At 45.7% G+C, this 70,184-nt stretch overlaps 6 protein-coding genes across 7 annotated transcripts in view; all 6 read left to right on the forward strand.

The window, feature by feature from the left end:
* HOXD13 (homeobox D13) overlaps positions 1-1,292 on the forward strand; it is a 2,649-nt gene extending 1,357 nt beyond the window's left edge. Inside the window, exon 2 of the mRNA XM_066638280.1 lies at positions 1,042-1,292. Within this exon, the coding sequence (XP_066494377.1) occupies positions 1,042-1,292 (251 nt within the window). The remainder of the gene's footprint in view (positions 1-1,041) is intronic.
* Positions 1,293-12,840: 11,548 nt separating this feature from the next.
* Positions 12,841-14,318, forward strand: HOXD12 (homeobox D12). Its single transcript, XM_066610351.1, has 2 exons — positions 12,841-13,429; positions 14,080-14,318. The coding sequence occupies exons 1-2, from the start codon at positions 12,841-12,843 to the stop codon at positions 14,316-14,318; spliced, it is 828 nt and encodes a 275-aa protein (XP_066466448.1).
* An 8,011-nt stretch (positions 14,319-22,329) lies between these two features.
* On the forward strand, positions 22,330-24,017 carry HOXD11 (homeobox D11). Its single transcript, XM_066637156.1, has 2 exons — positions 22,330-22,960; positions 23,782-24,017. The coding sequence occupies exons 1-2, from the start codon at positions 22,330-22,332 to the stop codon at positions 24,015-24,017; spliced, it is 867 nt and encodes a 288-aa protein (XP_066493253.1).
* An 8,900-nt stretch (positions 24,018-32,917) lies between these two features.
* On the forward strand, positions 32,918-35,566 carry HOXD10 (homeobox D10). Its single transcript, XM_066634955.1, has 2 exons — positions 32,918-33,748; positions 35,289-35,566. Exons 1-2 carry the CDS (start codon positions 32,968-32,970, stop codon positions 35,564-35,566), a joined length of 1,059 nt encoding a protein of 352 aa, XP_066491052.1. The 5' UTR covers positions 32,918-32,967.
* Positions 35,567-40,219: 4,653 nt separating this feature from the next.
* On the forward strand, positions 40,220-41,713 carry HOXD9 (homeobox D9). The gene is made up of 2 exons (XM_066634862.1): positions 40,220-41,045; positions 41,472-41,713. Exons 1-2 carry the CDS (start codon positions 40,220-40,222, stop codon positions 41,711-41,713), a joined length of 1,068 nt encoding a protein of 355 aa, XP_066490959.1.
* Positions 41,714-49,581: 7,868 nt separating this feature from the next.
* HOXD8 (homeobox D8) lies at positions 49,582-51,619 on the forward strand. 2 transcript variants are annotated; one of them, XM_066634874.1, is made up of 3 exons: positions 49,582-49,719; positions 49,777-50,134; positions 51,321-51,619. In XM_066634874.1, the coding sequence occupies exons 1-3, from the start codon at positions 49,582-49,584 to the stop codon at positions 51,617-51,619; spliced, it is 795 nt and encodes a 264-aa protein (XP_066490971.1). The 2 variants fall into 2 exon arrangements, with proteins under 2 accessions (XP_066490971.1, XP_066490980.1); XM_066634883.1 differs by having other exon boundaries at positions 49,582-49,692; positions 49,981-50,134.
* The last annotated feature ends 18,565 nt before the right edge of the window (positions 51,620-70,184 follow it).

The following is a 70,184-nucleotide window of genomic DNA, read 5'->3' on the forward strand; positions in this document are numbered from 1 at the left end:
TTAATTTTGCAGCTTTAGGCAAGCTGCAATCCTAACAGTGCTTTCGAGACCGGAAGTTTTACTGAACTCAGTGGGGCTTACTTCCCAGTAAGCATTTTTTTACATCCGGCTATTGTCTGTACCCAGGTTCGCTCGAAATCCTTGGGACTGACTTCTACACAATGGAGAAAAAGGTTCCCCCCCCCCCATTCCGTTGAGATGGCGTCATTCAGACAGGAACACCCCAGACCTAAAACTCATTTCTTTGGAGGTCAACTCCAGGGATTTCATTTAAATTTATTGCCGGGGAAGGTAATAAATCCCTTTGCTTGGCGGTAAGTCCCACTGAAATACATGCAGAGGTGACCAGGAGGTTCTGAAGTGGATATCCTGATCCTTGGTGTGCTTACTTAGAAATAGCCCGCTCGTTGTTCGCAGGAGCTTAGGGTCCAATCCTATCTAATTTTCCAGTGCCGGTGCTGCTGTGCCAATCTACCATGCACTGCTTCCTGTGTGGGAGAGGCATCTTGGAGGCCTCCCCAAGGTATGGGAACATTTGTTCCCTTACCTTGGGGCTGCACTGCGGCTGCCCCAGTACTGGGAAGTCGGATAGGATTGGGCCCTTACTCCTGAGAAAGTCCGCCTGGCAGCACTGCGGCAAATTAGACCTGTTGAAATAATCAGCGAGGAAGTGGGCTGAGGATCGAGTTGCCGGCCATAATGAAGGCAGGCCCCTCCGAGGCTTGGTGTGATCGTTTTATGATCCTTCGCTGTTCAGAACTCCTCCCGGAGCGCCCGTGCGGAATGTCCCAGATCGCCTCTCCTGAGCCCCCACGCAGGCAGACGCAGGCAACACGCTCTTGAGAAGACACGCAAGAGCCGTTTTCCCGTTCACGGGTCTTACTTTCCCTTTCCACACTGGGCGAAGGAGTGTGGATCTCCTCGTTTTTGCAGGGGCCAGGGGCAAAAGAGCCCGCTCTTAGTCTGCTCCCAGTAGTTAGAGCTGGAGAGCCTGTGCTACTGACATGCTAACATGCTCGACTCGTGTGTCTTCTCTCGCAGGGGACGTTGCACTTAACCCGCCCGACATGTGTGTCTACCGGCGTGGGAGGAAGAAGCGAGTGCCTTACACCAAGCTGCAGCTGAAGGAACTGGAGAGCGAGTACGCCATCAACAAGTTCATCAACAAGGACAAGAGGCGGAGGATATCTGCGGCCACCAACCTCTCGGAAAGACAGGTCACCATCTGGTTTCAGAATCGCAGGGTCAAGGACAAGAAAATAGTCTCCAAGCTGAAGGACAATGTCTCCTGATCCGGGCCCTCCCTCCCCCCAAGGGCTGGGAATAGACCTGGCAGGCGACCCACTCTTGTCTCAAAGGACTGTTGGAAAGACTTGAAATATATTTAAGGTTTCGCCAGCCTCCGGGTGGCGGACTGTTGTGAAGCGCTTTTAGCAAAGGTTCGCCTTATCTTCTCGGAGTTCTTGGAATGCTGCAGGTCTTAACCCCCCCCCTTTAAAGCCCCCTCTTTCATTTGTATTTCGGTAGGTTCTGTTGTTTTGTTTTATTCTGCTCTCCCCCCCCCCCCAGGCCAGTATACTGTGGAGCAATTAGCAATCGTGGACCTCTTAAAACTATAAACTTGTGTCCAAGAATATCCAGGTGCTAAAACGAGCGGTTGTGACCTAGAGATCTTGTTGCTCGATGGGTCGGCTCCTGAATTTGACAGTGGAGCCGAAGACTGTCGCTTGTCCGAGAGAGCTGGGAGGATGGCGTCATGGCCGAGTAGGATGACGTCATGGCCGAGCATGATTTTTGTCTCCAAGGTAAACGAAAGTTGGCTTGCAACGAACCTCTGACTGTAATGTGAAATACTCGGAAGGACTGCACTCCTCCACCCCCACCCCCCAACTAATTGCACGGAGCCTCACCACCTCCTAACTCAGCGTGTCCTGATGTTGAGGCCTGCCCCTCCAGCCTGAACGCTGTCACTTGGAAGTAAACTCTACATAAACGAGTAGGACTTACTTTCAAGTAAGATAATTCGGGTGGTTGTCATCTTGCATGTAGCTTTTCTTTTTCTTCATTCTTAATTCGGATTGAGAGTGGCGGGGGGGGGAGTATTAGGTTGCCCACATCCCACGCTTCTCGAGGTGTTGATCCAATGATTCATGTACAGTGGAATAGATTCCTAGTCACTAAAGAAATTACAGGCAGGATCTGGCCAGAGAGAATGCTCTGCAGTCTGATCCTATGCATGTTTACTCAGTATAAGTTCTCCTGAGTTCAGTGTGCATTACTCCCAAGTAAGTGTACGTGTACATATGATTGCAGCTTAGCTCCTACTTGACTCCCTACTATTTTTTTTAATTATTCACTGGTTTTCCAACATTAAACATTTCAAGTAAATATAAACCAAAATATTTTTCTCTTCTCAGTCATCCCACTCTTTAAGTAGTACTTTTGAGCTCTATGATTTTATGAAGTAACCTCCCTTCCCATTCCACTATAAAAAGTACTTCATTTTGGCTGGATCATGCCTGCCATTGTTTTTGGTTTGGTTTGTTTTTTTGTGTGCTGTTGCACTACAGTAGGCAAAGTAAGCTTCACAGTTGGGTGTATTAATAAGCTCTTTTCTAATAATTGTTGTAAGCAATGGCACTTAACGCTAACCTAAGTCAGCAACCTACCAAGAAAAACCACCGTGGCCTGGAGTTCCAGAGGTTTAAACCGACGGTGCCTATATGTTTAGTTGTATAAATGTGTGTATAAATTGATGTGTATTTTTATATAAATATTGGACGCCATATTGTTTTTCTGTTTGTCTTCACCATGATCACAAATGCTTCCATTAGCCTTCCTGCATTGGATAACTTCTGCTCCTGGGAGTGAAAGTTATTTATCTAGCATGTAAGTGACGAAATGAAAACGGGTGTTAGTGAAAGATGCAATAAATGCCCCCCCCCAAAAAAAAATCTACATTGATTAGACCCACAACTTTGGTGTTTTATTTTCACTTGTTTCTATAATTTTAGTGTGCACAATTATCTTGAACAGTGATATTAGATGATGGAAAACTGTGTCCCAGAGGCGGGCAACGTTACAGCACATTTAACAGAGAGTCCTGTGGCATTTAAAAGGCTAAATACCATTTTAGTGGTGTAAACTTTCCTGGGCCTTAGATGCCTTTTTGAACAGATGCAAAATATCTGTTGTGTATTAAGCTGAACCGAGTTTGTACATAGTAGTTACTTTGATCGCAGGTCTCCTCCCTACTTGCAGTGGGTAGTACAAGGCAGGCCTTCCTCTTTCCTTCTTGTCACTCCAAGTGCCTGGTGCTGTGTGTGGTACTTCTCCAAATTGCTTTCTTAAGGCACTGCGTTTTGCTGAGGAAGATCCAGAGGGGCATGATCCAGTTCAAGTGCGTTACTTTCAGTTTCAGTGAGAGTACAGTGCCTGTCTTCAGGCTGAGGCTCTGCTGCCCACTGACCCTGGAGAAAGTGTCCTTGAATTCTCTGGAACTAAACAATCCATGGGACTTAGAAGTGCTTTCCTTTGGCAAGATGTTGGTCTGCTTTCTTTTTCATATTATGTTCATTATTTTCATCCCCAAAAATGTTCTGCCAGGCAGACTGCCACTCCCTGCAGCCTCCAACTAACTGCCTTCCCGCCCTCTTCTTCAGCTTTCCTTTTATGACCACTTGGTAACAGACTTGACCTGGAAAACTGTTAATTATTTCTGCCATACAACAATCTCCAATAAAAAATGATTTCTTTCAAATACCAAAAGTGCCAGAAAATCGAATCTGTTCTTGTACATTCAGAGCCACTTTTTTTTTGGTATTGTACTCAGGAAGTCTGTTTTATTAAAAGTTATAAAAAGTTATGGAAGTACTAGATTAAAAGTTTGTCAATTGTCCAATGTGCATACAATCTAAAACCATTGCTACACTGGCAGCTGCAAAGCCCTGCAGTCTTCTTGGCCTGCCACACTTACATTGGAATGTATATTAGTGCAATCAGGTACCTGAAGCACTTTGATATTAAAGTTCCAGTGCCCTGTTCATGAATTTCCCCAGGAGTCCACCAGGCCTTTTCACTTGTACATTGAATTATGGGGCCTTTGATCATTGGCAAATATGTGTATTTTAGTTCTCTTTTTTAAATATCCTTGGATGTGATGGACCTGCAAGCTGGTATCCAGCGCTGTATTTAATACTGTATCTGGTCCAAGTTTTGAAAAAAGCTATAAGTCATTCTTAATTGGCCTCCTCTTTCTTTTCTCCAAATCCCTTTCCTCAATTTAAACGCACACATACCCATATTTATTGAAAAGCTTGATTTCTGAATAGTCTTCATGGGGGAAAAAATGATAATGGTAATGATAAGAATAATAAGAATCTGCATGAAGGCACAGGCATGTACAAGGCCTGAAACATACTTCTTAGGCCCAAATTCTAACCAACTTTCCTGCACTGACATAGCTGTGCCAGTGGGGTATGGTGGCATGTGTTACATCCTGCAGTTGGGTGGCAGTCACGGAGGCCTTCTCAAGGTAAGGGAATGTTTGTTCCTTTAAATGCATTGTTGTTACCTCAGTACTGGAAAGTTAGTTAAAATTGTGCCCATAGATAGATAGATAGATAGATAGATAGATAGATAGATAGATAGATAGATAGATAGATAGATAGATAGATAGATAGATAGATAGATAGATAGATAGATAGATAGATCTCCTTCAAATTTCCAAAGACAGAGAAGGAAGGAGGAAGTATCTAATTATGAGTGTTAAAATAATATAATAAATACATTATTCTGTTTATTGCTATGAATATATCCATGTATATTATAACAAATGCTTCAGCAACACATAATGGAAAGCACAATGCAGATGACATAGGGCACTGCTAAGATTCAATGATATACCCAAACCTCTTGGATTAAAATAAGAAATTCATAGTTTGGCTAGATTGCATCTATGTTAAGAGGTATAGAGTGGGTATTACTAACCCACTAACACTCACCATAGAAGTCCTGGTGAGTGTTAGTAAAAGTAAGAGTGGAGAGGTTGTTTTTTTTTTCCTCTTTTGGGGGATTAGCACTCTAGGGGCCCAATCCTATCCAAGTTTGCAGCGCCAATGCAGGAACTAAACTGAATTTAACAGACCCTTTTTTGGCATAGATAAAAAGAACAGGATGTACACTGCTGTAATGGAGGAGCAATTAAGGAGGCCTCCTCAAGGTAAGGGAAAATTTGTTGCATTGTAAGGTAAGAGCTGTATGGTGGCTACATTGGTGCTGGAAGATTAGATAGGACTGGGCCCTAAACCCCCAGGATTTTCTAATATTTTCACATAAAAAACAAACAGCAAAAAACACACAGTTTTATTCCTGTTTTGCTCTCATTTTTATCCAGAGCTCTTTTGTCCTAAACCAGGTTTTCTTCTTGTATCCAATCACAATTATGTGGAAGAAAGTTCCACTGATGTAAGTGGAAACCACTTCCAAGTCCTTTGCTGGTGTTAAAAGTATTTTCCCCCCTTTCCCCCTTACTCGGGTATGTTTATTACTGAAATCCGAACTGCAACTGCGAACACAGAAATAAACCTCGGCATCACCCTACAGCAGTTGCTGGGACGACTCCAGAGTAAACAGACTGAAGAGTTGCAACCTTTCTTGCACATATTCCTTTGTAATACTGGTTAGGGACTGAACTTTAAACTGGCTGTTAGATCAACAGTGTCCAATTGTCTCGCTTTGTCTTTACTTGTAAATGAAGCGGAAGTGCAGGGGAAGGGGAGAACGCAAGGGCTAAATATGCCAGCGAAAAGTGAAACACTCCTTCTAGGCTGAAAAGGTGCACAGCCTCCACTGAGCCTTAGAACTATAATCCATAATCTACTGACTCCGGGACAATTTCAATTTCTTTCACTTGAATAGGTCTACTCTAGGATCAAACGTGGACGACCACCCTAGAGTGCAATTCAGGGTCATGAAGACCTAATCAGACCAGGATGACCAGTTGTCTCTTTTTTTTCCAGGATATGCCCTCTTTTTTAGCCTCGTGTCCTGGAAAAGAACTTAAATGCCCTTTTTCCTGTGAGTGGGTCACTGCAGGCAGCAAATTGCTTTCTTGTAATTAATAAATTATATGTAATATAGTTTTAAATTTAATAATATAGTGTTTAAATTAACCACATGAAATCAATATACAAGTGTTTTTAGCTTTTATTTTGTCATGTTCTACATTTTTCTTCAATGTCCTACATTTGGGGGTGCCTTGTCCTCTTTTGTGGTTGTGACATCTGGTCAGCCTGAACTGGAGCAAGATACTTCTTAAACCCACCACCTTTCCTTGGTTATTTGATTTTCTATGTCAATCATAGAAATTTTTGGTTGAAAAGTGGCTATATGAATATCCTTAATAAATAATATTTTACCTCATATTGGACACTGACACAGTTTCTAGGTAAGTGAAAGCTGTTGATCATTTAGATTATGGTTTTGATTAAGACTAGAAGGGAGGGCCTTTAGCGCCTCACCAAAAATGCTTTTGAAAAGGCCCGGTTGTTTTCATGTACACCATGAGCGTGGTAATCTATGTAATCAATGGGCGACGGTAATAAGCGGTGACAGAGTGGCATAAAGAGGGCCATGGCACGACTATGCTCGACTTTTGCCAGCGCTTGTGCGTGGCCGCTCAATATGTGGAACAATACTGCCCTCTGCTGGACGAACCTTGGCATTGCGGAGAAGCGTTTTCCGTCTCAGCATTCTAGAAACGTATTGGCAGTCAAAGCCATTCATTTAGTGAAGAACGTTCATGTTATACAGTAATTCAAATGAAATGCCAGTATAGTGAAAGGAGAGAAAGGGATCCTATCCTTGGTCAAGTTCTTGAAAACCGTTTTAGATCAGGTAGATTATCCTTTATCAGGAAATCCCAAATCCAGAGTTTTCCTATATCCAGACATTTTTGTCTAGGACTTTTGTTTATAACTTTCTGTAGTGTGAATGCTAGAAGGTCTTGTGCTCGTTCCCACATAGAGTGCAGGTACAGGTTGTAAGTTCTATTCTCTGCTCTGTGGTGTGTACCTGCTGTCCAAGAGATCAGCAGACACCCATAGAAGTAAAGGTGAAAAGAGCAAGATGAAGCATTTCTCATTATATTTATGCAATTATTCTAAAATCCAGACACCTTCCCGTCCCAAGCGCTCCAGATAAGGGATCCCCAAGGTGTAAAACCAGCTCATAGTATTTCTTTTTAAAAGTCTTTTATTTTTAAAAGTAAGCCCCACTGTGATAGATAGGGCTTTTAGGCTGAACCCTATGCACCGTTACCTGGAAGCAAGTTCCACTGCATTCTACAGGAGTAGCTTCTGAGTAGACTTGCATAGGACTGTGCTGTCAGGCTCCATCATTGGAAATGTCTATTTGGGAGCATTACTTACAATAGTATATGGTCTGACCATCAACCTTAATAACGTTTGTCTTCATTAGAAAATTGGACTTTCCCACACAGGTGGCAGTTCAGATTTGTGTGTTTTACTGAATGTTTCACTAATAGAAATGGCCACAAAGTTCTTCAAAGAGCCACTTCTTGCTTACTCACTTTGAGATGGTTAACCTCACATTTATGGAAACATTATGAATATAAGGTTCTATAGTCTCACAGAAATACTGGAAAGAGTAAGGGCCCAATCCTATCCAGTTTTCCAGTGCTGGTGCAGTTGTGCCAGTGGGGAGGGCGCTGCATCCTGAGGTGGAGGGGTAGTCACTGGGGCCTTCTTAAGGCATGGGACCATGTGTTCCCTTACCACGGAACTGGAAAGTGGGATAGGATTGGGCCCTGTGGCTTCAATTCTATTCACACTTACCTGGCCCATTGACTATAATGGGATTTATTTCTAAGTGGATATGCATAGGATTGGGCCATGTGACACTTTTCTTTCTGGTAGTGTTGTGGACAGGCCATTATTGTGTGTATCGAAAATTATGTTAAAGAAGATGTACCAAGCTATCTTTTCATAAGTCAGGCCACTGTCCTGTCTAGTTCAGTATCAATCTTCACTGAGGAGCAGCAGCTGTTAGACAATGATCTTTTACCACCCTATCTGGAGTACCAAGAGCTGAACTGAAGATCTTCTCCATGCAGAACTCTACCACTGCACTGCAAACTCATACCCTGAAGATATGCATTGTATACAAAGATGTATTTGAGGGAGGAAGGATATAGAATACACATATCAAATGCTTTGTTGGGAAGTGGAATATAAATGTTTTACAATACAAAATTGTTTATCTTGCTCCCTGTTCCCTTTAATCTACCCATTGTCTATCAACTAAATCAGGATTTTAAAACTAGCTTGGAAATCCGCCACATTAATTTTAGTGAAAATTAAACCTTTCTAGGGCCTCTAACCAGTCTGTTTCCCATTGCAGCTTAATTGTGAAATCCTAGGGAGAAAGTGTCACTGAACTCTCAGATAATATGCTTAGGATTTTGTTGCCCATCTATAAACCTAAATACAATGACTGGTGCAATTCAAATAAGTATGATTTATTTCCAGGTATTAGGTAGAACCGAAATTAGCCTTAAATAAACACACACACCAAATAAAACAATTGGAATCACATCTGACTGGCAAAGTGGTCCGCTATCAAGCGCTTGGGCTGTCGTTTTGCACTTCTCTGGCACAGAAACCACGCTTGTGCTGTCTGCTGCTGTATTCTCTGTCATTTTGCAAAACTAAACTGTCCTCAGACTGTTCTCAGTATCGCCATGACTTCTCCGCAAGAAAGTATCTATATCCAAATCTATATCTGTCTATATCTGTTCAGAAGCAGCTAGGTGGAAGTTGGAAGGACCCTAAGAACCTGATCTCACAGACATCTTCATTGTGTATAAGTGTATATTCTCTCTCTCTCACACACACACACACACACACACACACAGAGAGAGAGAGAGAGAGAGAGAGAGAGAGAGAGAGAGAGAAAGAGAGAGAGAGAGATTAACACATACAAGCAAATACCTTGGCAGACACCATAATAGGTACTACCAGCACTATACATTTTCCTGCTCCTCAGTCGTGGAATTAATTGGTTCCACGGTAATTAAGCAGAATGGCCGATCGAGGGAACGATCCAACCAAAGGCAAGCTCTTTGAAGTCCTTCATTGATTTCAATGGGAGCAGTGTCAGGATTCATGCACCGCTCTTTCTCTGAAACAGCTGGGCTCAAAATGTAGTTGAACTGAGGCCAGCATACATTACAAACTCCTAGGCCTAAAGGTGGACTGAAGAATCACCGTTAATTAATCTGATCTAGCCTTTTATACTTTACAGCGCAACGCATGTCTACTCAGACGTAAGTCCCATTGCGTTCAGTGGGATTTGCACCCAGGAAAGTGTGCATAGGATTGTAGCCTTGAACTACGCCTCCGTGCCCCCCGCTCCTGCGTATATTTTTATTTCCACAGTTTCATGGTTAAGCACCACCGATCAGTTCCTGTTTGAGAAGGCATCTTAAATGCGTTGCAAGTGTCCATAAACACCTCGGAGCAGGAAATCGCTTTAATGTGAACGCGTTCAGGCTGCTCTCCTCTGCCCATCGCCTTTACTTCTAAGAAAGCCCCATTGATTGTCGTGAGATTGACTCCCAAATACGCAAGAGGCGTATGCAAGCCATCAGGCAGCATAACTCCTGGATATAAATCTTTAGGCGAGTGTGTGCATTCGCAGGAAAGCGTGGAGAATGTTAAAACGTTAGGTGTGTGTGTGTGTAGACACACTGAGAAACACGCACGCACGCACGCGCACTCGCGTCTCCCACACCATATATTTTCTATTTCAGAGGACCGCGGAGCCATTTCTTTCCACTCCCAGCGAGACAGCCGTCCCCGGCCATTCGGCGAGACGTGCTGGAGGAAGGCAGAGAGGCCGAGTTAATCAAGGAGACTCAATTGGTAGACATAAGTCAAACCATAAAAATTAAAGGTAGTGGCGAGCAATATCCTCCGGCGGTGCCTGTGTGGTCTGGTGTGGTCTGCAGGATCATGTGGGAAATGATGATTGAAAGTTTCTTGCAAGGCCAGGAGGACTCTTAGCTTTGTTTTGTTGCGGCTTGAAAGGGAAGAAGAAAAGGAGGGGGAGGAAGCCTCGCTATTAAAATGAGAAGATTTTCATTAGAGGCTGTGCTGGTGATCTCCGCCTAGAGATAAAACACTAGAAAGGGGGGGGGGGGGAAGAAACTACAAGTTACAAGGAAATCACATGAAGGATTCAGTCCCGTTCCCGTCCCCCCCCCCGTCCCCCCACCATATGATCTGGCATCTTACAAACACCAGCTCCGCACCAGATTAGAGACGGGGCTGCACGTTCTCAGCGTTCCAAATGCTTCAATTAGACGCAGGGAATCGATTAATCTTGGATTAAGCCGACTAGAAACCGAGCTGGAAGCCCCCCCCAAACGCCTATTGCACAGGATCTCGATTGACTGGCGTGCTTCAGGCTGCAATCCCATGCACACTTTCCTGGGAGGAAGCCCCATTGAACTCAGTAGGGTAGTAGACATGCTGGGATATGCTAGTAGACACTGAGTAGACATGCATAGGATTGGGCTGCCAGTTCTTGGAAACCAATGGGCACTCTTCTTCTGATCCCAGTTTATTTTGTTGGTGCCCCCCTCCTCCCACGGGGCACAGTATGGATGCCTTAAATAACTGTTTGCTGCTTTTTAATGATGCCCCAGACATGTTGAGTAGGGTCTGCTGCGGCTGGTCTGTATTCAGGCAGTCCTCATCACGCATCCTGAGCCTAAATTCGAACAGTTGAGGCTTCAGTCTAGGTGGTTCCAGCGATCTCAGCCTCGCTGTATTGGATCTCTCTGGTAGGGTTTTCCCTTCTTTTCCATCGTATCGAAGGGAAACGAGTTTTGGACCAGGTGTTTCAAAGTCTTGTTGCTAATTTAGTTTACATGAGAACTGACTCGTTGCAAAGGCCCTACAACGCATTTAAGATGCCTTTAGAAACATAACATTTATCCTTGGAGAAAGTGCTTATTGTGCTATTATGATCTGCGTTTTAAAATATCTGTTTTAGACGTCTAATTAGTAAGAGTGTTAATGGGCACCGCCTTGGTAAATGGCCTTTAGTGGTGCGGTCCATACAATTGTTAAACCAATTGTGAGTTTTGTATGGACTGTAAGGGGGGGGGGAAGAGATTTTTTCAAGACCCAATCAATAAGATGCACCTCTCCCCTTTAATTGGTGTTGCTGGAAGCCTACTCCCAAAGTAAGGTAAGTCCGAAGGACCTTCTTGCTTCCCCACAGAACAAAAACACTTGACCTTCCACCAGAGAAAGGGCGATTGCCCTGCAAATGAACACGGCTCAGCCGTCATTCCTGAAGGCTCGCGATGGCCCCTGTTATCCGTGTCCCGTCCATTTGCTGAACCACGGAGAGCCTCTTCCTTTTCCTTGTGACCAATTCGCCTTTAAGAGAAGTAAACCTCCTTCATTACGGAAATGGTCTCACCCACAATACTGTATTGTCAAAACTTGTTCAGTCATTCTGCGTGTGATCTTCAGCGGGTTCTGATTTGCGGGTATGTTCTAGTGAAACTTGAGCAGATATCACTACTCAGTATACAGGAACTCCCTCCCCAAACCTGTGTACAGTCTTCAGAAAGATATTCTTCTGCTTTCAAAGCAATTTTAGACTCAAAGTAAGCCCTGTGCTTGTGGCAGGGATAGTCAGGATTGTCATCTCAGGGGGCTTGTGAAGAAAACCGTTCTCAACTAAAAGCAGGATTGGTTTGCAAAGAATGACGCTCGCTCAGGGTTGTATACAATTTTAAATAGAAATTCTGCAGTAACAAGGTGGAAATTACAGCGCAGTTTGGGAGGAACCTTCATGTCCCATCAGAATATAAGGAAATTTCTAGAAATGGTAAAAAAATATTTACTCCTCCTTAGGAAAAAGTGTGGGAGGATGTTGGAGGGAAATAAACAGGGCTTACTAGAAGTAGCTATTTAGATGGATGGCATTTGTGATTTATAATATATAATTGTAACATTAGTTGTCTGCAAAACTTGTAAAGGCACATGCTATACCTTCCACATAAGAACTCCTACAACTATATTTCTCCTGGCATACGTTATGCTTTCTATGTAGTAAACTTTGCACCCATTATTAATTACCGTTACACGCTGGGAAACCAGCGCGTTTGAGGCCTGAGCAATTTCAAGTTCAAATCCTCAGCAGTTGGAGAGACGGCCATTCATTCCGCCTGCTGCCCCTTCACAACACACGCAGGCGGACCATGGGGGTATAGATCGTGCAATCATCCCTTGGCCTTGGGTGAGTGAGCCGCACTCAGGTCGTGGGCGGACGGGTGGGCCAAGAGATCCGCGGGTTTATACACGGAGTTGCCACGAACTCTTGGAAGAATCCAGGATAATGAGGGAGGCCATGATGGAGGCAGAAAAGGGGAGCCAATCTTCATCGAGTTGGACGGGGGGGGAGCAGGAAACGGCGCGGTTGTGCAGGCTTAAACGGGGGGGGGAAGGGGCGGGGGTCTCCTAAAAATTTGCCACGAGGGCCTTCCCCGTCCAGTTGCCCCCTCGGTGTTCCCTGACTGGAGGCAGACCTTCCCCCCCCCCAGCTCTTCCCCCACGTGCTCGATGGCTCTTCAGGTTTCTTCCAGAAGTTCTCTCCACTTCTTTGCAAAGGGGGCTCAGTGGCTGGAGGCGGGCAGAGCTGGGAACTCCGGCTCACTCTGAGGGACCCCCGTCCAATCGCTTCAGGCTTCGGGGCTTACCCCTGGTTGTCCTTCGATGCCGCAGTGAGGGCCGGCTGGAGATGTGCGATCGCAGCCTCTGCCGGTCGGGCTGCGTGGGCTCCCTCTTGAACCTGCCCTCTGCCACCGCAGACTCCTTCTACTTCCCCAGCTTGCGGGCCGCGAATGGGGGCCATCAGCTGGCGGCTTCCCTGCCCTACCCGAGGAGCTCTCTCGCCTGGAGCTGCGCCAGTTCGTGCCCAGCTCAGCCGGCCGGCCACGCATTCAGCACCTCCCCGCAGCCTCCCCCGTACCTCGCTGCGGCCACCGGCCCCCTTCCCCTGAACCTGAATTCCAGCAGCAGCAGCAAAGCCTCCTCCTCGGACGGCCCCCATAAGTACTACGTTCCCGAAGGCGCTTCCAAGCAGGACGAGAGAGGCAGGCAGAGCCGGGAGACCACCGCCCTGGCCAGCCACCCCGGAGAGACGCCGAGTCCGGCCAAGGTGCTCAAGGGCGAACCCAGAAGTTGGCAGGGCGCACCCGCCGCTCTGGGGAACACGGATTCCTGCGCCTCGGGCTTGAAAGGGGACCGCCAGCACGCCGTCAACTTGAACCTGACACTGCCGCCCGCAGCTGCCGCTCAGCCCAGCCTCAGACCTTCCCTGCAGGACGGTACGCCGCCTTCACTGCTATGCGCCCTGACGCGCAGACCCAGCCAACACAGCCCCCGCGCCCGCTTATGCCCCGCCACAGAGACACCCAGCTCCAGCTCCTTTCCTCCTCAGTCAGGTTGCAGTCCTCAGTTCAGCAGACCTGCCGGGAAGGAAGCAGTCCTGGGGCGCTCTTGCAGGGCGGTTTGTACTAAGCCCCCTCGGTTTCCTGGAAATTAGGTCTCCGAACTGGAGCCCCACAGCCCAGTCAAGTAGGCTTACTTACTTTACTCGGAAGTAAGCCCAGCTGAGTTCAGTGGGACTTACAGCCCAAGCCTATGCATGTCTACTCAGAAGTAAGTTCCATTATAGTCAATGGGGCTTACTCCTAGGTAAGTGTGGGTAGGATTGCAGCCTTACTCCCCAGGAAGCGTGCCTAGGACTGCAGCTTTAGAGTTGAAGCAGACATAACAACGCCGCCCAATTTCAGTGTTCCTATGAGCTACTTTCATCTAGAGGGGTGCCTCTAATTTCCTAAGGAAGGCCCTCCCAAAATGCGGCTCCTTCCTTCGCTGCAGGCGTGCCTGTGAGGGGCTGCAGCCACCCATGTCACAGAGACGGCTTTGTCAAAACAACAACAACAAAACCCAACTCTCGACGTGTCTGTTGCAGGTTTGCCTTGGTGTCCCACCCAAGGAAGGTCGAGGAAGAAACGGAAGCCTTACACCAAACAACAGATCGCAGAACTGGAGAGCGAGTTCCTGCTTAACGAGTTTATTAACCGGCAGAAGAGGAAAGAGCTCTCGCACAGACTGAATCTGAGCGACCAGCAGGTGAAGATCTGGTTCCAGAACCGAAGGATGAAGAAGAAGCGGGTGGTGATGCGCGAGCAGGCGCTCTCCCTCTACTAAGGAGAGAGACCCCGCCCGCCTCGCTGACTCGTCTTCCCAGTTAATCATGAACTTGCTATCTCTGGGCTGCGGGAAGGATCCCAGAAGAAAACAGGGAAATGCGGTGGGGAGCTCCGGAAGGGATGCAGTCCAGACGATCAGATTTCCCCTTCGAGCTTCGTCAATTGGCAAAAGTCCTTTTTCTTGGCCGAAGGGGAAAAATAATAGTAAAGGAAGTGTGTCATGTCAGTTGCCGCCCCCCCCTTTGCTCGTTATCGTCCTCTCTTCCCCTTCCAAGCTTAGTCTGAAGGAGAAAAGACTCAGAGACGCTATGCACGTCATCGAACTGCACAGGAACGTGCTCTTGTCACAGGGGGTAGAAACGACTGTGACAATGATTTGTTGGGTGATGTCCAGGGAGAGAGGCAGGTAATCCCTGTTGGTCTCCTTACTTTTGTAAGGCTTCTGGTTTTTCGATGGCTTTGTTTTGCTTTTAGGTTCCCTTCTTTTTTTAAAAAAAAATCGTTGTTTTTAAGAAAATGAGGTTTCATAAATAAAGTCTTTTATCTTAAACTAGCAATCGATTTTTACAACAAATCGTGAACAGCGAAGGAAAGCGAGACTTCTTCATTGCAGCAAGGACACGTGACTGTAGCTTAGCCTTAGTTTTCCTCAGTTGCTTCTCGAGGCAGCCAAGATATGACCCCTCCCCGTTTATCTTTAATCGTTCGAAGAAACCTCCTTTCCAGGGCTCTGGGTTATAAGGGGAGAGAGAGAGAGAGAGAGAAAGATTTTTAGCAGAGGATGGGAGTAGATGGGAAAGATTGTTTCCAAGAGGGAGGTTTGAGAATAGCAAGAATCTGTTCCCGTCCAAACCGCTACTTGTTTACTCGTAAGTCGAAGATGTGAAAGCCGGAGTTTTATCTTTCAGATCCCTCGATTCCTCTCTAGAATATGATCTGTGAAACAATCGATGTTCTGTCTCTGGCGCAGACATCAGTGGAACTTCCACATGAATGGTTCGGACTTGGGAAACGGGAGGATTGCGAAGAGGGGGGCAAGTGAAGGCCGGTTTTCCTAGTGAAATCCTTCCAGGCGTCTCTTTGCCCCTCGCTCACCACGAATATCTGCGAGGACAGCCTTGGGCCGCGCACATTGTCCCGGAGTTTCACACTGCCTGCTGGGTTCACACAGAAGTATCTTCTGGACCTGTGTGAATGTGGGGTGTGTTTTGTATGTAGGCTCCAGTAGACAGACTCCCTCCTCTGTCCCAGCTCTGGCCAAGCACCTTGGCCCTGGAGACAGAAGCAACCCTGGGAGAAGGAGACATTTTGCTCCCAGTCCAAAGTGCAAATGCTGCTTCTCTTTCTTCAGCAGGAGAATCCAGCCGCCCCTATTGTCTGGCGTCTGTTCGTTCAGTCTTCCACTGGACAGTCCGCACACCCCACCCCTGACAAAAACACGGACTCGAGTCTCCTTTGCTTCCCCCCCCCGTCTGCCACAGATTGGGCCCGCCATTTGTCTGCCTGCAAACCCGCTTCCAGCTCTGCCCTTGGCTGAGTGACTCCTTCTGCCCTGCCCTGCCCAGCCTTCCCTCCGCGTCCAGCTTGACTTTGGCCTTGCTCAGAACCTCCACGCGAAAGAAAGGAAGGCGAGCACAAAGGAACCCAGGACGCGTCTCCCGCGGAACCTCCCGCCGTCTCCCCCAAGAGTCCCCAACTCCGTCCTCATCCCACCCCCACCCTCGCCTTCAGCACAAGCGGCCAGGGATCAAGTCCAGGCGGACACGGATGTGTCTTGACCCGCACATCCAGCCAGGCTTCTTGGGCTTGTTATTCAGGCTCATTCCATGACACTGTCAATAAGGGCTTAATTTTCCAAAGGGAAAGAACGATCGAGATCATTTTGCATGTCAAACAGATCAAATTCAAAAGACTCACTAAGGCTCCAATCCTATCCACACTTTCCTGGGAGTGAAACACAATGGGACTTGCTTTTGAGTAGACGCTCATAGGCTTGTGCAGTAAGTAAGGAAAGCACTCCAAGGCCTCTGTGTGTTTTCTGTGTCCCTCCCCTTTCCCTTCTGTAAAATCAAACAGTACATGTGGTCGAGAATTACTCTGAGCCTTCAGTTTTCAAGATGCCTCCACTCTGAAAATGGGGCAATTGAGGGCATAAGACTGGAAGTGGAGGGAAACAAATGGCAAATTCTGCTTTAACTCTTCATCTTGAATGTCCTTGGAAACCTCCCTTTTAGATCAATACTGCATAGCAACTCTGGTCAAAATGTTTCTCGCAACATGGTTTTGAAACTCATTCATTTATCCATAGTATAAGAGATAATAATAATAATAATAATAATAATAATAATAATAATAATAATAATAATAATAATAATACATGAAAATATTCATCTCCCATTTTTTCCAATATTGAATTATACAAGGAATGTACAGTTTGTTACCTAACAAAATTTTTATATACCATTATCCAATTTTTAATATACCATTATACCATTTATTTATATATGATAAATTCTCTTTATTTTTATCAAAAAGGAATTTGGGATTTCCAGTTGTAAGCAATCACCTTCCTAAAAAGCTCCTCAAAAGATGCACCATCCTAAAGGCTCCTAAAAACTCCTCTCTGCTTTTCTTGCTGTCCCTAAAATATATATGAGTTACAGTTTTCTTTTTCAAAGCTAAGGCCAAACCAATCAGCAAAGAGAAGTATACTAGTTTTGTTTCCATTCCATATTAATAATTTTTCCTGTTTCTAACAAGATACAACAGAATTTCTCTGATCAAAGGAATAATTAAGAAAATGAAATGGAAATAAAGTTTAAAAAGTTAGCCAGGATTTATGAAAACAAATAATACAGAATAGAAAACTACAAAACCCATACCCCAGTCTCTTTCAGTTTATGATTCTCTTCTATTATAAATAGACCAGTTTCTCTCTTGAATAAAATGTCTCATCAAAAGTGAATTTACCAAATGGAAAAGGCCTTTTTTCTCTTTTTTCTTACTGTTCTCCTGGTTTCTTTTGTTGAATTTAGATTTGGTGGCTTTGTAATTTTGCATCAAGTCTGCCAAAATGTAGAAAGGGTGATGCATTATTTATTAGGTTTGATTGCTTGCTCTGCAATTGTGAATTATTGTGGATCTGCACTGTTTATTATTATACAATGAAATGAAATGATATGAAATAAGGAAGGTAAGAAAGGAGAGGAAGCAGGGAGTGAGAGAGAAGGTGAGAAAGATTAGAGGAGCGGGCCTATCTATTGTGTACTTGTACTACCGTGGATTTGTTTTAAAAATAAATGTTGCTAGCTGGATACTGTTTACCTCTTCAGATGGTTGTGGATGTTAAGGCAAGCGCACAATTCACCTCACAGAAGTAGGTGAATTACTTCACACCTTCCACATTTGTTCGGGATGGCTGTGCTGCGGCAAACTCATGTCTTGGCTGCGCTAGATACGTCATCATATTTGGGCTTATATTTGTGATTGGAGTTAGATCAATTATGATATATAATAAGGGGTCGCTTAGAGATGATGGATGGATGGATGGACAGGCTAGCTTTACCACTGCATGCAGAACAATTGCCATGCCATGTTACCAAGAGAAACAATGTCACAACGAAGCTTACCAATGGATCCAGGTGTAAGCCTGCAATACTCTGCATATGAATTTGTATATGCGCACATCTTTACCGATCCGTGGATGCAATGCCTCTGTCGCAATCCACTGGGAAATGTTCCAGGGTCGATACCAGGTTGGTACCCAGTCTCCATCACAAGTATGTTTATTTGGAAGCAAATGCCTCCTCTGAATCCATTTGGAAATCACGCCTGAATAACCGTGTTTGGTAGCGAGGTTTGATACCGCATGGTTTATCTCCATATGTCTGCAGTGTCTATAGGCATGGAGAAGCCTGTATCAATCTCTTCCCTCTGTTACTCTAGGTATGTGAAGAAACTTGCATGTAATGTGTAATGATTACATACAGTTACATTGTAATCCGATGTTGCTGCAGATGACTCGTATTCAGGGCTGGAGCCAAAGATTCCTTTCTCTCTCTCTCTCTCTCTCTCTCTCTCTCTCTCTCTCTGTGTGTGTGTGTGTGTGTAATTTGCCTTCTCTAGCGCTTGCTCACACACACACACACACACACACACACACACGCACGCAAAAGCACGCCCAGGCATGATTGTGTGCCTTCATTAGTGACACATACGTGCACATACATCTTCCTCCTGGAGTCAATCTCAGACCCGCATCTTGCTGGCGATGGGGACGGGTCCTTCGCTCTGATAGGCTAAGCCTGAGCGCTTTTGCACTGCCTGGGAGTTTGATAAGGCAGGGGAACGTCCCTCTCTGATTGTTTTAAATGGCTGTGGGCGCTTTTGTGTTTCCTAAAAGAGCATAAATAATTAAAGTTTGGCAGGCAGGAAAAGCTTCCTTGCAGAACTGTCGTGGCAATAAATGAAATGACTCAGGAATCGCTTCTCCAGTCAGTTTTTACGAGAGCTGCCAGACAGTGTCTGTTCACGTTCTCCAGATACTAGGGGCGCCATAACAAAGTTAAGGTCAAGTTAGTGTCTTATCTTGGGTGGCACAAAAATACCGCACCTTCTCCAGGCGGACCAGGCGTATTTTTTTCCTCCTCTTAATTTTACGTGGCTTGCCCCAGTTTTCCACGGAGGCTTTTTGGAGATGTCATTGGGACTGGACTACTGGCTTGGACCAAGAGGCAACGACTGCAGACCCTGCAAGACGCCGAACGGTAAAGACCTCCTATGAAACCGTGTATTGCTGGATATACTTGATATGGGCTGGACTGGGCTATATGTGTGTTGCATGGGTCGCGGCCATTGATTGAGAAGCCCAAGTTCTAGAATGCTTCTCCTCAGGGTAGACATGCCTGAGTAACCCAAGAAGCCCAGATTTCTCTCTTTTTGCAAGTAAACCTCTTTTGTGTTATGTATGATAAACCATTTCAGAATGTAAGGTCTGGTCTTCTGTAAGGATTGCGGAAAGATTTTTGTTCCCCGCTCGGCTTGCTCGCAAAGGGTCAGCGTGTCCTTGAACTTGAAATGATGGAAACTAGTTGACTCCGACCCAAATCTGTAATGGATTGAAGGGGGAATCTACTATGAAGAGGTAGCTAGCTGGTCATTCGCATTCTGTGGATTTCCTGTGGTGTGGTCGCTGGGAAGGGGCGAGAGAAGGAAAGACTCCAGTTGAGATTGTCTGTCCATTGCGAGGCTGGTCTGGAGAAGTCTTGATGGCACCATCCAAGCGGATGTCTTGCCTTGTTCCACTGCTAGAGGAGAGGTAGGAGCCATTTTAGTTGAGCAGTCAACACTGGGGTGGGAGGGAGTTCGTCAGTTGCAGCAAAAGCCAAAATCAGGCACCAGCATTCCAAAGAAAGGAGGTGCCATCAGATTTGGTTAATTGTCGAGCGCTGTTAGGGCGGCTACTATTGCGGTCTGATGCGTTGATGTGAGCCTGTGTGTAGCGTTGATGGCGCCATTCAGACAAGGCAGGGCAAATGTAATCAGATACTTTAAGGGGGTCTGGATAGCAGCATTTGGGCACATTGGCTTGTTTTTTCCTTTCGAAACTGGGGAAAACAGCTCCGATTTGGGAGTTGGTCGGTTCTACAAGATTTAAAGGCGAAGGAATTTTGCAGGCAACATTGCACCAACTTCCTGCCTTCTTAGAGCTGAATGCAAAATACGCATAAGGCAGTAGCCACTGCGGGTGTCAATCAAGGCGCATCCCGTGTTCTGAACACTGAGTCCTTATTGGGTTGATTCTGATAGCAAATTATTCCCCCCTTTTTTGTATATTTCCATATCCTTTCTTTTTCTAGAATATCATATAACATGTACCGCTCGACGCACCTCTGCAGATTAATGCAATTCATCATAGATAACCTGATGCATAGATAGCCTCCTCTAAATCCCATTGACTGCAATGAGAGTTTTAAAGCAGTCTTAAAACTGTGCAGGATTGCAGCTTTATGGTTTCAATCTTGGATCACGCTTGCTAAGGGTTTTCCATGATGGCCGTTACAAGATTGCGGAGTGGCTTGTTTTGTGAGTGTGTTTGCTTCTCCTTTGCTTTTTTTTTTCATATATGTGGCCCTGAAATTCAAGTTCTTTTTTCTTTTTTCTCCCTCTAGTTCAAGGTTAATAAAGAGATGAAAAATTATGTTATCACTATATTGGCTGTTCAGGTTTGTTGTATTACTATAGGAGCAGTGGGGGGGGGGAGAGAAACTTGGATTTCCAGCTTGTGGTCCTCAGAAAATGACCGTGTTTGTGTTTCCATCACGGAGTAGAAGGAACTACTGTGGTTAAACTTGACATTGTACTATAGTGGGGGGAAACTGATCAGATCTCCCTGGGTCGCTTCAACTTAGCAAATCGCCAAATCGAACTGATCTCTGTCCTTTCTTGGGTTTTCTGTGTATGGATCATATATGTTGATTTTCTTATTTGTATTCTATGCGCCTCTGGTGTGCTTATTTGTAGAACAAGGCAAGCCATTCCAAGCACACATCAGTGACATGAAGGTGGCGTGTGTGGTTGTCCTTGTGATTTTCAAAGAATTTGCAAATATTGTGTCTTTTCTCCTTGGCGCTCTTTCAAATGACATTGACTATCACTCGCACCTGAACCTTTGTGTGTTGTGTGGATTGATCGGGTCTTCTGCTTGGGGGAAAAGAATTGCTATTCTTGAATTAAGCCCGCCCCTCGCCAAAATGTCTGATCTAGTATTTTGCCTCTCCAAATGAGCTCATAAAGAACCTCCATTTGGTGAAGCCAGAAACTGCATATAATCCCCACCCATATCCCCCCTCCCACCGTCATATATAAAGACAGGTTGAGTGTCTGTATCTAGGAAGGGAGAGCAAATCAGGTTATGGAACAGGAATCTCTGAAGTTGGATCACAGCATTTATTTTTTTAAAAAACAAAGCAGATCTTAGATATAAGGGAGCAAATGGTTTCCAGTGCTAGGATATGGGGAAAGGTCCCCATTTTTGCTTCAGGAGCCCTTGTCAGTTCGTCCTCGTCTGTCTGTCTGTCTCAACAAGCCACTACTATATATGCGCTTCCTAACAAGGAGAGAGTCGGCTGTGGGCTTGAGAGGTGCGGCGGGGGCGTGGGTTGACGTGGAGAATTCAGCTCCCTAATAACACCTTCCTGGCCCTTAAGGCTTCCTGACTGCATTTCCGGTGTTTGCTTGCTTTAAAAAAAATATAAATGGCAAGAGAAAGACATGTTGAGAAAGATGGACTAGTCCTTGTTGGGTCTCAAAAGTGATGGTGACCCAGGAGTGCTGCTTATGTGGGTGTGTGTGACCGGGACGATTTGCCTTGGATAATTGCAGCTGGGCTGCGTGTTGGCGGCAGCGTGTGCAGGAATCTGAGCAGAGATGGTACTCCCAGGTGACTCGCCGACCTACCTATAGCTCATCATCATCATCATCATCATCTCCCCTGGTTGGGAAAGGGGCGAAAAAAGGAGGAGGGGAAGAGAGGAGGCGGGAGCGCTGGCTGGAAAAGGTCCTATTTGTCCAAACGTGTGCCTGGGGTGTGTGTGTGTGTGTGTGAGAGAGAGAGAGAGAGAGAGAGAGAGAGAGAGAGAGAGAGAGCGCGCGCAACTGGGAGGCTCTTTGGAGGAGATCTGGGAGAGAACCTTTGGCGAAGGCAGGCAGGCAGGGGGCTGATATAGATATAAGGACATTTCTTCATCGCCTCCGTCACGTGACATAATTACCACTCGAATCAATCAAGATGAATCGCACGTCAGCAGCAGCGGCGGCGGCGGCGGCAGCAGCACACGGTGGGAATTTTTCCCCCTTCCGAGTCGCTGCTCCTGCCCAAAGCCTCTCGTGCAGATAGATGGGGCTTCTCGGGCTCTGCTGCTGCTGCTGCCCGCTCGCGGTCGCCCACAGGCAGCGGCAGCAGCTGCAGCGGCGGGGCTGGGGCTGGTGCTGGTGCTGGAGGAGAAGACATGAGTGACTTCGACGACTGCGGCAGCCACGGGGCCTCCAGCATGTATCTGCCCGGGTGCGCAGCCGCCGCCTACTACGAGTTCCCCAGCAAGTCCCCGTTCCTGCCCCCGTCGCCCTCCTGCCCAGTGAGCTTCCCCTACGCCTCCAGCCTGCACCCCCACGTGCAACCCGTGCGCGAGGTGGCCGCCTTCAGGGACTGCGGGGGCGGCGGAGGCAAGTGGCCCTACCGCGGCAGCTACGCGCCCGGCTACTACGAGGAGGTGATGCACGGCAGGGACTTTCTCCAGCCGGCCGGCCGCAGGACCACCGACGTGCTCTTCAAGGCGGACGCCGTGTGCGGCGCCCACCACGGGGCCGCCGCCGCCGCCGCCAACTTCTACAGCGCGGTGGGCAGGAACGGGATCCTCCCGCAGGGCTTCGACCAGTTCTACGAGGCGGCCCAGAGCGGGGGCACCCCCTACCCGGAGCAGGCGGGCCCGGACGGGCCGGAGAAGGGAGACCTCAAGGCCCCCCCGAGCAGCGCCACTGCAGGCAAGACCTCGCCCCTGCCCGGCCAGGAGAAGAAGGGCGAGGGGGGCGCGGAGGATGCCCCTGCGGGCGAGGCCGGGCCGGAGAAGAGCGGCGGCGCAGGTAAGAAGCGCCCGCAGCGGGAGGAGTTGGGACTCCCGCCCTGCCAGGTGGTGGTTTCTTGGCAAGGGGAAAAGAGCCAAGAAACGGAGGGGGTGGCCAAGGAGGAAGAGCGCGCCAGCTCCAGCGAGCACCGGGCCACCACTTTGTCAAGCTCGCCTTTTTATGTGAGATTTTATAAGCATCCAAAGGGGCTTTTATACATCCTATAAGGTTTCCTTCACCGCTGTAAAGCGTGTTTACGATAGGAAACCCATTGAGGTGGGCTTCAAGGTATTCTTGGAGGGGGGCATCTTAATTGCGATAGGACGATTGATTGGGAGGCTGAGGACTCGCTTCCGTTTGGAGAGGCATTCCAAGGTTTCTTTGATTTTAATTCATTTTATGTTTAATTCTTTTAAAATCCTCACTTCGCAAAATTAGGATTTTTTTTTTTTGCCTGGGTGAGGTTGATGGGATGACTTTAGGCAGAGATGCGATTACGGCCAAACTGCTAGGGTGAGGACCATTTAGGGGCTTTTTTGGACATTTCCATTCAAAATACCTGGCTGTGACTTCTTGCTGGAAATGGGATGGGTGCCTGTTTTAATGTCAAGTTGGGTGGTGACCAGGATGGTGATGATTTTCTTTTCATCCATTTGAGCAAAGTTTTCTAGAGTGAGGCGGAAACTCTCTGGGATGTTCTTGGGAATCAGTTGGCCTTCCAGGCAACGAGGTGGACTCAAGTGCCCCTATTTCTGTACCTCTTCTGGAAAGGGTGGTCCTGGGTCTGTTTCCGCCAGTTTCTTCTCCTGCTTCTTTGCCTTCTTCTTCTGAATTTTCAGTGGTTCCCCAGCGATCTCGGAAAAAGAGATGCCCTTACACCAAGTACCAGATCAGAGAACTGGAACGAGAGTTTTTCTTCAACGTGTACATAAACAAAGAGAAAAGACTTCAGTTGTCCAGGATGCTGAACCTCACAGATCGACAAGTTAAAATATGGTTCCAAAATCGAAGGATGAAAGAAAAGAAACTGAACAGAGATCGGCTGCAGTACTTCACGGGGAATCCCCTGTTTTGAGAGAACAGACGGGGAGGGGGGAATGAGGAGAGTTCTCCCTTTCTGTCCAACCTGCTATGTAAGTGCAGACATCATGAGGTTTACATGACATCCACCCTGCGGACATAACAAGTTCAGTCTTTCATGTTCAACAACTCTGGTTCCTTCCAACAGCGCTGGTCTACAGGAGATGTCGGGGACTTGGCGGAGCAGAATCCTCCTAAGGGCATAGAGGGTAAATGCAACAGTCCATTCTAACTTTTTTTTTTAACTGTCTCTACGGCTTCGCTTTCCCCTTTCCCTTTATTCATGGTTGAGACCAGAGGACTTCAAATGTATATGGTAGTTTAAAAAGGAGTGCGGAAAAACAACTGAGTCCCGGCCCCCACTCATCCCTCTTGATTCCAACTTAGCATATACTTTTCTCTCTCTGTTTTGTTGAAAAGGTGGTAAAGTGCACTCAAGATATATCTGTTTACCCATAGATATATCTCTGTTTTTATTGCCACATAAAAGCATGGGACGCTGTCTTGTTCATGTGAATAAATGGTTCCTAGTAAAGATGGCGTGGTATCTTCTGTGTGGATTATCTGCATGCCATCTCTGAAGAATCATGGCTTCAACCTTGCTATTGCCCAGTGAAATTAACTAATAGCCAAATGGTCCAGCCCCAGTTAGACTTTTTCAGTGACTGCTTAGTTTGGGTCTCTTAACTGGAATTCTCCCTGAATAGGAGTAACTTTTATTTCAGATCCCTTCCCATTTAGGGCAGGTTCAATATGGCTGCCTCCAGACCATTTAATCTGAGATCTTCCTACAATTTCCTTGATTGGATCAGTACAATCCATCCAAAATGAAGCCAGTTCTAGACCCATTGATTCAGGCTGGGGACTGAACTATGTGTTTCAATCCATCCCCTTGTAAATGAGGATTGATCCTTGACTTTGTCTGGCTTGACAAAGTCCTTGACTGCAGTCCTTGACTGCTAAAAATATTCTGATCTGATTTCCAGGGCATAAACACAGGAGAGAAATTCCTTCTAGTCTGAAGTTGGCATGCATGGAAAACCAGGTGGAGGACTTTCAATAAGTTCCTATAAGAGAGAACTTTTTCCAAAACTGGAACTGTTAAGGGCAGATGGGCAGAATGAGGCTAAGGAAAGCAGGGGTTTGAAGTGACATTTCTTTCTGTTCCATATTAAGAAATGTTGCTTCATTTCAAATAGATTAAATATATATATATACACACACATAAACAGTCCAGTGGAAGAAAAGTAATTAGCCATGTGAAGTGAGAGCCAAACCAAGCTGCCAACTCTTTCTTTATTTCCAGAAGTTTTTGGTGGAGGTCCTTTCCTCCACTTTATGTTGCCATGACCTGGCTAAGCTGTTTACAAAACCTTGAACTGTCTAGACAACACCATAAAAGCTCCGGGTCTAAATAGCTTAATTGGGTTATATTATACACCTTCTGTTGGGTGAAAAAGAGATTTCCGCAAGTGCAATAAAGGAGACCCAGCAAGAGAAGGTTTTGACTTCTTTAAAAATGAAGCAGTCTCATTCCTTGCGCATCCATTAAAGGCCAAAGTGGAGAGGTTATAAAGAAGGGGAAAGATACAAAATAAACCTGAAGCCAAGGGACTGTAGGTAGGCATGGCCAAAAATTTAAAATTTGAAACTGTTAAGCAAGAAAAACATAAGTGTATGCCTTTGAACTTCCAAAATGTCAAGGTCATCACCTTTAACCTTTCTGAATAATTAGGAGCCTTAGAGGTGCCTCTCCTGTTTTGCACCGCCACCCACTCTCCCTGCTTCTTTTTGCCTGTATTCCACTTCCCTGCTGTCCCCTCCCCTCTCTTTCTATCTCCATCACATGTATACACCCCCTGCACACACACACACCACACACGCATTCACACACACACAAACACACTTCTTACTGCATAGCAATCCAACAAATCCATCACATAGTCCTTAGACTGCAGGGTTCTCCTTATGACTGTATCCCTTTTATAAATACTTAACTGATTTACAGAATATTTCTTTCAGTCCATTATGTTATTTATTTTTATGAAGTCTTTTCTCTATTTCCCCTTAATATCATCTCTTTTTAAGATTATTATTATTATTATGGTCTTTGTTCTCTCCCCCTCCCCTGCCCCGTAATGTATAAAATACCAAATTTTGCAAAAGTGATTTTCCTCTAATCTAATTTGGTGACTTAAATTGTATCTATCAAGTGTAATATTTAAAAGAAAGAAGGAAGGGACACAATGCGAACCCACTAATATAAATGTGAATTTCCATGGATTGCACCAAAAACTCCATTTCTAGACAGAATCTTGTTTATATTCTATAGGAAGTCCAAATAATGTAAGTTCTTGCCTTAAGACAACTGAAAAAAATGTTAAGAATAAGATATCAAACTCTCCAAGACATTAAACAATCTTGTTAAAAAAGGAAGTGGTTTCCTTATCAGAGATCTGCCATATTTTTATTGATTCCATCTCCCCCAATTGCATCTCTCCTTCAATCATGAAGGCACCTCAAGCGCTCATACAAAAAAAAAAATCAATCCAAATTCTCCCGCTGTAACTATTTTTATTTCTATTTCTGTATTATTTAACTTTTGTTTAAAGAACAGAGTAATACCTTAATAATACAAGCCAAGACAGAAGGTATTTTTTGAGGTTTAAAAAAAATCTCTTGCGCTGTGCTGCTAAATTCCACAAGAGGGCGCGCTAATATCCTGGAATGCATAATTGTCTTGATGTTCAAGTGTATTTTTCCCTTACTAATCCTGCAACTAATAAAATATCTAATATATAAGCAAGGATAAGATTTGAGGGCTGGGGAAATGAGAAAATAAAGCATAAACAAGATTTATTAAACAAGTAACTTATAGCCATGATATGGTAGAGACATATTCCATTTTAAAAGAATATTTGGGATCATAGTCTTTTACAATATGGTGCACAGGAATTTGTAATTTTTTTAACTCCTCTTTTTTTTAGGAGGGGAGCAGTTCATCTCCTGAATTTACACAATAGAAAGTAAAGCTAATTGTTCCTTTTTTAAGTGCAATCATAATACCCAGCGAATGCTAATGTCATCAGAGGCAGCTCATATTTAGGGCAAGGAGCTTCATAAGGGACTTGAATGCAGACGGGTAGCACAGTTTTAGAAAATGCGCTCTTTCAATTAATGGCAAAATGGGTGGTTGATGATTTGAAGGTGGCTTTTTTTGAAAGACACCCATGTGTACTAGGGAGAAAAGTCAGTATTTTTACATGAACACCTTCCTGTCACCTTGACCTGCTAGTAAGAAAGTAAATTTCAGTCTTTGAGAAAGAATAGAGAAGGAGAGAATATCATTTTAAAGGACCCCTAAAATATTAAAAGCAAAAATGGAAACAAAGAAGGTGATGAGAGACAATCTCCCCCCCCCCCCCACTCTCTCTCCACTGATTTAGAAAATCATAGTCCTTTCTTAGGTGCACTTTCAAGTAAAAACACCAAAGATCAAAGGAGATTTTTCTCAGCTTTTCGCCCCTATGGAATAAACACTGATAATTAGGCAATATGTGATCCAATATATGAGACACATTCAAAGTCATCCCAGTGAAATGAGCGTCGGGGACATTGTTTTCCAGAGAATTGGGTGGGCTTTTTCTCCCCTCCTTTAGAAGTTCATTGTTACTGCAGCTACCTAGGATAGACTTTCTGTCTGGAAAACATAGAAGGGTACCCAAGAAAAGATTCAAGAGCTTGGAAGATAAAGAAAATGATCTCTTGCCAGTACAATTTTTTTTAAAAAGGAAAGGAATAAAGGACAGTATCATATGAATTTATTTTGAGGAAGAATAATGTAGAAAAAGCATTCTGGCTTGGTTTCTGTTTTCCTTTTAAATTAACGCACGCACGTTTAGAAGACCTCGCATGATGGTGAAAGTGGACACGTTAGATTCCCCCCCTTTCCTTTCCATCTATATTAAGACCTTGTTCAAATAATGTATCGTTGTGGTTGGAGCTATACATTTATTATATATGCTCATTAAATTAGTTGAATATTTAAGACCTCGGCTTTGTCCTTTTTGGAACTTTCACATACATGTGATGGTTCTGGGGAGAGTTGCTGGATCCGCCATGACATCCTTCTCAGAATAAAACCCGAGAATCGCCTAGAGAAATGCACATGCACGTATCCAGGTAATTCTCAAATTTTATTCTGACAAGGGAGAGTTAAAATGGCCCTGAAAATGTTTGCATGAAAAGTTTGCATCAGAATCTACGAAATTTGCTCTATGAAAGCTGATCTTGTATTAATACTAGTGTGAAAATCTGTTAGTAGGTCCATATTTTAAATAGATGGGACCTAACAGGGCTATCCTGGTGTCAATTATACGCTAACAAAGGTTTCTAGTGGATAGAGGGTGTGAAAGGCATGCTTTAAGGCTATCGGTTTGGCCAGAGTCTTCTTATAAAAGGCTGTAGAATCTGAAATTGAACGAGCGTGTAAAAAGGACCTCTTGATAAACAAGGGACAAAATGTGAACTCTCTGAAGGGAATTTCGTTTAAGATATGCATTCATGGATACACACCCAATATAGAAGTATCTGCATAAAGGGGGAAGACAGTTGGTTCAGATATCCTATACATAGAGGTGTTTGTTTCCAGCGAGTAGGATAAGATTACAGCCTAAGGACCCAATCCTATCCAACTTTCCAGTGCTGATGCAGCCTCAATGCAGCCCCAAGGTAAAGGGACAAATGTTCCCTTAACTTGAGGAGACCTCTATGACTGCCCCACCACCACAGGATGCAGTGCATACCCCACTGGCACAGCAGCATCAGTGCTGGAAAGCTGGATAGGATCCGGCCCTTAGGCTTACTGAACACAATGGGCTTACTTCTGAGTAAGGCAGACAGCACCAGTTTTCAAACACCTCTACCTATAACATAATTGGGCATAATTAACAATAGTTTAATGATGTACTATTATTATTATTATTATTATTATTATTATTATTATTATTATTATTATTATTATTATTATTATTATTATTATTATTATTAACAGTATTTATATACCGCCTTTCAATTGATATATATTTTTTAAAACATGAGAATATTTGGGGGCATTGCCACTCTTCTGCATAAGGAGATGAGGCACAAAAGGTAGAATCATTTAATTGCTGATATTTTAAGGGAGAACAAAATCATCATGTTGGTACACCATAAGTGAATCAGAGGAATTATGAAATCAAGAAAATCTTGTAAACCTTGCGGAGACACAATGCTTAAATGGTGGGACTAGCTGGGTTTCCATGATACCCATCTATGTCTCAAAAATGCCAGGTTTCGGAGTAATATTCGGTGAGCAAATTATCTTTTTTTTCCAGTTGGGTGTTAACAGCTGCAAAATATCTTCCCCACCCCATTTCTGGGTAACTTCCCCCCTCTTCTTAACAATGAGAAGGAAATACAACAAATTGAAGTAAGAATAGAAAATGGAAGGAGATTTTAAAAAGTATTTAATACACATACATGCAAGTCCCAATCACAGAAATGTGGAATAAAGATGAAAGGGAGAAAAATCAAACTTTACAGTAACTACTTTCCTTTCAGATTTTATCTTCTATTATTTATTAAGACAGAATAGGGTGGTGTCACCATATATTTTATTGCAAAAAGTAATCGAGTTATAAATGGAGCTTTTGGGGGGTTTTCAGCCCCTTTGGAGAAAAAATATGGGATTGTAAAGAGGAAAACCTTTGCATTAATGTAGATTGTATATCTCATTTATGGCACAATATTGATTTATTTATTAATGCTAATTACTACAGTTCCATCTTAATATGATTTAAAACTGAAGTGGCATTAAACACACAAGGTCTCAGTAACCCATTTCCCAAAGAGATGTTTATTCAACCTCTAGATATGTCAAACAAATTTTTAATTTGTGTTTTCATTTTTTACCCAGTCCTTTACATTTAAATTTTTTACCCAGTCCCATGTTAGATCAGACTCTGTTTTAAAAATAGAAATTAGGAGTAGGTAACGAGTGGGTTCCTTAGCATTACCCAGACCTATGTTTTGTCTGACAAAAAAATTGAAGAACATGGGTTGAGATTTTAATAGCTGCCAACTACCAAAACATTCCACCTAAGCTGAGGTTACAGAGTCGGTTCATTAAACAGTGCAGAGCCTTGGAATGGGAAGGAGAAGATCTACGGTTTATTGTTTTAATGTTACCAGACATGTAACAAAATGCAATGAAATCAACCTGGAAGGATGTTACTGTTGGGGACACTTCTAGGCTATGTCTTCGAGTGTAAATAAGGATTCTGAAAGGGCATCTGATGGGGGCTCAGATCCTTGATGAGATTTCATGGTTAAGTCTTCAACTACAGAACAGGAAAATACTATTGCATTGCTTTAAACTCCGTGGGTTGTCTGGCATCTTGTGGGGGGGGGGGGAGGAAATTGCAGGAAACCCATAAAAGAAGCCGGCCCTCAATGAGGGTCCATCATGACCTCCACTTCTGTTTGTTCCCAACCACAGACAAAATCTTAGCAATGGCTCTGATAATGATCTTAAATAGGAGGGACACACACGCAGTAATCTTCACCCAGAGGCAGGCAAACACATCCTACCTTCCTGTAGTGTCCCTTGGTTCTAAGCCCACATCTCAGACAAGGGCAAGGGTGTCAGCACCATTTAAATAAGGTTTCTGGAAAATCTGAGGTGGGTGTACGAGATGTAGCTCATCTTTTGAAGGTTAGCTTGCAACTCTCTGGCACCACAGAAGCTGGCGACTGCAGCCCTAAAAGGCTCTTACCCTGACAATGATGTTGTATTTGAGCAGCTGCGATAAGCTTTTCAAAGGTCTGTCTCATGGCCACAGCAAGATTTTTAAAGCAGGGTATTGTTTTCAGGGGAAAAGGGTAGGAAAAGGAGAGGGGAACCCCCTCCAGAAGTGCCCCAGATATGGCGTGAAAAAGTAAGACAGTTAGGTTGGCGAAGCAGAAGTCTTTTCGAAGAGAGAGGGTCGGCTGGGAATGCGATTTAAAAGGTCCTTGAACGGATTTGTTGTGGTTTTATTTAAAGCGGGGAGGGAGAGAGAGAAACATCTCCAGGCCCCAAATAAATAGGTGAACCTGAAAGTAGCATTTAGCCCCCCCCCCCCCAGAATAAGGATGCCTAAAATTTCTTAATCACAAATAAGACTTGACAACAACGGATTCCCCTGAACTGTTGGTTTAAAAAAAACAAAGAAGGTAATTGTTTCATGACCATGTGTCTTTTAATAAGAGTAAGTAGTACTGATGCAAACACAGGAAGGGAGAGAAAGAAAAGAACACCAAGAGGACCGGAAATATTTTGAGATGAAATATCTAGGTTTCACATAGGATGTGATATAGCTGATTTCTGTGTCCAGTAACTGGAGGGAGTTGGATTCAGATATTTTATCACAGTTCAGATATGTAAACTTGGGTCTTGTTCAGTTGTGACCGATCTGGCGGATTCTGTTTTGTGTGTGTTTGTGTTTTTAAAAGTTGAAGAGGTAAGAAGCAGGTAGGATTTTGCAGCCTCTGTTTGCATGGGCAAAATAATTTTGTGCACAAGAGAAAGGGCTTTTTGATTTTTAAAAAAATAAATAAATTTAAGGAATCTAGCGTAACTATAAAACTGAACTTATGACAAAAGTCTCGCTTTTAATATTTGACAATCTGTATTAAAACAAAAATTGACCTTCTTGGTTAGTAGAGAAGAAAAAAAATCAATAGTATAATTTTCAATAATTCATAACACGAACACCATTATGCTAAATCTTAACTATTAATCTTATCCTTTACAAAGTCTCGATTGATTTGTTAATAAAATATCTTTTCTTGTGTGGCAACAGAGGGTATAACTCTTGAAAAAGCTTCAGAAGCAAGAAAATTACCAAGTGGCCCAAGAATGTAGATGAGAATTGTATTGATTGCCCTGATTCTTCTTAATCTGTATTAATAAATTCCACAACCTTTTGTACCTTCCACTTGTCAGGAACCAATGCTTTTACAAAATCCATAAAAGGAAAAAAAACATTTTTCTTTGTGTACTCCCCAAATTATGGCCACCCTCAGAGAACACCTACAGATCCGACAGGGTCAACTGTGACCCCTCAAACTTTGGGGGGGGGGACGACACGACTGAGGTAGGATGCTGTTTCTGGACATCATAATACTTAAGAGTTTTCTTAAGGAGTGAAAGGAAGTTGTGGGGGAGGGGGGGAGAAGAGAAGGGTGCGTTTTCCCTGGAATAAACTTTAGAGATAGTTCCTCTGAGGGCACAGTTGCTATTAGTTGATGAAACTGAAGAGGCTCTGGGGAGGCCAGATGGGGTGGGGAACAAACACATTCATAATCATGCTAATATTTATCAACTGGAACATTGAAGAACGCCTCAGTGTATGGCTGCATGTCCCTGAGCCCTCTCTTCCTCTCTATTTAGCCCACTAAGGATTGTACCTGCCTTTTTGGAGGGAAGGGAGAAGGGCTGCTGCCGGGATCGGGCTGAATTCAGACAGCACCTCGCGTGCAGAAGGGGGCAGAGGGGGGATCGGGATCATTCCTGGCTTTCAATCAGCGCAGTGCGCCAGGGCTGGCTTTTGAGGAAGAAGGGGGGGAAGAAGCCCCGGGAAGGCTGCTGCCCCCGGTGAGGCTACTGGTGGAGAAGCCGGGGAGCGCGCGCACTTTCCCGCGGACGTTCTAGATGTCGCTGTTGACCACCTTTCGCCGCAGCCAGGAGTGTCCCGGGGAGCACGTGACTGGCAGGGAGGTAGCGGCTCAAGGCCATTTTCAAATCTCATTGGCTTGGCTGTCATGTGGTTGAGCAGAGGCATCCACAATTACACAGGGAATGTTTTCGTAGAGATGTCAGCCTACAAAGGACACAATCTCTCTTCTTCAAATTCCTCCCCAAAATGTCCTTTCCCAACAGCTCTCCTGCCGCCAATACTTTTTTAGTCGATTCCTTGATCAGTGCCTGCAGAAGCGATAGTTTTTATTCCAACAGCAGCACCAGCATGTACATGCCACCCAGCACAGACATTGGGACTTATGGGATGCAAACCTGTGGACTGCTACCGTCTCTGGCCAAAAGAGAAGTGAACCATCAAAATATGGGTATGAATGTACATCCGTATATACCTCAAGTAGACAATTGGACAGACCCGAACAGGTCCTGCCGAATAGAGCAACCTGTTACTCAGCAAGTTCCCACTTGCTCCTTCACCACCAATATCAAGGAGGAGAGCAATTGCTGCATGTACTCGGAGAAGAGATCAAAGCTCGTCTCTGCTTCCGACGTCCCTTCCTACCAGAGGCTGGTCTCTGACTCCTGTCCCATCGAGAACCCCGAGGTCCCCGTCCCAGGATACTTCAGGCTGAGCCAAACCTACGCCACGGGCAAAACCCAAGAGTACAATAATAGCCCCGAGACGAGTTCCACAGTCATGTTACAGCTCAACCCTCGCGGAGCCTCCAAACCGCAGATCGCAGTGCAACTTCCGATGGAGAAGAAAATGAATGAAAATCCCAACAGCACCAGCAGCAGCAGCAGCAGCAGCAGCCACCACCCGGACAACTCCGCCAAAGTCTCTCAAGTGGAAAGTCCCGAGCCCAAGTCCGCCCTGCAGGACGAGAGGAGTTGCCTGGCCGAGGGGTCTGTGTCCAGCCCAGAAACCCAGGAGAAGGAAAGCAAAGGTCGGTATGATGGCAAAGCTGGGAATCCTAAAAAGTGGCGGCGGGCTCACTGGGCACGCCAGCCTCATAAACCACAGGAGCTCAAGTGGAAGCGCAGCCATAGCTGCTCAGCAGAAAGGCTCTCTCTCTCTCTCTCTCTCTCTCTCTCTCTCTCTCTCTCTCTCTCTCTCTCTCTCTCTGTCTCTCACTGTGTGTGTGTGTGTGTGTCTCTCTTTTCCTCTTTCTGATGCTGCAGGTGCTGGGCTCTCTGCAGCTTTTAGGAAATGGGGTGGATTGATGAGATCCTGAGTCAGGATTCCTGACTCAGTCTTTATTCTATTCAGTTTTATTCACTGACTTGGAGGGACCCGAAGCCTACTGCATGCCCTTCGTTTCTCTTTCCCAGACTGCTGCATTAAAGGCATCTCCGTAATAAGGCATTTATGGCTGCTCAGTTATAGCCAGTCCAACTTCTCCATAGTCAGGCTGGGATCAGATCTTTGGAGTAGGTCCTCTCAGTCCCTGACTCCTTGCTTACCAAAATACTGATGACTAAGTAGGATCATCATCATTAAAAAAATTAAGTAGGTAAATAAGGGGGTCTTGCAGAACTGTGTCAAGTTGAAAGGAAATGGACAATAATACACTGACAAAGAAGGAAATATAAATTTGGGATTTGATACTCCAGAAAACTTGATTGGGGTCTCCAGTGATTGACTATCATTTGAACGTTGCTATTAAAAAATTTGAGAGGGCTGCAAGTTTATTTCATTGTCTTGAAAGGTATGGGGACATCCACACAGGGGTTTTGCTGGAAGTGGAGAGAATACGGTGGAATACGGGAAATGTCTTTAGTCTAAATAAACTTTGCAACCTCTGGTATGAATGTGAGCCTATTGTGTACACATTAAGGTTTTATAGAAGAATTACAAAGAAATGGTAATAAACCTGAGATAAAATTTGTCTCTAATGGAGAAGAAAAAAAATTCTTAGAAGGGGAAGCAAAATTATCATTGGTCCTGGTTATGAATGTTCCAAATCTTGGTGTTAAGGACATCTTTGTTCTCCTGGCTGTTTCTGTTTAATAACACGAGAGATATAGATAAAGCTTTCCCCATAATAATGGGGTGGCGGGAAATACTGTCTTTCACTGAGACATTTTCTTAAGAAGTGGCTCATAAGGTTTGGTTTATTCAGCGACCACTGGAGAGATGGCAGGATTAATATTGTTGCAGATGTTGTAGGTTAGCTGAAAAATGTGTGTTAATATATAGGGTGTATAGATATCGTATAGAAATGCAACAGAAATAAGCCAGAGAATGGCAGGTCTTATTGCTTGCATTGTTTAATTCAAATTTGGCAACAATGTTTTAAAAACTCACCCTATCCCAGTGTGCACACCTCGTTTGAGCATTGTTTAATACCCACAAGCCACCATATCTGACAGACACAATGGAGGTGGGTTCATGGCCAAGGGTACACTATAACAGACTGAGGTGTGTTTTTTTTTCTTTTCCTTCCTTCCTTCTTTCCTTCCTTTCTTCTCCTTCGATTTTGCTAGAGGAAATCAAGTCTGATACTCCAACCAGCAATTGGTTAACTGCAAAGAGTGGCAGAAAGAAGAGGTGCCCTTACACTAAACATCAAACACTGGAATTAGAGAAAGAGTTCTTATTCAATATGTATCTTACTCGAGAGCGCCGCCTAGAGATCAGTAAGAGCGTAAACCTCACTGACAGGCAGGTCAAGATATGGTTTCAAAACCGCAGAATGAAGCTCAAGAAGATGAGCAGGGAGAACCGAATCCGAGAACTGACCGCTAACCTAACCTTCTCCTAAACCGCATTCACCTGGGGGCAGACACGCCCTGAGACGTGGGCTCCCTGGCCACCAGTTGCTATATGTGTAGGAAAGACTTTGGGGGAAAAGAGAGAAGCAGAAAAGAAAAACCCGACACCCCTTCATTTTCCTTTCTTTTTTCCATTTCTGATAGACTGTGACTATTTTTTTGTCATCCTTTTGAGTGCTCTAAGTGTCTGTGTATGTTCCTATGACGAGTATATATATTAAAAAGAAACCTAGCACGTGTAACTTATTATGATTTTTTTTTCTCATCGTAATGCAGGGTAAACTTGGATTGACTATGATCATTTGGTCTTAACTTATTGGAACTGTCGATCATCCAGGCAATGTGACTTTTTTTCCATTTTTTAACTAACCACGTGGTATTTATGTGGGGGCTACTACACGGGCCATGACATTTTGAATATATAAAATACTTTAAGAATAAGAATTTTTAAAAAAACTTTTTCTGGAGGGGGGGCAAAAACAAGAAAGAAAGCACATTTTACGATGTAACTACCCTCTCTCTCGTGTGCGTCAGAGTTGTCCTTCGTGCAATGGACTTTTTCACTCTTCCACAAACTGTAGACTTTCCCCCCCCCCCTTGTAGTGCATACGTGGAATCATAGTGGTATAAAAAGCAATATGTCTTCTTCCTTCCTTCCTCCTTTCCTTCCTCCCTTCTTTCTCTTCTTTGTGCATGTCCTATTCGCATGTATAATGCAATAAACTCTCTAAAGTCATGAGGTGCCTTTGGTCTTTCAAGAAAAAGTACAAAACACCACAGCAGAGTGTGCAGTTTGCAGATCCCCCTTATTTCCATCACTACTCTGGAGGTTTTTCCTTGTCCTACTCATGTGAGATGGGATGCTAGAGGGAATGAGAATGGAAAGGAGGGAAGTTGATGTCAGCTGAGTCCTTTCAGCAATGGCTGTTTGTAAGGTCTAGATGGGCTGGCCAAATGTACCCTTTGATGTTCTCCTTAGGAAAACATTGTGAGTGAACACCCGCAATCCACTCACTCACAAATGGTAAGTTGATTTTTTTTTTTAAAAGGTAAATAAAAGAAAAAGAGATACAGCTCACTGAATCAACCCAACCACTAAGCATGCCATTTTGTAAATGCTGATAAAAGTAGACAGACAGACAGACAGACAGACAGACAGACATTGGAATTTGGTTGCTTTATTTAACCAACCACATTCTCAAATATCTCGGATACTTTAAATGCATCTTTAAAATCCCTACATTTGGTTCTTTTACAGAGTAGAGTGGAGAGAAACGAAGCCATTTTGCCCATATATCTGCTCAGGCCTTTCCCTTTCTCAATTAGAAACACTCCCACGTTGCACTGGAGGCTAGGTGTCCCTGGCTATGTCGTTCTCCTTCCCCAAAGCTTGTTTTGTCTCCAGCAGTTCCGGGTTGTTGTCCTTGTTTTAGTAGCACACATCAAGGTAATGAAGTTCACGGCTCTTAAACCCCCCCCCCCCCCACACACACACACTTTTCTGGGCATAGTTGCTGAAATCTTGCCAACAGAGTTTTTATCTTCCGAGTGGAGTTGGCAAGGGCTGGACTGGGTGCAGAAGAAAAGACCCGGCGGTATCTGAAGCAGAGCCTGCGAGAAAGGGAGCTTGCAGATGAACGTGACTCGCGGCTGAAGTCCAAATGCTTGAAAATGCTTTCACCTTCACAAAGGCCTGGAAAGCGCCGGCAGGAGCCACCGCCTGCTCTGGAGAAGCGGGCTCCGAACTCACCACAAACACACCCCTGCTTGGCTTCTGAATCAGGAAATGGCTTCGAACATGCTGAAAATATTTGCTGGCCTAATGACACCCAGGCAGCTCAGAAAGGAGCTGGTGACATCACGGCCCGCCTGTCTTGTCATTTCTTCTAACTGGCCTGGAAAGATGGTTAGCGGACAGTTTTGCAAACATGCTCGACTTAATAGTCTCTCTCTCTTCCCCTGTGTGTGTGTGCGTGCGTGCGTGGGGGTGTGTGTGTCTGTGTGTCTTTCTGTGGGTGTGGGTGTGGGTGTGGGTGTGGGTGTGGGTGTGGGTGTGGATGTGGTGTCTGTGTGTCTGTGTCTCTGAATGTGTGTGAGTGTCTGTGCGTGAACTCAGAATATATCTATAGAAGTCACATTGTAACATTTACATGTAATATATCTTCAGTGCAAAATAGGGATTAATGCCTTTGTTTTCGTAATTCTTGTTGTATAAATATATTATGTAAAAATATCTATCTATCTATCTATCTATCTATCTATCTATCTATCTATCTATCTATCTATCTATCTATCTATCCAACATGTTGGATCTAGTAGAAAGTAGAAAGATGTGTGCAGAAGACGATTATGTCCTGTTTACACAGATTTTCCAATATGCCTCCCTGCAACGTAAAAGGTAGTTCATCATTATAAATGGTGTGCATATTTGAATGGATTTTTTTTAATTAAAAAAAGGTTCTCAACAAACAACCAAAGATGTTGCCATGGAAAAATGGCGTTAGGACTGAGGTTCTGAATTCTGAGAGTGTTTTCTAGCGCAATCAAAGGTAATGGCTTCCACGTTGTTATGCTGCTTCGAATCAGTGTCTGTGAATCAGAATAGGAAGAGTGGTATGTGTTGTGTATATTCTAAAGGGTGTGCGTGTGTGTGTGCATAGATAGATAGATAGATAGATAGATAGATAGATAGATAGATAGATAGATAGATAGATAGATAGATAGGCTGTAAAAGCATCCCTTTGGTAAGGTGTGAGTCTTTCCCAAGTTTCACACATATGGGTTATACAGATAAAACTAGAGACGCAGGCATCTGAATATATAGGGGTTCTGGAGTTGTGGTTCCTGAACATCAAGCAAATGGTGTGTTTGCTACAACAAATAATGCCTTAAAACAATTCAAGGCGAAAAGATGTTTTCCAGCAAATCCTGGAAAGGAGCGTTTGGAGAGTCATCAATCAGGAAGTAACTAGGTTTTTCAACCCTTCTTTGGGAGGCTGTGTGTAGGAAGTCGTGCCTGCGCTTTTTTATTATTTTGTTTATTATTTTGTTTTATTCCAAACCAAGATTTTGATTCGAGGAAACGTACATTCTCTCCACCTTCAAGCCCAGCCAAGGTCCAGCCTGTCTGAAGACTAAAAATCAGTGTGTGTGTAGAGGGGACACCTGAATGGGTCAGAGTTAATTTTCAATTCCGACTGCAGGTCCAAATTCCACTCCGAATCTCTCCTCTGGAAGTGAATAATAAAGGCAGTTAAACCAAATTGTATCTCCTTGAATTATTGGGGGGACGGGGTGGTAGGAAAGGGGATACATGTTTGTGTTTATTGGGGGACTAAAAGCATCCAGAAAGTTAAAGAGAGGAGGGAGAGGAGCTTTCCAGTCACTAGTTCAGTGTCTGTCTTGCTCATACAGTCCGTGTGCTGGGGAGATCCGAGTAGGACGACTGTCTGCAAAGGGGCTGTTGGTTCATTCATTCATGTTCGTTGATCCTCCCAGCTCTGATGGGTCTGAAAGTAGTGCTGGCAACCGGTTTGAATCTAAGGTTTCAGCCCTCCAAGTAGCTGTTAGGGTTCAGCTTCACGTCAAAGACAGAGAGAGAGAGAGAGAGAGAGAGAGAGAGAGAGAGAGAGAGAGAGAGAGAGTTTTCGCGTGTGCCATCAGTCCATTTTATTAGAGGGACACATTAATCTATAATCAAATGCACCTCATAAAATTTTTATTGAAAGGCATAAAATCATTGCGGAGAGGTCTTCCACAACACAATGGGCAGCTCTCTTTCTCCCTCCCTCCCCCCACCTCTCTCTCTCTCTCTTCTTTTTCAATCATTCCATTCTGTTCAAAAGATGCACACATACACACACACACACACAAGAGGAAACACCACGAGAGCTGCTCTTGAAAGAGGGCAGCCGCCGCCGCATTGTGTGCTTTTACTGTAACATTCCCCTGTTTTATGAGGAGTCGTTACACACTCCCAGCTTTTTTGGCAGTGTTTGTTTTCACAGGCGAGGAAGGAGCCCGCCGGAGTCTCTCCCCGTCCACCCCCTTCTCTCCCCCTCTCTCTCTCCACCAGGGTTCCTCAGCCGTTTGCCATGGCAGTGACCAGCCAAGTCTGCGAGAAGAACTTCTTCTCGGCTTGGGGCTGACTGAGTGCAGGAATGAATGGCAGAAATCACTCAAAAGGAGGCGAAGAAGTAGTTCCGCGACTTGGCTGCTGCTGCTGGGTGGACCACGCCCGCTGAGAAGTCCTCCTAAGGAAGAACTAGGGTGGAAGGATTCGGGGTCCTCCCTCCCTCTCCCTCGCCTCCTCTCTGCTTGCAGCCACAGTGTGCAGAACAAAACTGAGGCATGTGGGTGCTTGTGCCTGTGCGCTTCCTCCTGGTTTGTGCATGGGGATTTTTTCCCTTGGAAAATCACGGGCACCCACCCAGCCAGCCACCCCCCCCCCCCCCAGTTTAGCGGATTGATTTACTCGGAGTATTGGTAAATATGATCACGTGGCCGGCAGGACCAATGGTTGAAGGTGGCAGCCTGCAAAATACTACGATTGTTCTGCGGGCCAGGCGATCATCACCAGTTAACAGAGTAACCTTTTTTGCCTTCCCCCCCATATGCCCTGCTACGGAGGCTGCCTCCCCAAAATGTCGTCGAGCGGCACCCTTAGTAACTACTATGTGGACTCGCTCATAGGCCACGAGAGCGAGGAGGTGTACGGGACTGGAGGGGGCGGCGGCGGGGCCGGCCGGTTCCTGCAGGGAGGTCACCACGCGAGCCCCAGGCCAGCCTCAGGTGTGGTGGCCGAGGGCTCAGACTTCGCCCCCTGCAGCTTCGCGCCCAAGTCCGCCGTCTTCCCCGCCTCGTGGTCCGCCGTGCACCCCCAGCCCTCCGCGCCCATGCAGGGCATCTACCACCCCTACATGCCCCAGCCGCACTTGGGGGGGCCGGGCGAGGGCGGCGGGAGCGGCAGATACGTGCGCTCCTGGATCGAGCCCTTCGCCACCTTCCCCACCAGCCCCGGCAGCAGCAGTAACCACGTCTCGGCCGCCTCTGCAGCCAGCATCGCTCCCCACGGCGCTGGCTCCGGCTCCGGCTCCTCCGGCGTGCGCCACTACGGGATCGTCAAGCCGGAGAGCGGGGGCGCGGCCGTGGCTGCCCCTGCTTCGGTGTCCACCGCCCCGTCCTCCTCCGCCGCCGCCACCACCACCGCCTCCGCGTCTCCTTCCAAGAGGACCGAGTGCTCCTTGTCCCGGGAGACCCCGGGGATCGGTGGGCCCGAGTACACGTGCAGCTCCTTCCTGGCCGAACCTCGGGAGAAGGGGGTGGCCGCCAGCAACGGAGCTCCTCACCCCGTCCCCGGCTCCGCCTCCACCGCCGCCACCGACCCGGCCAAGCAAGCCTCTGGGTGCAGCCGCAACCCCAGCCCCAGCAGCGATCTGAAGGAGGAGAAGCCGCAGCAACTTGACCCAAGTAAGTCTCCAAAAAAAGGCAGGGAGAAAGAGAGAGAGAGAGAGAGAAAGAAAAGAAATTGGCCCCTCTTTGATTTATGGCCCGAACCTGTAAGGCTCCGATGTGCAAAATAGAGAGAGTTTTACTAACCTATAAAAACGTCTAGACGCCTGCCCGAGCGCAAGCAGCAACAAGCACCCATAAAACAGGCTCCCCATAACCACCTACTCCCCTCACGCAGGCATCAGCGGTACAGTAAACAGACTGGGCCATTCAGGCTTTTATGATAAGTCCTCCGCGATGGTGCAGAGAGCAGGCAGCCTTCCTGAAGTGAATTTAACGACCCTTCTCCTCCCTCCCCACCCCGACGCCTGCCCCTCTTCTCCCTCCAAACCCTAACTTCTTCCCCCCTAACCTTCTTCTCTCCCCTTTGCCCCCTTTCTCCAGATAACCCTGCCGCAAACTGGATCCACGCTCGTTCCACCAGGAAAAAGCGTTGCCCCTACACCAAATTCCAGACTCTGGAACTGGAAAAGGAGTTCCTCTTTAATATGTATCTCACTCGAGACCGCCGTTACGAAGTGGCCAGGATTTTAAACCTGACCGAGAGACAGGTCAAAATCTGGTTCCAGAACCGCAGGATGAAAATGAAAAAGATGAACAAGGAGAAAGGCAATAAAGGCGACTAGCGACTTGGGGATGTGCCTGCGTGGGTGTGTTTGTGGAACGTCCTGGGATCTCTGTTAAAACACGCACTCACATCACACACACACACCATTAAGAATATTAACTATTGCTAATATTATTATTATCACCGCTTTGCCAGGTGCATTGATCCAGAACTTTCCACCGAGATCTGGTTTTGGTTCCCCCCTTCCCCCCCCCCCACACACACTCCTTTTAGATAGCAGTGAATGTGATTTGTGTCAGGGATTTTGGAGAGGAAAGTGTGAGCCGAAGGGAAGTCTCCATCTTTGGTGGAGAACTTGGTGGAGAACGGCGTTTCTCAAAGTTCCTTCCTTCTCACTCCTACCCATCCGGTTTGGTTTTTAGATATTGTGGGTGGACATTCGCTTTGGGGACTTGATCGAGATATTAAAATGTGTGACATGCTTCTTCCAAGCGACTCGAAAAAGGGAAAAGTAAAAGGGAGAAAAAGTCTAGGGAAAGGGCGGGCGAGAGAGCATCCTTCTTCAACGTAGTGGCTAAGGAAAATAAGATGAAGATAATAATAATGATAATGATGATACTGAAGATAAGGAGGGTGACTTTAATGGCAAAAACCTGATCCAGGACTTCTCAAAAGAAACACCACGAAGCAGAAACTCAGCCATTAGCATCTCTCTCTTTCCATGTGTTTCGCTTTGCAAGAAATGTGCCAGACCGAGGTAACCAGCGAGGATTTTTCACTGGGCTTTTCTTTCCTCTTCAGTGCACTGTGTTGAGGTGGTACCAGAAAGAGAATGAAGTTGTGTAGGCCCAGCATCGCTGGGGCTTGTCCTGAGTATTGGTCCATGTCCTCTTTCGCCTGTGGCTCCCCTTTTTGGGTTCCTGTTATAGGTAATAATAAAGACTGACCTAATATAATGAAACCCCCTACGTTTGAAAATTTACTTGGACCACTAAGAGAGTGATGTGGGTGTGTGTCTGTGTTTGTGCCTTTGACTTCTCTTTGCAGTGTGGAAATAGACCACCAGTTTTATTTCCAACAATCGAAAGAAATACCCCCCAAAGCACCACTGCTTCACTGTCTTCACTGTCTTGAATATATGCTCAACCCACAGGGCACCATTTCTAGGCAAAACTTTTTCACTGGTCATGTGAACAGGAGGTCTCCAACAAAATGATGTCTCCTCTATTCCTGAAAGGATTTACGCAGATCTTTTCTATATATGGCCAATGTAATAATAATAAACTTTATTTCTATCCCGCCCTTCTCCCTAAAGGGACCCAGGGCAGATATCTTCTCTACTGAGATATTTTCTGTTTGAACATGAAGGTGCTATGCAGGAGTAAAGGGAGATGAGTGAATTAAATCTACAAGCTATATGTAGAGAGATATGTACAGATGTAATATGTAATAATAAGAACTGCTAAAAGATTATCCTAGTAGATCATTGGCCAAGGCCTTCTCTTATGACAAAGACATTGGATTGCAATTATGCCTTGTGAATATACCTGGTTTAGGGTCTTGCATAGGTCATGCACAGTATACGCCACCTCACCTTCACCTAACCATTTCATCTTGGTGATTTGTGGGGTAAACCAAGCTATCCACAATCCAATCGAAGCTGACTCTCTCTTTCTGACCCTTTCAACCCCCTGAAACTTTTTGCTTTTTACCAGAAGAGACACTTGAAATGGAGAGACCTCTCTTTTTTTGACGTGATCAACTCTGTCAGTGTCAAGAACTATGAATTTGCTGTGTGAGAGTATGGTACGATTCAGACAAATGAACATGTTTTGAGGTCCTATTGATTTCAGAGATTTATGGGGCAATCCTATGCTTGTCTACTCAGAAGTAAAGTCTGTTACATTCACTGGGACTAAGGCTGCAATCCTATCCACACTTGCATAGGAGTAAGTCCCATTGACTCATTGACTCTACTCAGAAGTGAGTAGACAAGCATAGGAATGGGCTGCAGGACACATGCTTAACACCGCCTCTAAAATCAATGGAAGTGTTCAACTTCGGCTAGACCCTACACATGGTGTGCAGACAATATTGTATGCAGATAGCAGTTTATGTGTATTAAGGCCAGGGAGAGGGCCTTGGAATCCTTTAGCCATTAAAAATTAAGAGCTTAGAAATAAACATTGCAATCTGAGATGAAGAAGGCTGTGGCAGAGACCTGTGGGTCTGTTGCATCTGCAGATCCTATCTCTTTCCCCTTCCCCTTTTCCCCCAAAGGCAGATAGTGATAAAGGCCTAGGAAAAGGTGTTGCATTACTTCCCCATTCATTGTCAACCCTATACCTATAATTCTTTTTAAAACAGGAAGAACCGAGGTATCATAAAACCATTGAGAAGGCTAGACGTCTGGGCCTAATGAGTTTATGATATGTGCTGGCGCTTTTTCTTTGAGACCATCTTATTTTGATGTTTGTGTTTGTTAGGATAAAACACGAATGTAGACAAAACCAGGTCTTAAAATCTGGACTATAAATTTCAGTATGTCACCCAATGGGGTGAGACAACAGTCCAGGAGAGACAGTGAGGTCTGGAAAGAGAAACGATTAAAACAAATTAGGTTACTTCGCAGATCTAGTAAAGCGGGAGGCATATTCTGGAAAGCCTGGGCTCCCTTTGAAAGTCAAGAAAAGCATTTGTAAACAGAATTGCTCCAGCAGGCCCATTGGCAGTGTGAGGGGAGAGAGATCTTGAAAAAAGGGAGAAGGTTAGGCTGGAGACCAGTTGGCTGGGGCAGAACAAAACCTACATTAGTCGAACTCAAGTCCATGTTTGTTGATTTCAAAATGGCACCACAACCTAGCCTACAGGGCCCTATTTTGTAGGAAACAGACTCCTTCCCACACCTTTCGACAAAACGTTTAAGGCCTGTTTTAGTTTAGAAGGGTCTGTTCATGTTGGAAATGTTAACTCTCTCCCTGAAACACACAAAATCCCCAAAACAATGCTGTTGTTATTGTTGTTGTTATTATTATTATTGTCTCAGTGCAAGCATCATGAATGGGAATCCAGGAGCTCTCCAATGACTGTAGTGAGAATTACAATGAAATTGACACATTTCAGGCAGAGTGGGTAAAAACAAGAAAACAAAATATAGCCAAATAATGTGGAAGATTTCATTTCATATCACTTAACGTTAAAGGGGAATAGACTCCATTCTTCAATCTGATAACTTTTTAATTCGATTTCAAGAACTCATTCATTTACTTAAGAATGAGTTATTTATTCTTTAATTCAAGAATGTTTTACTTCCTATCCTCTTGTGAACAAAAGACAACACTGTGTGTTCATTGTAAAGATTTCCTTGTCACTCGGATTGAGGACCACGCATATGATAACCTCTATTTGTGAATATAATTTTTTTTTGTAATTTGTAAGAGTTGCACATTCTTATAATTTTTGCATGTCTTGTAGTCATCCTTAACCAATGAAATTTTTTTTTCTACAAAGCAATCTTTCTAGAACTCATGGAAATCAAGAGTTATAGCAAAAACGCTGAATTCAAATTAATAGTGGAAAAAGTAAATACACGAAGCACTCAACTGAATTGCCCATCTAGTTTTCGTTTCGCCACTAGAGGGCGGTGTTGCTCCATTTTCTGTTCGAGACTTTCATTTTCGGTATCGGAGCAGGCTGTACATATTTATTAAAATATGTATAGGCTTTTTTTTTTAAATCCATGAATTTGGTGTTTGTGGCCCAAAATAAATGAACACGACTGTTCTTTACTACGATCTAACTAATTACACTTGGGAAATATGCTCAGTCAGCACAAATACTCATCCACAAGGACAACACTTTTAATTATTAGAGCCCACAGACATATAAAATTAAAAAAAAAATATGTGTCTCCAGGCGGGAAAGTTCCTTTAGGAAGTTGAATAATAAAGAATGCACAGTTAAACAACCAACCCTTATCATGTGTGTGTGTGTGTGTGCGCGCGCGTACTTAAATGTGTATATGTATATATTCGTATATATACATATATATGTGAATATGTGTAAATATATATGTGTATGTATATATATTTGTGTGTGTGTATAATGTATGTGTATGTGTGTATAAAAAATAAAAAACCTTTATATAGAAAACATTATAAATGTGTGTGCATGTTGCGTGTATGTGCATATCATATGGTGTATATCATATGGTCATATGAATGTATGTCAGAATTTGTCTTTCATCAGTCAGCCTATGGAAACGCTCTTGGAAACGGCTTATTATTATTAGAAAATATTCTCACATTGTTTCTGAATGCCTGTGGCATAAATCTCGTCTATTCTTGTAATTAATTTTGCAACCCTGAAAATATAAACTCCAGTTGAACTCGGGAACAGTGTACGGTAAGAGAAAAGATCCATGGAGAAAACTGACTGTCCTTTTGCATTTGGGATTTCTCTTTCTCTCAGAGAGCTACAGCACAGAGGAAAGGACTTCTCTGCATTGCCATTAACCTTGTATTTGATTTTTTTCCCCCTTCGTGGAGCTCTACGTGATATTTCGGAGTAAAAATGAACATACACAAGTCTCTTTCTTAATTTAAAAAAATGTGTTTATTTATTAGGGTTTCTGCTAAGCATGGTAAAATAAACTCCAAAGGGGAGGGAGTTTCTGCACTATTCGGGTTTATTACCTTTAGCCCACCAACAGGAAAACAAACTCCGCAAAGCTTATCTGGGGTATGCTCCGGGGCCGATCCAAAGACTACGTTGAACTGGGTCTGGATTCCGCTTTCAGATTTGTGCTGATGTATTTGGCTGGAACTGTCCAAGCTTTTCACTGCACTCCAGGAACATTTACCCGGTTAGGATCCGAGAAAATCGAATAAAGTAGGAGTCTACGTCCACCCATAAACCTGACTCCCTCTGCATCTGGCCTACCTGGCGGCTCGAAAGAAACACAACGCGTAAGTAGGAAGACTGGTTTAATTCCATGACCTCCGGTAGAGATCGAGGCTGCAGCCCTATCCACACTTTCCTGGGAGTAAGCTCCATTGACTGTAATCGGACTTCTGAGTAGACAGGCATAGGACTGGGCTCTCAGGCTGCAATCCTATCCACACTTTCCTGGGAATAATGTCCACTGACTGTAATGGAACTTACTCCTGAGTAGACAGGCCTAGATTGGGCTATAGAAACGCAGCGGCAGCACAGCCCGTCTTCGCCTGGTGGAAAAGTCTGAGCCGAAGGAAAGGCCGAGTTTTCCCACTCGGAATCCCCCCCCCCGCCCTAGTACTGTTCCAAGTTTTTCCTTCGCGCTGAAAGATTTCAGAGATGATTGTGGGATGTTCCTTCTCTCCCACCCCCTTTCATTATTAAGCGGAATCCCTCTGAATGGAAGCCACAGAATACATTTCGTGTCTGGGGAAATTTGGTGAGGGTGACCTAAGCAAACAGAAACAAAGACAGAGAGACAGACAGAGAGAATTTTTACAGAATGAAACAGACACTGCCTGGGAGGACTAACAGCCCAATCCTACGTATGTCAACTCAGAAGCAAGTCCCACTGAGTTAAGCGGGGCTTACTCCAAGGAAAACATGCATAAGATTGCACTCTGAGACTGCAATCCTATGTACACTTTCCTGGGAGTATGCCCCACTGAACACAGTAGGACTTACTTCTGAGTAGACATGCATATGATTGTGCCCTGAGAAGTGGATCAAGGAAAGAAAAATTCTAGGAAGGATCTGGGGTGCAGCCACAATTATTCGATCTGATTCAGGTCAGATTCTGGGTACGAACAGTATTCCCCCCCCCCCCATCGTTTTTACAGAGAGGCAAGGCGGGATTTTAACTGATTCCATGACATCAAGTTCGAAGTTAATTTTTAGAATTAAAAGGCCCAACATGTCCCCCCTTCCAGATCTATAATATTGAAGCCTCGCCATCAAGCCATTTCTGACCAACGTTGCATAAACGCATTGGAGACTTACAGCCCAGTCCTATGCCTGACTACTTAGAAGTAAGTTCCATTAGAGTCAGTGGGGCTTACTCCCAGATAAGTGGGGCTAGGATTGGGCTGTAAATGCGTACATCTGAGGGCTGGGCGGAAATGGGTTTCAATTAGCGCTGGTATCTAGGAAGGTGTCCAGACGATGTTGACATTTCTCGCGAGAAGACCGCAGGGACTTCTCCCCCGAGTCAAGCGCTGTCCTTCCGATACTCAAGGGGAATCCCTGCGGGCCCCACAGGTTGAATCCCAGCAGCTTGCACGAAGAAGGTGCGCGCCCTCCTTCCACCTCCTCCCCCCGCCCACGCCTTGCCAGCACTGCAAAGCGGAGCCAGCCTTGGCCAAACCCGGCTCGTGCTCCTGCGGGGCAGAGCTTTCCAAGAGAGCAGCGGCGCAGGCCGGGCCACCTGGCGGGGCGAAAGGACCGCGCGCTCCTGCTGCCTCCTTCCCTCTGGAAAGCAGGCCTTAGTCTGGATTCGACCCCCAACCGTCGTTCACCACCCCCACTTCCCCCACCCGCTTGCTTGCTTGGCTAATGACGTCCACCAAGGGCGAAATGAGGGGAAGCGTATTCACGGGCACGACTTCCATTAAGTAGCGATTAATCCGGGAGCTGCAGCGGGCGCGCGCTGCGTCAAGGGGGACGTGCATCTCATCGGCAAGCAGCCTGCGGGTCTGCGACACGGGTGGGGGCGCTGCTGACGGCCCGCGCTCTTTTTTCAGTCTCTCCCCACTCCTTCTTCGCTTCTGGAAAGTACACAGCAGCGTATTTTTCTGCTAGGGAAACTGCCACCCCATTGCTTCCTCCCCCGCCCCTTTGGGTGGAAATCCACATTCCACTGAAGTCAATGGCAGCCCTCCCCATGGCTCCTGGCTGGGGGGACTGAGCCTGCTTCGCTTTGACTGCCTCTGCTTTCGTGGCTTCCCCGCCTGCCCTTGTCCCCTGGGATGGTTTATGACCTTCCGGGCCTGCACTTTACCACTACCATTGGATTTGAGCGCGAGGCCTGCACCCTCCCCTCCCCAAGTCAGAAGGACTTTCTTGCACTGCTCAAACTTGCCTAGATGGCATGCCCTTTGACCTGGAAGTGAATATTCTTTTTCCTAATTCCAGATTGCGTGGGGGGAATTACATAACACTTTGTACATGTTCAGAAACACTGCCTCACATCTAAGGATCTTAGGATCTAGTGAACACTTAAGGCCATGACTTAAAACTGCGGTTAGATCATTAAACAAAGAATGCCTCCTCTCCTCCTCCAGAGAGGTGCAGTGAGGCTTCAGGAACCCGCCCGGGCCCCCAGCCCCCGGGCCTCGCTCGCCCTTTATCTGGCCCGATCTCTCCCTCCTTCTTTCTGCTCCAGGAGTTCTAGAGAAATATGTGCTTCCCAGTCAGCCCTGGCAGCGGTGGGGGCTGGGGGAGCGCGGTGTGTGCCTGGGCAGCCGGAGGGGTAGCTCTGGACGCATGGCTGGTTCGTGGGGAGGGATTTGGTGCGCTCCCTGCCTGGGGAGCTGTGCGTACAGCGAAGCCAGCGAGCTCCCCTGCGTTGCCCTGAACTCCCGGCCCATGTGAGTGAGCGAGCGAGCGAGCGAGTGTGTGGCGACGGGGCTGCTGCTCCTGCCCGCCGTGTGTGCCTAATAGGAAATAGTAAAAGCAGTGAGGCAGGTCAGTCGGCCAGCGCTTAGATTCCGGCTCTGGTCAGCAGCGCGTCCGCAGAGGAGCAGCAGCGGAGGGGCTGGGGAGGCAGCAGCGAGTGGCGGCCGAGCGGGAGTCGCGGGAGGGAGGCAGGCAGGCAGGCAGCGGCTGGTGGGCCTCCGCTGGCCCCGCTCCTCCTCCCCTCCTCCTCCTCCTCCACCTCCTCCTCTGGTGGCTGCTGCTGGTGGTGGTGGCGCCCCGCTGGCCCCCCGCCCTCCGATGAGCTCCTACTTCGTCAACCCGCTCTACTCCAAGTACAAGGCGGCGGCGGCGGCAGGAGGGGGCGAGCCGCCCATCAATCCCGCGTACTACGACTGTCACTTGGCCGCCGCCGCCGCCCTTTTCTACGGGAACAGCGCCGCGGCCTCCGCTGCAGCCGCGGCCGCCGCAGCCTCCGGCTTCCCCCCGCCGCAGCCGCCTCCCGGGCCCGGAGCAGGCGGCAGCGGCCCGGAGTACTTCCACCACCAGCAGCACCACCAGCACCAGCAGCAGCAGCATCTGGCCGGAGGGAGCCCCTCAGCCTACCAGCCACCGCCTCTGCTGGCCCCCCAGGGCCCCTGCACCGGCCTGCCTTGTCCCGGGGAGCCGGCCAAGTTCTACGGCTACGACCCCTTGCAGCCTCGACAGGCGCTTTTCACGAGCCACCCAGAGGCCGAGCTGGTCCAGTATCCCGACTGTAAAGCGACCAGCGCTACTCATCTTGGCGAGGACCCAGAGCGCTTAAATCAGGGCGCGTCTCCTGCTCCCATGTTCCCCTGGATGAGACCACAAGGTTGGACGCGGCAGCAGGCGAAGCCTTCCCTTCCCTTCCCTCTCCCTCCCTCCTTCCCTCCCTCTCCCTCCAGCTGCCTCTGCCCGGCTGCTTGCTCGCGCGCTCGCTCGCTTCTTCGCTGGCTTCCTTCCTTCTCTGTGCGGAGCACTGTTTCCCCCTCCAAAATCAGTGACCATGAAGCATCCCCCTGAGTTCTCTCTCTGCATTGGCAAAAGAACTGCTCTGAACCCACTTCTGTTCCTTTCTCCCCAATGTTAGCAATGACCGTGTCCAGGCTTTGCAGAAATCCTTTCCACTTCCCTGCTACATTCTGCAGCTAGTTTACTGAGAATTCTGTAGTTTACTGAGGCACCCAGTCCACAAATGTGTTGAGCTGTGCGCTTCAGGCTGCAATTCTATCCACACTTTCCTGGCAGTAGGCCCCATGGACTCTAATGGGATGTGCTTCTGAGTAGATATGCATTGGACTGGGCTCTAAGGCTGCAATCCTATCCACTCTTTCCTGGGAGTAAGCCCCATTGACTCTAATGGGATGTACTTCTGAGTAGATAGGCATTGGGCTCTCCTGGGAGTAAGCCCCATTGACTCTAATGGGATGTACTTCTCAGTAGACAGGCATAGGACTGAGCTCTAAGACTGTGATCTTATCCACACTTTCCTGGGAGTAAACTCCATTGACTCTAATGGGATGTACTTCTGAGTACAGTCATAGGATTGAGCTCTAAGGCTGCAATCCTATCCACACTTTCCTGGAAGTAAGCCCCATTGACTCTAATGGGATGCACTTCTAAGTAGACATGCATATGATTGGGCTGTAAATAGACAAACAATTCCTTCTTTTACGAAAATTGAATTAATTTAAAGGAGCAGTGCAATTTGGGGCCCCTTCCACATTCCAGACTGTCCCATCCACTTGCATTGTAAGCAGCTTCACTAGATATATCAGCTGAAATGCAGCTGGTTTATCAAAGTCTAGTTGAGCTTAGCCTGAACATATTTACTCGAAAGTAAGTCCCAATGCGTTCAATAAGACTGACTTCCCCACGCATGGGAAAGACAGACTTTTTTTCCTAAACGTGCTGAGATCACTTTGCAAATCTCGAAGCACCACCAGCTCAAGCGAACGGTTGCGTGTCTTTGTTTTTGTTTAAAAAAACAAAATGCTGTGCTTTCTTGTTCCTAACAGCAGCTCCTGGTAGGCGCAGAGGAAGACAAACATACAGCCGGTTCCAGACTCTCGAGCTGGAAAAGGAGTTCCTTTTTAACCCCTACCTGACCAGGAAAAGAAGGATTGAGGTTTCCCACGCTCTGGGACTCACCGAGAGGCAGGTCAAGATCTGGTTTCAGAACCGGAGGATGAAATGGAAAAAAGAGAACAACAGGGACAAATTCCCAGCTGCCAGGCAAGAGGGCAAGGAAGGTGGGGAGACCAAAAAGGAAGACCAGGAGGACCTAGAAGGGAGAGCGGAAGGCCCGACAGATTAAGGGTCTCCTCCACTCCTTCCAGTCTTGGCAGAGGACAATGGAGCCGGAGCAGCCGCTTCTGCTGATGACCCAGGGCACCTTTGCTGCAAGAATCCCACTACTTTGTCTTTTAAGCTACCTGTTGTCATGTCTGTGTTCGGTGAGAGTCTATTTTGCCTGTTACTGCACCATTCGAGGTGTTCAAACCGGTCCCTGCTGCTGCTGCACCTCTTTACTCCTGATGCCCAAAATGGTAGACTTTTGTACACTTCTGTTTGTTTTTCTCCCCCACTGGGGAGATTTCTCTTCTGTTCTGAGGACGGACTGTCTGTCAGGTCTACCGGCTGCTTTTGAAATCAAACCAACACCAAGTGCACTTGCAATCCATGAAAAGTTCCTTTCTGCTTGTTTCTTGTAAATTAATTCAGAAATCTGATGATTGTTTGGAGGAAGGAACTCTCTTAATGAAGTATTCACCTTTGATTATCAGTAATTGAAATAAAAAAGGGAAAATAATTATGGTGTATAAGTCATGGTCGGGTGTTTTCTCTCTCTCTAGATCTGTATTTGCCCATATATATATATGGGCATTGTATATATATACACATGTGTGTATATATACACACACACGTGTGTGTGTGTGTGTGTGTAACCATATATATATATATATATATATATATATATATATATATATATATATATATATATATATATATATGATTGGGAAAACTCGGGCCATCAAATAAACTATTTTGTTAAGCAAAAGACCAATCAATCCAGCAGCCAGGGTGTGTTGTTCATGTTCAAGGATATAGAGTTGCTGCTCTTGCCAGTGAGCGCTCTGAATGTTGCCTCCGAGGAGGAAATTTGAGTACGGTGCTAGAATTGGCTAAAGATTTCCTTGAATGCCCTTAACATGATCGCAGTAGGTTAGTCTACTGAAGAAGAAGGGGGAGGGGGGACAGGACAGGACAGGACTTGAGCGTTCATTGACCTATACATTAGCTGGAAATGAGGACTCTGTCGTTTTCACCCTGGATCCATACAAATGTATTTCAGATCAGAAACCGAGGGCCACTCTTTTCCATAGCACCTAAGTGCTTAAGTTTAAACCTTAGAAATCGGCGCACCTTTGATGGGCAAGGAAATCAGGTTCAGGGCATTGAGGTATAATTCCAATGTCCCTATACCTACTACATCATGGTCCCGGTCAAGAGAATGTCAGAGGTGCTTAAATCTTAATGAAAGCTTAAGTTAGCTTGAGATAGATTTCATACTGTTTTTGAATGGAACTCAACCCATTTTTGCGCAACCCACTAGTGTACGTATTTGATTCCTGTTGGGCATATGCAATGTGGGGCATTAATGGCTTTTAAGAGCAACTCAGGGATTGGGATTGCGATTCTGTATGTAGGTCTCATTGAATACAGTGGAACGGACATTGCCCTAAACATGCATAGGACCCTGCTGTAGGTATAATTAATTAAATTGAATAGGACTTCTAAGTCAGATGTTTAAGATCTATCCTTATTTGCCATCATGGAGCCTCTATAACAAGGAACAGTCTACCACAAACAGCATGGTACACCCATTTCTATCATATCCTGCATCTTGTGAACTTTGCAGGGGCATTTGGTTTTGTTTCACTGGCCATTCTTTGAAGACAGTACTAGACTAACTGGACCCTGGGTCTAATCTAGCAAGGCAATCCACCTATCCATTCAATGTATTAATATGCAGCATGATTTATTAAATCTTAAATCTACATATATATGTGTTGCCTATACAACTCACAAGGCAATCTTTAAGAGTTTTCAGAAATGTTGGCGCTATATCATCAAACCTTGTTATCTTTACAGCTGTTACTAATTTAAATTTATTCTAACATTGGTATCTTAATTTGATCTTTATTATTTGGACAGATTCACTGTGCTGTGCCTATCTGGTGAATGCTTATGCAAGTCCAAAGAACTGTATAGGCAAGACAACCAGGTTAACAACAATACAGTAATAGTAGGAATGGAAGTAACAATGTTAAACATACATAAGAAAAGCCCCCTGGATCAGGCCAAATGGCCATCTAGTCCAGCATCTTGATTCCCACAGTGGACCACCATTGGCCTCTGGGATGCCAAATTCAAAACCAAGACAAAAAGGAATATTTCTCTCCTGTCAGTGCCACCCTGCAAATGGTATTCAGAGGCATACATATTGCCACTGAACCTGGAGGCAGTGCACAGCCATAATGTCTAGTAGCCTTGGTAGACCTGTCCTTCATAAATTTACCCAAGCCACCCAATGCCAATGGCCACCCAAGCCAATGGCCAATCCTATGGCAACACATTCCACTGTCTAAATATGGTTGTGTGAAGATGTATTTTCTTTGTTCCTCCTAAATTTCCCACCAGATTTCCATTGGACAATCTCTGCTTTTAGTATTAGGAGAAAGGGAGAAAGATTTCACTCACTCCAGTCTCTTTAATATAAAATAATATAATATAATATAATTTTAAACATCTCAGCCATATCTCCTCCCTTCATTGCCTCAGACAACTGAAAGGCCTCAAACATTTGAGCCTTTCCCTGTGAAGAAAGTGCCTCAGTCAGCATGTTAGCCACGCTCTTTTGCTCCCTTACCAGCTCTACAATATTGTTCTTGAGTGTGGCCATCAGAACTGGACATGATATTCCACGTGTGACCACACCACAGGTGCACAGTGAATTAAAATATTAGCAGTCTTATTCTTGATTCCTTTCCTAATGACCCCTAGGATGAAATTTGACTTCCTGCCACGCACCTGCCAATGTTTTAATTGAACTGTTGTCCATTTCTTCCTTAGGCTGTGATTTCTCAGATCCCACCAGTGCGTGTCTGAAATTGGGATTTCTCCCACAATGTGATTCACTTTACACTGATTTATACTGAGCCGCATTTGCCATTTGGTTTCCCATTCCCTGAGGTAGGAGAGGTCCTTTTGGAGCACTTAGCAATTTGCTTTGGTTTTTACCACTCTGAATGGTTAAGCTTCATTCACAAACGTGACCACCTCGCTGTTCACTCCCTCCTTCAGAACATTTGGGATCGAGCTAAAAAGCACCAGTCTCAAGATAGATCCTTGGGAGATCCCTTTCTTACTTCCCTCCGCTGTGAACATTGCTCAGTTATTCCTACTCTTTAACCAGTCACCAACCCATAAAAAGACCTATCCTCTTTGTTACCTTTCTACACCTGATCACAAGCCTGTAAAGTAGACTAGCTTTATAATCCCTGCAGCATAGATCAGGTAGAGATGGAGAGCGATAGTGGTTTCTTCAAAAGCACCAAATGATTCTTGCCTGAGCCAAGACTGGAACGAGATCTAAGCTGATGACGCAGGCGAGGTTTTGCAGTTCACGCTCAGCCACTACACTGCACCAGTCTTGCTCCGAGCTCTGAAATCAATGCAGATGAAAAGAAACGTCGAGTAGAACCTGCGTGTTGTTCTTCAGTAGCACCCACAGATCTCAAGAACATAAAAAGAGCCTCTTACATAATGGCTAGAATCCAGCACGGAGAGGGGCGTCATTAAAATCAGGTATTTAAGAGGGACCTCTGCTAAATTATGGCCAACGCGCGCAATCAAAGCTGTTCCTTGGATAGGGCAACTGGGCCTGAGCCCTGGCCATAATGGGGGGGGGCGTGCTTGGTGGAGTTACTCTGGTCAGTAACCTGATCACTCCTAGGGACGACTCTGCATGCAATTCACTCGTGGCCTGAAGGTTCTTTATTCCTATGGAATTTCACAGTGTCTGAATATCTCTGGATTGTGTCCAAAACCACCATCCCTTTTTCTCCTTTACAATTAAGTAGAAAACGGACAACTCAGAAATGCATAAAAGATGTGATTTTTATAAATGCATAAGAAAGAGCAACAGAAAAATAATAAGCGTCACAGGGATAAGTAATGCCCTCAAAAATACGTGGCATTTTGTCATTGTAGCCTTACACAAATTTATACCCTAATTGCATTGCTTCTCTTAAGGTTGGTTCTCTCACCACAAAAGGGTAACAAAGGCAGACAACAATGAGAGAGGATTCTCTTTCGTGGCTTTGTGGCGAACCTTGCCCACAGTTTCATCTCCTCAAAGGGATTTATGGAAGTAGCCTAACCGCTGCTCTGGGTTGCAGGCGCTGGGTCTAAGTCATTTTCCTGGGATCTTCCCCTCTTACTGCAAAGCAACTGCAAAGTGGGGATGTTCCCAGTCATTTGAAGAGGTGGCTTCTCAAACTTAAATCGTCCAGGTAATTAAAATAGTCGTCTGTTTGGCCTCTAATGTCGGTGATTTCACTCACTCACTCACTCACTCACTCACTCACTCACTCACAGAGAGAGAGAGAGAGAGAGAGAGAGAGAGAGAGAGAGAGAGAGAGAGAGAGAGAGAGAGAGAAGGCAATTTTTTGTGAAATGGTCCATACACACACAGCGCACTCCAGAGAAAATTAGTGCTGAGGAAATCTCGTTGAAATGAAAGGCATTTCTCCTAGTTAGGAGTACCTCGGATTTCATTGCTGTTGGTGTGATCTTCTGTGGAAGCTTGCCCACATTGTAATTGTAAGAACAATTAAAATAGATATCAGAAGCATAAATAAGGGTGTCCTATTGTGTTCAATGGGACTCTCCCCTTAGTAAGTGTCAACAGAACTGCAGACTTAGCCTGGACTAAACCAGGAAAGACCCCAGAGGGCAGGACAGACAGTCCTTTTTATATGTGGAGAGAGCCCATTTTCCAAGTAGAGGGCATCTACTCTACCCTACTGCCTGTCCTCGCCCCCCCTTGCTGTACTCGCTGCTTTTGTGCAGTCTTTTCTCATTGTGAAGCATCATAATGAATATTCGAGGTCTGTTCTCCCACTTGCTGTAACAAAAACGTGGAGGTTGTCTCCAGAACTTGCAGACGTTTCACGGAGAAATGAGTCTTATTTTTTATTTTTATTTTCAATTGAGCGCTTGTCCAATTATTTTCGTGGCGCCTGTGCTCTTCAGCAGTGGGGCGAACTTGCAGAGAGACTGGTTCTGAAGATAGCAGAAGAAGCTTAGGAGGAATCGTTTTGCAGGCGGGTTTCTCATTCAAAGAGGGAGCCCCTCCCGGCCGAAACACGCGTTCTTGGATCCGCATTCCGTCACCAGCGCCCTGGTGGGCTGGGGACTCGTGCCCGAGCGGAACTGCGGCAAAAAAAAAAAAAAAAAAATGTGTAGCACACAGTTTGGTGCATGAATTTGCATACATGCGGCAAAACGTCCTGGTTATGCGGATCTCAGGTAAGGGGATCTCCAGAAACCCTCTGAGGAAGGTTTTTAAATTTCTCCAAATCTAAATATTAAACAATGTCAATTTCTGTACTAATTGATTCTTGGTGCAATAGCAGTACAGTACTTGTTTGCCATGGAAGGACAGGTTTCTTTGACTTAAGGCTATAGAAAGAGCGCAGAGGGAGAGGCCATTTTGGAAAAAGACAGGCTCCCCCTGCAACGAGATGGCAGGATATTGACCCGGGTCCAATAACAAAACGGAATCGACACTTCTGAAGGCAGACTTTACTCTTTGAAAAGTCTTTATACTTGTTAAACACGCCTTGGTTCGAACATCTGAAATAACTTATAAAGCTAGACTCAGGTTTTCTTCTACAAACCCTGCCTTTTCCTGACCGACAATTCGTTGCCTTCCAATTCAGCAGCACCCCAGACTCTGTCCAATTCCGTTTATTGATCAGAAAGCGGCCATTTTGGAGCTGGACGTTTTTGCTTAAGGGGAGAATCTACAAGCTTTTCTCTAAGGCCAAGAACCCGAAATATTAGACGGTTAAACCCAATCCCACAAGTTTCAATGGTGGTTCAGGCGGCAAGAACGACAGGAACATGTTTCTCAAGCACAAGCCTCTTGCAGACGACTCCCACATTCTAGTTCAGAAACAATGCGAGAAGAACTCGCCCGGTGTAAAAGTGAGTTTTGGTGAAAGTGAGAGGAGGTGTCGTCCACGTGGAGTAGGCTGAGGAGCAGTTTACTCTCCTGGATCAACAGAGAGGTGCGGAGACTGTGCTGGCTGGTGTCACCTCCTCGACCTTACAACCCAATCCTATGCATGTCTACTCAGAAGTCAGCCTCATTATAGTCAATGAAGCTTATTCCCAGGTAAGGTTGGATAGGATTGCAGCCTTAATACCTTCCTAAGGGAAAAAACAGTGTCATCCACTGCAAGAGCCCCTCACTTCCAAACAATATATCGGGGTTCAGGACATCTTGCAAAGCTCAGCAATGGCCAACAGCTCCATTTTGAAGACGTTTACTCAGGGGAGAGTGGCGCTGAGCTCAGCGGACTTTGCTTCTCAGTAAGTGTGTTTAAGTTTGCAGTCGCGAGTGTTGTAAGGAGGAGAAACAGGAATCGGGTCACTGTAGCAGGCGCCCCTACAGATGCATCCCGCTGCTTGTGTTTATCTCTGGGGACAAGCAGGCCTCAGGCGAAAGCTTGGAAGGAGTCACGTATACCCTTTTAAAGGCCGTGTTGAGTCTTCTTGCTTGCTTGCTCGCTCTCCTAAGCGTGGATCCGGCTGAACGCGATGTTACCTCTTTGGGACACAGAATTTCCAGCATGTTCTTGAATGTTAACAATCAATGGAGTGGCTGCCAAGAAGGGTTTGATCCTCGCGTCCCATCTGCGAAGGGTCAGGAGATCTTCCAGAAAAATAGCACTTTTCTGAAAAGAGGAAGAGACACCCATATGTTGGCACAAGCTTCTGTTGGCCGCTCCAAACGGAGTCCAACCAGAATCATTCAACACTGTGAAATGCAGACCCCCAGAACGAGGAGAAAACACCCCTGCAGCAAATGGGGATGTGATTAGCCCTTTTCTACCTGCCTCTTCCATAGGGAAGTGGCTACAAGTCAGGAAACTCGGCTAGATTTATGGTTTGGTCGGACTGAGTTCCACTGAAGCAAATCTTTGCTTCTACTTCGAAAGCTGGGCAAGGAAGGAAGTCAGGGGAGGACCCAAACTCGAGTGGCCCGGACGATAAGAACGTGGCATTCTTTCTAACTTCGGAGTCAGCCTAGCACTCAAAAGAGGGAATCAGGGGGTTACGTTTGGGTTAGGAAAACACACACTGAAGCTTCGAGGCTCAGAGAGAGAGAGAGAGAGAGAGAGAGAGAGAGAGAGAGAGAGAGAGAGATGGGGCTAAGGTCGCTACTAACCCGGTCTACTTCCACCGACAGATAAGATGTCTCAGGCCAAGGAAAATGAAAGGTGGGAGGAGGGGGGGGGCTGTGGAAAAAGCCAGAGAGAGAGAGAGAGAGAGAGAGAGAGAGAGAGAGAGGGGCAAAAGGTGGGGGGCGCTTGTGGCAGACTGTGGAAAAAAAATCCGCAAGGAATTGTAGTAAATTCCTTTTTGTTTGAAGAAAATTTACAACTGGGTAACAGACCTTTTATGACCTATTTGGGCACGTCATTGGCTGGGCCTGGTCATGTGTGAGCGCTGCTGGCTTTCACGGCCTTTCTCGCCCCCCCCCCTTCCCGTTCCTGACTCCCCCGGCGAATTTGCCCTGCATTCCGCTTTCCCAGAGCCTCTTTTTCTAACCTTTGTCTCCGGCGAGGCGGGCGCGGGTGTTTGGGTGCCGATCCAGAGGAGTCCGGGGCGCTTTCACGGCACGCACGCACCCCCTCCCCGCCCTCGCCCGCTACCTTGTCAGTTTGCAGGCGCAGGAGCGACGCGGAGCGCGGGAGGGGAAGGGGGGAGGGGCAGGCAGAGCTTCCTCTCCTGTCCTCTGCCAGCCACGCAGCTTGTTTCTCCAGCGAGCTCTCTCTCTCCCCAGCCCTCCCTACCTGCCGCTCGCCTTTGGCTCTTCTGCCGGGGATGGGACTCGGATTGCTGCCCCAGCGGCTCCTCGGAATGGATTACCGGGCTGCGCCGCGGCTTCTCGCCCTCCTGTCCTGGCTGCGAACGGGTAAGGCTTTCTGCTCCTTCCATTTTCTTCCTGAATCGCTCGCCCTTCGCTCGGGCGCCGGGGAAGGACCTCAGAAGTCATCCGAAGAAATCGCCCAGGCTGGGGCAGGGGGCTGCCAGGGGAGGCGAGGCGAGGCTCTGCCCCTCACCCCGGGCTTCCAGAGCATTAAAGGAGCCACTTTGCCAAGACTTTGGCTCCGGAAAGGGGCTTCAAAGGCTCTGAAGGTTGGGGGGCAGGAGGAGAGCCATGAAACAGAAAACCTACACAAACAAAAGAGACCCCCCCAGCTCCTCAAACGCCTGGGACAGGGATGTCACCCAGTTCCTAGCTGTGCTGTCATCAACAGGGTCCCCCCACCTCAATGCTTTTTCCCCAACCGAGAATCTACCGCCTGCCTCTTAGCATCAACAGGTGGCTTCCACACACACACACACACACCCCGCTTTTCATTCGGGGCATTAATAATGAGCAAACCTGAACGCTATTGCCAGGTTTACTGCATGGAGTCCGGCTCCAACGCCTCCTTTTGCATGCTCAGAATCCAAAAGACGTCGCCTTCCCTGTTTTCATTGCCATCGAGTTCACCAAGCCAAGATGCCTGCCCAACCAGAACCTGCTGGTACCTTTGCGCTGCCAGGCAGAGGCCAAAGGTTTGCCCCGATGAGGACAGAAGGGGCTCCTTAAACCACTACTTGGGGGGTGGGTGAGGTGCTTATGTAAGTCTCTCTCAATGTGACTGCAACCTGTAGTATTTCTAGCCAGTTTCTGCCTAGGCTCGTTTTGTAGCTGGGTGGTATCTATTCCTGAGTGTGCACCCTTGTGAAGAACAGACGCTAGGGACCCTGGCCCACGGGAGCTAACTTAAAACGACGCCAGCATGGCTGCTGCAGTCCAGTGACCACTTATTTCCCGCACTGAGACCACTGCAGTCAAGGCGTTGCAGCCTACAGAGGGAGGGAGGGAGGGAGGGAGGAACTAGTGGTGGTGCCATGCATCCAGTTAACATTCTGGCATTTAAAAAAAAATGCAGATGTTTTCTATCAGGCTGCAGAGTATCTATCTCTCGTGGGGGCGGGGGAAGGGGGACATGGATCCATGTTGTTTGATAGCCACAGATCTGGGGGAAAGAAAGCAGAATCTGGATACAGTTGTGCCCAAGTAATATCAGTAAGGTTGGAGAGTGTTTAGGATTGCAGGCTTCGAGTTTTGAAGAGGGCTAGTCCTTGGGAGAGCTCTGGGATCTGGCTATCCCTCATTTCTTGCCATCTTGCTACAGGACCTTGCATGATCGTTTCATGAAGAAAAGAACTTTAGTTCGATCTAGAAACCTGGTCCCTCCCCCTTAAATCTCACTGAAGAGCACACAATATATCTGCCTCCAGATATAATCTGCCTTTTCTGATTATCTGCGAACAATTCTGCATAATGTATCATGTGTTTTGATGGTTCTACACCCATGTTCCCCCCCCCCCGCGCCGTATTGCTATAGAGACACCTGAAATAAGAGTGATCACATAGCTCCCTGAAGATAGCGAGAAGTTTTCGTCCTGTTAATGCGGTCAAAATGTGTTTTAAAACTCACAAGGCGCTTCATTTGCTTTCTGTGATGGCTTGCTGGAAGCCACCGTGTAGTCATTGGAGCCTGGCGTTTCCTATTTTTCAGTCACCGCTGTAGTGTGTGCAAGTTTCTGAATTATTTACAGTCAACCCAGAGCAGGCTGGGGACAGCACAAGACACGAAGACTGTATAGAGGTTATATGATAATTGCACTGTCAAGACGGTTATATGACTTCAGTTTAATGGTTGCAGTTTATGGGAGAGAGTCTTTAACCCATTCCAAATAAAAACATTCATAGCTGCCTGTGTAAGTCCACCCACTTTCCCCTCTAGCATTCTGCATCTCCCTTCCCCCAACCCACCAGTCTCCATTTTTATTATAGCTAAATTGCAAACATACTAAAGACAGTGGATCCGCGTGTATTTGTGCCTGAATACTCAAAATCTTTCTTTTCGTATCTGTCTTTAATATGTTTCTCAATAGGTTTTATTCAACCACACCTTAACCAATCCATAACCCAACCAGTATTTGGGTTTGTTTTTTTAAAGTCTGCCGTACAAATTTAGGGGATTGAAACAGATGATAGCCAAATATGTTGACTGAGCTGGGTGGCAAATCGATTTGAAAGAACCTGGCAGCCAGAATTCGGGATCCAAGTACACTTGTTAAGTAGAAGTGTCATTGATTTCAATAAACATTCCCTACTTTAGATAGCAATCCTAAGCACAGATAACCAGATCATTTGATGCCCATTTATAAGGAAATCAGTGCTATTGAGTTCCATGAGAGTTCTACAACTTTCGAGCTCTATTGAAATCATCTGCTTTTGTCTAAGACGAGTTAAGTTCTATGGAGTTTAATTTTCACAAAGGAGAGGATTCATAAAATCGACATCAGTTCCAACCCTTTAGGATATACCCAATGCCCAATGTTGGTAGTTCAATTAGGTCTCATTTAAAATGGAAAAAAAAAGACAAAGGTGTGAGTAAGTAAACTAACAAACAAAACATTTGTTCATTTTACGGCTGGAGGAGAACCACAAGTTAATGTGCTGATTAAATATTCTGTGGTCTTCCTATTTGTGTGTGTGTGTGTGTGTGTGTGAGAGAGAGAGAGAGAGAGAGAGAGAGAGAGAGAGAGAGAGAGAGAGAAACGAACAGTGCACTGAATTTTATATATATACATATATACACGCATATACATATATATAAATTCGTCTCTCTCTTCCCCCGTCTCTTTCTCACTCACTCACTCACTCACTCACTCACTCACTCACTCACTCACTCACTCACTCACTCACACACACACACACACACACATTTTCCTCAAACCCATAGCATTTCAAATCCACCCTGTTTATGATCTAAACATGTATTTTCCCCAATGAAATATGTTTCTCATGGACTGTTTTATGACGTTTTGGAGCCTGGGTTGAGAGAGAGAATCAGAACAAAGACAGTATTTCACTCCTTGGTTGGCAGGCAGCTGTTAAAGGTATTTACAGCTCTACTGCATTGCGGCACTGAATGCTGCTACTGCAAGCAAACAGGAAGTGAAGGGGAAAAGAGGAGAAGCCATAAACGTTTCATTGGTCGATGGGGCAAAGCTGAAGGCAGAAAATAATAGCAACCTAGAGATAAAATCTCGTGCAATCCAGTCCACTGAGCCTCTTTGGAAAACCTTCCTAAGGAGGACCTCATAATCAAATGGCTACTTTTAATGGCATAGGTGGAAAAAACATTTCCTTGCTGAAATCTTCTCTATCATAGAAGGGCAGTGGACAAGAACCATACAAAGTCAGTCAAATCCGTGGAGGGGAACAGTTTTACCTACTGAAGGGACCTGAGGCTCCCATGGGAAAAGAAAAGTGGTTTGAGGATCTTGCAAAAAGGTGGAAGTGAGAGGAGGATCCAGCCAGACATTAGAAGAAGAAGGGAAATGAGGCATTGTTTCAGAGCTCTTTGTGATGAATCTGGCGCTTTCCTTTCTTCAGGAAGCATTATTGTCTCCAAGAATTCACTCTTGGAGGTGTTGCACATATAAACTGAGTGGAGAGGTGGGTGCATTTGGCTTATGGCAGAACAGCACAATCTAATTGACTTCATCTGCTTGCCTTGGCTTGGTAGGTGGGTAGGCAACAGCTACCTAACAACAGGACCCCAAAACCTGCTTCCTCCAGCAGGATTGCAGCAGAAATCGCACATCACAAGCTGCAATCCTATACACATTTTCCTGGGAGCAAGTCTCATTGAATTTATTGAGATTAACTTCCAAGTAGACATACCTAGGATTGTGCTGTCAAACAAGTTCATTTCTTGGCTCATTCATCCATATTCATTCAAGCAAGCTACCCAAAACAAAAACAAACCGCAAACAATGACCATTTTGGGAATGAATCAGCCAACCTCTGAGATTCAATCTGAGCTTTTTTTCAGATGGTCGATTTTATAGCACAAGCTGTAGCTGGTGGGGAGGTTGACTTCTACAAAGACCTATGCACTGCATTCCTAAACAGTAGAACAATACTTCTACTGAGGAGTATATCTAGTTGCTCCTTGTGTTTAGGATTGCAGCATCAGGACTTAGAGTTCCGCAGTCCCCCACATGGTTGCGCAAGCCCCTGAAGTCTCCCACATGGTTGTGCAAGCCCCCAATATGTAACTGGACTAGAAATTGTAACCATTGGCCACAATGGTTTAAACCAGGGGACTCCAAACCTCGCCCAGGTGCCAGCGGCCAATGTCCCCTGAAAGCCTCTGGCCCACTCAACTGAACATGACCAGAACTGTGCTCTGATTGTGCCTGGAGGGTGTTCTGAGGGCCAGAGAGGTTGAATGAATGAGCCCATTCATTCATTTATTCACTCATCTAAGTTCCATTTCTAATTTATTTATTTAAATTTTATTTTTAAATTTCTTTTCCGGCCCTCCACACCATGCCAGATATTTGATGTGGCCGTCTGGCCTAAAAGTTTGGAGACCCCTGATTTAAACCATCGCCACAGAGTTAGGATGGCTTACACACACACACACACGCGCGCGCGCGCGAATACAGTAGTTGCAGTGGATAAGAGGACTTCATAAGAGCCCCAAGGGACTGTTGTCACTGTACCCTCGTATATCCTTTTTGCTGATTTGTTGTCTGTCAGTTGTATGATTCTATCAGACCTCGAAAAGCACAAAAACGAAAAGTGCAATCCTTGGTACGTCCTACTCAGAAGTAAGTCCCATTGTGCTCAGTGGGCCTTTGTCTCAGGTAAGTGTATTGAGCACTACAGCCTGATTTCCTCCTCCTCTCCTTCTGCCAGAAATGAGCCTCGCTTTGCTTGGAGAAGCAGTTGTGCTGTTGACGCTGCAGGCTCCACTCGAGGTGGTAGCGAGGATGCCCGAGTTTGGGGGCCTGTCCTTAGTGATTGGTTGGTGCCTGAGCCACCTTTGAAACGATGCTAGCATGTGCTGTCTTCTTGTTCGTTCCCACGCTCCAAGTAACCTCGGATCTCACATATCCCTTCAGGTCATCTTTTGCCATGTGCAATCTCAGCCTGTCCCAAGCTGCAAGCTTCTCAGCCTAGACGCCCTGTGTCAAAGAATTAAAAAGCCCTGCACTCTCTTTTCCCCCTGCTCAACGCCCTGATGGAGCCAAGATATCCAGAAGAGAAGGGTGTGTGTGTGTCCTCCATTCGCCACTGAATAATGAATACTTCGTAATAGGCTTAAAGGGAATCCTTCATAAATATTAAATTCTCCTTAAGGTTGCATGTCTGATGATCACAGGCAGCCCTTAAGACCACAGTCCTGCGCATGCTAGAGTAAGACCAGCGTGACAGCCGCAGCTCTGAAGTGGCGTCATATGATACACCTTCTGAGCTCTTCTTTGCCCTGATTTGTGCTGGTGACGCAGAATCCCCAAATCCCCCAGCCTCGGGAGCTGTGACACCCTCCCTGTCATTTCCCCCAGGGCTTCTGACAATAACCCCCCCCCCTTCCTCCAGTCCCATTCATTCGGGGGCCTTTTCCACTGTCGGCGTGGACTCACTTTGTTGTCTGGCCGCTCGTCCAGGAGAAGGCGCTGTAGGACAAGCCTGGCCGCACTGCTGTCTTAAGACCTGCCCTCAGGCAGAGAGCAAAAGCAGCGGCGGCTTTGCTGATCCTTCAGCGGGCTGGAACCCGCAACCTCACAGCGCTGCGGGGCTCTGCTGCTGACAAGAGCGTGTCCTGCACCCCGAAGCTTGTCTCAGTTTTTTCAGGTTGCCCAGGAAAGACAGGGGCTTCACTTTAGATCAGTGATTTTTCAACCAGTGTGCCATGGGACACTGGTGTGCCACGAAAGATCCACAAGTGTGCCACAGGATTTTGGGGGGCGGGGGCGGGGGTCATTTTTTTAGTAGGGCCATTGGGGAATGTGAGCCCCCCACCTGCAATGTGGCGTGCCTATTCGGTGGTCAAAAAACTGATGGTGTGCCTTGACCATTTTAGTGCCTTGTCCGTGCCATGAGATGAAAAAGATTGAAAATCGCTGCTTTGGCTGTTTAGGGCACCGCTTTGCCCTCCGTGATGGTGGTGTAGAGAGCGAGGGGCATAAAAAATCAGATGCCTGCGTTCTGTAAACAGAGTTCCTTCTTCTCACCAGTGTAGTCCCATTGCCTACACTACAGTTTAAAAACCCGTTTGGCAGTAATAGACACTGGGAATCCTGGGAATTGTAGTTTCTATGAGAGACTTTTCTGGCGCTGGATGTCCTCACTGAACTACGATCCCCAGATTCCTTTGGGGGAAGAGGAAGACTTGGGCAGACAAACTGGTTTCAAACCATTTTACAGTTCTTGGCCCCAAACCAGTGGAAATGTTTCACCCTTCCAAGAAAACATATATAGGATTGGATGCAAAGGTGCAATTTCATCTGCTGCCTTGGGAACAGATCCCACTGAAATCAGTGGAACTCGTACCCCAGCAGACATGATAGAAACACGTTGCAATTGTCCCTAAACTGAGCTCACAGAGTAAATCTGCCAACTCCAGTTATTGAACTTCATGGGGAATATATCTGGGTGCATTTTTCACAGTCCCCGCCTATTCCTTTCCTTGTCTACTTGGAAGTAAGCCCCATGGAGTTCAGTGGGACTCCCATATAAATGTGCCTAGGACTGCAGCATCAGTTATTGCTGCTTCAGTATATCCTGCCCTGAGGCCTGCCACATGCATGCTGCCACCTGTTACCTGCTGATGTGCCAGTCTTTGTTCCTCCAATGTTCTAGCTCATACTCTCCTCCTCTCCACATTTCCTCTTTCTCTTGGTCTCCCTCTTCCTTTTCTAATCCAGAGAGTGGAAGGAGAAGGAGCAATGGAGACAAGTACACAGATGGGCACCCCCTCCCCAAAACTGTTGTCTGAGGCAACTGCTTCAGTAGGTCTAATGGATGAACCAGCTCTGTCCTTGCAGCAGAACACACCTACCTACAGGCATAGGAAAGTCAGACCTCTTTAGAGCAAGCAAAAGGTCTGTTACAGCTATCTATAAAAATAGCCATTGAAATGGCCCCTAATAATACTATACTCCCCAGGGTCTCCCACAGATCAGTGCCATTTAAGACCATCACCAGCCAGCCTCAAGTGCAGTCTGCATTTATGAGGCTGAATAGACCAGGCTTTTGTACCATTGCACAACAGTGGTCACAGTTAGTTATTTCAGGGATCATCATCTGTCTCATCTTTGATGTTCCTCTGCCCCTGCTTCCTTTACTTTCCCTTTGATCTCTGTTGGCCTCTGAAATGGCAGCCATTCCATTCTACAGCATCTACTCCCAAGTTGCTCTTAAGTGTCCTCTCCATTGGCTTCTAGTCTCCTCCAAAGAAGGTGATAAAAGTCAATTGCTTCCCGTTCACTGAACTCTTTCTAGGTTCACCATCCACAGTCATGACACAAGTACTTATCCTAGCTTGACCTTCAATGCCACACAACCATCCCTTCCTTTCTCTGCCTTGCCTTAAGACTTTGAGCACAAGTCGACATGCAACAGGCAGTTCCAAGCCTGCAGTCTCCACCCACTATTTTTCCTTTCTCCATCCCATCAGACTACCTGACTTTATAGAATTAAAATTGTGCACTAGCTGTCAGGTTTTCCAGTTTCTTCTCTGAGAAGGGTTGGAAACTTCTTGAAGATGCATTAGCCACAGTAACTGAGTAGAACAGTCATATTAGGAGGCATTTACCTGCTGAGTAGCAAAAGCTAGAGACAAACAGCAAGGGAGGGAAACAGTCAACTTCATAACCTCCTTGGAATTTTTCACGGTATGGTTGCTCTGGAAAACTGATGAATAAGACTTTCATTGAACAAGGCAAGTCTATTCTGTTGTTCTGATCAAGTGGCCTTCAGGAACATAAATGCCTGTCCTCATCAAGAGATGACTCAAGTGAATTCAAAAGAAATTCCAGAAGGAATACAAAATGAGAGGCTTTTTCCTGGAACAAGTTTTCTTGTTGGTAAAAATCAATAGGTATTGATAATCTTACTGAGACCTTATTCCCAGTTCTTGGAATAAAGTAGAGCTCTGTGAAGGCCAGAACCTGATTTGCACTTTCCAGGACAAATTAGTCCAGAATAAAATCTCCTTTCTACTCCCTTTTCCCAGAATAATGTGGGTTGACAAAGAGCTCAAAATTGAGCTTATCCTCATTGCAGGGGCAGCTCTACCCTGTGCATCATTTACTGAGAAACTAGGTCAACTGGGTTGGGATTTACTCTCTACAAAGTGTGTTTAGGATCATCCAGCAACTAATTTAATAATAGTGACTAGAAATATATTCATCAACAAATACAATATCAATAATATATTTGAAAGATTTGATGACATTCACTTGCACCTTAAGAGACACGTGGCTGAGTTGAAAGCAGTTCTTTAGAGGATGAAAAAAAAAAAACCAACTTAGGGTGACTTTCCCAAATCTCAGTGTTACTGAAGCCTGGCAGGTAGAGCACCAGGTACAACTTGTTCCTACACTTTGGGGCTTAGATCCAAACCACCTCCCTACACACACACACACACACACACACACACACACACACACACACACACACTGAGGAAAGAAATTTAAGTTAAAAACAATTGGGCTTCTTGCTAGACAAATCTACTTGAGATTGAGATACCAAATAGACTTTTTGGGGGATTCTATTTTTAAGGTCTCTGGGTTCCTTGCAGAACTTGCCAAGGGATCACCTTCCTTTTTTCAGAGGCTTTGAATCCCATGCACATTAACCCCAAATTAACAGCTTCATCTTGACATGATCTTTTATTGGAGAGTTTTGCTTCTCTTCTGCCTTCTCAGGGACAGCTCTTTTTAAAGTGCTTCATAGTACTAATTCACTTTGACAAAACCATTTTTCAAACTTATAATTTTTCACCTGACAACTGTCCATGCTTCCTCTCTACTGATATATCCTTGACCACATTAATGAAAGTCCACGTCATCTCCTCTCACAGCCCATTTGCCTTACTTCCTCCTTTTGTAGTTTCAGAGCATTAAACCTCTTGCCAATTTCCAGTGAATGCATTTATCCTCAATTGTGTGGGTTAGTAGTGCAAAGGAACTGAAGAGACTTCCCATGCACTTACCGTTTTGAGAAATAACGAAGTAATTGGTCTTAGCATTTGATCATGACCTGGCATGGGTTTATATTACTTTACAATGCTTTTACAGAAAAGTCTTATTTCCGAATACATTTCATCTTGTCTGTCGAAAAGTTTCTGGATTGGATTACAAAATCTTCTGTACAATTGGGTGCCACTCCTCTGTTATTCCTCATTGACTTTCACACTCTTTTCAGTGAACCTTTAACACCTAGTACATGGACAGCTGTTCTGCAATTTGTGGTCTGCAGTACAAAAGATGTGTTGGGTTCTTTTTAAGGCAGATTAAAATATGGGCACAATCGTAACCAGGTCTACTCAGAAGTAAGTCCTATTTTGTTCAATGGGGCTTACTCTCAGGAAAGTGTGGTTAGGATTGCAGCCTATGTTACTGACTCCTTGACTGGCTTCCTCTACCTTGTGTAGCCATAAGGCACTGATGTACATGATTTCATTCATGATAGAGGTCACCAAGAATTAACCTGGTAACCTGGTTGCTGTGTTAAGAGTTAGAAAAGCTAGAAAAATTGTGAAGCCTAGAGCATCTCTGAGCATGTGCAGAGTGCTTTCCTCAGCTCACTGAGTACAAATTGCCCCTCATATAATAGAGACTGAGAAGGAAAGAAGGAATGGCTTCCAAAGAGGCTTGAGAAAGAGGTGCTTCTAATTTTAGAAATAAAACGAAGCTTCTGTACCACACATGGGGAAAAAGTATATTGACCACTTCAGAAGGCCATGTGACAAATGCATCTCTTGTGCAAACACAGGAGACAGACCAGCAATCTATTTTAAGAGAATTGGCAGTGGATGCTTGATGGACATGGGGCACAATCCTAACCAGGTCTATTCAGAAGTATGTCCTATTTTGTTCAATGGGGTTTACTTTCAGGAAAGTGTGGTTAGGATTGCAGCCTTTGTCTCACATCTTAAAGCATCAGGAGCTGGCTTACTGTTAGGCACTGGACTAAATCTCACTGAAGTGACAAACCTTTGACTGAACTTCACATTGGGGGAATCACATAATAGAATGTACTTCCATACAAACTAGTGATCTGTGCTCAGAAAACTAACATGTCAGAGAAGTGTTCTAGCCTAGCCTGCTCCCTGTCATCTAGATCTCTATGCACAGGATTTCTTTTGGGTTTTTTTGTATGGAGCAGCATTCCATTACATCAGTCTCCACCTGCTACCTGCAGTGGCAGAGTCCAGATTTCCCACCCCAGTAAGAACTCACATACATATAGTGAGGTGAGAACCAGTCCATCTTCAGTAGCCCACATCCTGAACTTGTATGATGGAACTTGTATCCTGACCAGAGGGATAATTCTGCAGAATTTTGATGTGCAACAAGAGGCACCTTCCCAATTAGTTGCCAAACATTAAGAAGGTGTACAAATACTCAAAGAAAACCCAGAGGGAATCATC

Source organism: Tiliqua scincoides, chromosome 1 (assembly GCF_035046505.1).
Source record: "Tiliqua scincoides isolate rTilSci1 chromosome 1, rTilSci1.hap2, whole genome shotgun sequence".
NCBI classification, from domain to species: Eukaryota; Metazoa; Chordata; class Lepidosauria; order Squamata; family Scincidae; genus Tiliqua; species Tiliqua scincoides.

Excerpts from the sequence above, each read along its gene's own strand:
- HOXD12 (XM_066610351.1), top strand. The coding sequence starts at position 12,841 with ATGTGCGATCGCAGCCTCTGCCGGTCGGGCTGCGTGGGCTCCCTCTTG. Across the intron at positions 13,430-14,079 it reads CAGACCTTCCCTGCAGGACG|GTTTGCCTTGGTGTCCCACC; the intron begins GTACGCCGCCTT and ends TGTCTGTTGCAG.
- HOXD10 (XM_066634955.1), top strand. The coding sequence starts at position 32,968 with ATGTCCTTTCCCAACAGCTCTCCTGCCGCCAATACTTTTTTAGTCGAT. Across the intron at positions 33,749-35,288 it reads CCAGGAGAAGGAAAGCAAAG|AGGAAATCAAGTCTGATACT; the intron begins GTCGGTATGATG and ends CGATTTTGCTAG.
- HOXD8 (XM_066634874.1), top strand. The coding sequence starts at position 49,582 with ATGAGCTCCTACTTCGTCAACCCGCTCTACTCCAAGTACAAGGCGGCG. Across the intron at positions 49,720-49,776 it reads CCCTTTTCTACGGGAACAGC|CCGCCTCCCGGGCCCGGAGC; the intron begins GCCGCGGCCTCC and ends CCCCCGCCGCAG. Across the intron at positions 50,135-51,320 it reads CCCCTGGATGAGACCACAAG|CAGCTCCTGGTAGGCGCAGA; the intron begins GTTGGACGCGGC and ends TGTTCCTAACAG.
- HOXD11 (XM_066637156.1), top strand. The coding sequence starts at position 22,330 with ATGAGTGACTTCGACGACTGCGGCAGCCACGGGGCCTCCAGCATGTAT. Across the intron at positions 22,961-23,781 it reads GGAGAAGAGCGGCGGCGCAG|TGGTTCCCCAGCGATCTCGG; the intron begins GTAAGAAGCGCC and ends CTGAATTTTCAG.
- HOXD9 (XM_066634862.1), top strand. The coding sequence starts at position 40,220 with ATGTCGTCGAGCGGCACCCTTAGTAACTACTATGTGGACTCGCTCATA. Across the intron at positions 41,046-41,471 it reads GCCGCAGCAACTTGACCCAA|ATAACCCTGCCGCAAACTGG; the intron begins GTAAGTCTCCAA and ends CCCTTTCTCCAG.